Genomic DNA, 72,089 nt, shown 5'->3' on the forward strand with positions numbered 1-72,089 from the left:
CAAATTTGGTTTGGCCTGAAGTCAAACCTTCCTTGTCTTCATCCAGAGGGAGAGCAAACTCATCTGAAGCTATTATGAAGGAGGTTCTCTAACCTTGTGATCTGCAATTGAAGGGTTTTCAAGGGAGAGTTGTCCCATGGAGGTTGCATTTAGTCTTGCTGTATGAATGTGTAAATGCATGAGGGATTCTGTGATTCTCTAAGACCTGGACCTATTAAAAATGTTTTCTTGGTTTATTTGTGGCAGATCCCCAAAACTGAAAGGGGGGGGGGGGAGGGTTACCATTTGAAAGTTGTTGAGTATTGTACGTGCAAATGGTTGAGTACCTTAGCCATGCATTGGAAAATGAATGACTCAGGAAGACCAAGCCTGGATTTCCTGCTCAGGCCTTTCTCAGCGAGTCCCGTGTCTTTTGTCAATGGTGCGGGATTCTGCAAATCCTGGCGAAGGGAGCCAGTGAGCCAGCGGACCGGACCGGGTACGCCCGAGCTGAAGGAACACCGATAAATTCTGTTGCAACGCGGCGAGGTGATTCCCTTCGCCTTTCCTGGGCGAAGCGGAGGGCTGACAGGCGGGAGCCCGAGCCCAAGCGGAGAGGTGGACCGCTCATGTTGGGAGTTTGCGATCCGGTTCCAGGTTTTGCGAGGGGGCCGCCTGCAGAGGCTGATACTGTATCAATGTCAGTTTCGCAGCCTGAGCGATCTCCGCACTGCCGCCCCCGACTTCGGGCACTTCACATCGGCTACTGAGTTTGGACTTTGTGCGCGATGGCCGGTGCTGCCCTGGTCCTCGCGTTATTAATCAGCTTTGCTGTCACCCGATGCCACCAGGAAGAAGCGCCCCCGAAAAAAATAGGTGAGATTTGCCTTTGAGAAGCTGGAACACGTTTAAGGCTGCAAATTGTTCCGGCTTCGACTGGTGGGGTCTGCGATATTTTAACGTTCAGTTGCACTGAGAGCGATAACTGATACGAAACCTGATATCTACAGATGTCCAAGTAATGTCCCACTGGCAAGAAATATGCATTTTCATGAATCCTAGAAAAATGAAAGCAGGATCCTATTAACTGCAAAATCGATATATTACAGATGTTGAAAATGGATAGTATGATTCACTGCACCAAAATTGGATTGGCTTCACATAATATATCGTCATATTTTTAAGAATAAGTAATGGCAACTATGCTGTATGGAATTGATCAAAGTTTCTGATTTACTGCTGTTTTGAAAGCTTGATGTAATTTGAATGAGCTTATGAATCTCAAGACCTGACTTGTGACTGTGACACTGTTGGGGTTTTATGGTTTGATTCCTGCTACAGTCAGACGATTATTAAAATTGCATTATCGCCTTTGCCTCATACATAAGAACAATCAAAGATTTGCAGAGAAATTTCTAAGTCAGATTTTGAGACTACACAAAAGGTTCGAAAGACTATTTAAAATGATAAGTTGCATTGGAGGCGAGTTTAGTTGGATTTGGCTGATGTTGGCCTGGTAATTGTACAAATGTTTTTTTTCATTTTTTAAAAACTCCATTCTTAAAGTTACAAAATCAATGCTCAGAGTGGACCATCGGCTGGCTCAGAGTGGGCCAGGCAGACCTGAATCCATCTCCGTGCTTGCTTCTAAAAACAACTTCAAAACCCAGTTGAATCCAATTCATTGTCCCCCACAAGGAAAGCAAACAAGATAAGACATTGCATCCCATCCTGGGCTCGATCTGACGCTTGATCTTAGCCAAAAGGCCGAGAAGCGATTGTACAAATGTTGGATAAATTCCTGGTTGGTTTTGATTGTAGATTTTTTTTGACTCATCCAAGTTCAGAGTGAAGCCAATTCTGTTTGCAACCTTAAGGTCACTGGAAGTGTGTAAATTTGGTGCACCTCCAAGTCTTTCTTTCTCTCTCCCTGCCCTTATTTTGGGTTTCTTCAGTGTTCTGGTGATCAACTACAATTGTTGAAGAGTTGGTAAAATAGCGTTATGTATTTGGTATTTATTCTTACTGGCTTCACTAAGTTCTGTTGTATTAACGTATCCAATGGAAGTGCCTGTCTTGAGGGTGGCATGGTGGCATAGCAGCTAGCACTGCTGCCTAGAGCACCAGGAACCCTGGTTCAATTTCAGCCTGGGTGACTGTGGAGTTTGCATGTTCTTCCCGTGTCTACGTGGGTTTCTTCCAGGTGCTCCGGTTTCCTCCCACAGTCCAATGATGTGCAGGTTAGGTGGATTGGCCATGCTAAATTGCCCCTTAGTGTCCAAGGATATGTAGGTTAGATGGATTAGCCATGCTAAGTGTGTGGGGTTATGGGGAAAGAGTGGAGGAAAGGGCCTGGGTAGGGTATTCTGTCAGAGAGAGTCAGTACAGACTCAATAAGCTGAATGGCCTCCTTCTGCACTGTAGGAATTCTATGATCCCATAAATTACTAGTACAGGGAAAGAGGCAGAGCAGAAGCTGCATTTAATTAAAGCTCTGTTGTTTTTAACTCTCCATACTCCCTAGTAACATTCTCCAATGTACAACATTTTAGCAGTGCTAAAATGTCAAATGAGTTTTAGGTAACCCTGTGAGTATATAAACAGAAAACCCAAAATGAGTAAAGGCCATTCCCAGCCTTCGAGCCCACTCCTTGCCGAATGTGATGTGACACTTTGCGACGTTTAATTATCAAACTACTTCTTTATGAGGATGATCGTTATTTTGATGCTGACCTGGTGTGCTAATGAATAAAGTGATTTGGATTCAATGCATTTTTAAATGTACTGCCAAAACCAAAGTGAGTATTTTGATACAGTGCACTGGAATCTCTTTTATTGACTTTTTTTGTCTTCCACAGCTATAATAGGTGCAGGAATTGGAGGATCTTCAGCTGCCTATTTCCTCAGACGGGAGTTTGGTCACAATGTTAAAATTGATGTCTATGAGAAGGGCACAGTTGGAGGTCGACTAGCTACGGTTACTGTAAATGGTCAGCAGTATGAGATTGGTGGCTCAATCATTCACCCACTCAACCTTCACATGCAAGACTTTGTCAAACATTTAGGTAACGTTATGTTTAATCATTCAGTTTCCGAAGTTTTCAGTAAGTTTAAAAAAAATGTTTTGATAATAAGTGGCAAAATTGAGAACTGCACAAACCTGAATTCAGTATGAAATAATTTTATTTCGGAGGTATAATAATACTGTAACATGATAATGAAATACGTAGCCACTCCCCTCACTGTGTTGTCAATACTTCCAGGTCAGGTTTAGTTAGATTATGTTCCAAGAGGTTTTTTCCAGGAATGCTCTTTTGCCAAGCCCAGGGGAGTATTCACTACTTATGTGCAGTAGGCTGACATAGACTGCTTCATTATTAAAAGGGGGTGAATAGTGTGTAATTATCAGTAGACAGTCCCACTGCTAAATTTATGATGGAGAGAAAGTTTATGATGAAGCAGCTGAAGAGGGTTAGCTGGAGAAAACTGCCTTAAGGATTCTTGTTGTGATGTCTTGAGCTTGCAGTAGATGGTTTCTGATGAGCATGAGAATCCTCCTGGATGTCAGATATGTCAGTGACTTTTATTACGGGGCTCCTTATTGCTGCTTATCAAGTGCTGTTGCAACATTGAGGTTTGTTGATGTGTTATTCTTTCCTCTCTCTTGGGGTGACCTTCTCATAAGGACATAATTAATAGGAGCAGGAGTAGACTATTGGCCTATCAAGTCTTCTCTGCCATTTGATAAGGTCATAGCTGATCTGATTGTGGCCTCAACCCCACTTTCCTGCCTTGTTCCTATAACCTTGACTCCCTTATAGATCAAAAATCTATCTAACTCACCCTTGATATTCAATAACTCACCTTCCACTGTTCTCTGGGATAGAGATTTCTAAAGATCAACGATTTTCTGAGGGAAAAATTCCTCCTAATCTCCTTAAATGAGGGATGCCTTATTTTGAAACTGTGCCCCTAAGTTTTAGATTTCACCAGAGCTGGGGGATGACACCTTCTAAGCATCCATCCTGTCAAGCCCCCTCAGAATCTTTCATATGTTTCAATAAGACTATCTCTCTAATAAACTTCAATGGGTCAAAATCTAACCTGCTCAATCTTTCCTCATATGATAGCCTGTTCCTCCCAGAAATCAACCTTGTGAAGCTTTTCTGATCTGTTTCCAATGCAAGTATATCCCTCTTTTAAATAAAGAAATCAAAATGTACCCAGTACTCCAGGTGTGGTCTCAGGGATGCCCTGAACAGTTGTTGGCAAGACTTCCCTACTTTATCCCCCTGCAATAAAGGCCAACATTTCAATTGTGTTCCTGGTCACTTGCATGCTAATTTTTATTGATTCATAGTAAGAAGTCTCACAACACCAGGTTAAAGTCCAACAGGTTTATTTGGAATCACAAGCTTTTGGAGTGCTGCTCCTTCATCAGGTGAGTGGAGGCTCCACTCATCTAGGACGGCACAATGGTTAGCACTGCTGCCTCACAGCACCAGGGACCCAGGTTCAATTTCCAGCTTGGGTCACTGTCTGTGTGGAGTTTGCACATTCTCCCCGTGTCTGCGTGGGTTTCCTCCGGGTGCTCCGGTTTCCTCCCACAGTCTGAAAGATGTGCTGGTTAGGTGCATTGACCCGAACAGACGCCAGAGTGTGGCGACTAGGGGAATTTCACAGTAACTTCATTGCAATGTTAATGTAAGTCTTACTTGTGACTAATAAATAAACTTTAAACACCTGATGAAGGAGCAGTTCTCTGAAATCTCATGATTCCAAATAAACCTGTTGGACTTTAACCTGGCGTTGTGAGAATTCTTACTGTGCCCACCCCAGTCCAACACCGGCATCTCTACACTTTGTGATTCATGTACAATGACACCTGTCTGAAATGTAGAATTCTGCAGACACTCTCAACTTAAATAACCTGCTTCTCTATTTTTCTTATCAAAGTGGGAAGCCTTATGTTTTTCTACATTATACTCCATCTGCCAAATTTTTGCCTTTTCACTTAACATCCTCTGCATCCCTTTGCAGGCCCCTTATGTCCTCCTCACAACTTGCTTTCCAGCCTATCTTAATATTGTCAGCAAATTTGGCTTCAGTACACTCGATCCCTTTATCTATTGAGGCCCCAACATTGAACCTGTGCCACTCCACTGGTTATCGAAGCATAGAAGCATAGAAAAACTACAGCACAAACAGGCCCTTCGGCCCCACAAGTTGTGCCGAACATATCCCTACCTTCTAGGCCTACCTATAACCCTCCATCCTATTAAGTCCCATGTACTCATCCAGGAGTCTCTTAAAAGTCTCTATTGAGTTTGCCTCCACCATCACTGACGGCAGCCGATTCCACTCGCCCACCACCCTCTGTGTGAAAAACTTCCCCCAACATTTCCCCTGTACCTACCCCCCAGCACCTTAAACCTGTGTCCTCTCGTAGCAGCCATTTCCACCCTGGGAAAAAGCCTCTGAGAGTCCACCCGATCTATGCCTCTCAACATCTTATATACCTATTAGGTCTCCTCTCATCCTACGTCTCTCCAAGGAGAAAAGACCAAGCTCCCTCAGCCTATCCTCATAAGGCATGCCACTCAATCCAGGCAACATCCTTGTAAATCTCCACTGCAATCATTTCCACATCCTTCCTGTAATGAGGCGACCAGAACTGAGCACAGTACTCCAAGTGGGGTCTGACGAGGGTCTTATATAGCTGCATCATTATCCCTGGATTCCTAAACTCAATCCCTCAATTGATCAAGGCCAGCACACCATACGCCTTCTTGACCACCTCCTCCACTTGCGGGGCCGATTTTAGAGTCCTATGGACCCGGACCCCAAGCTCCTTCTGATCCTCTACAGTACTAAGAGTCTTCCCCTAAATATTGTGCTCCTTCATCCCATTTGACCTGCCAAAATGGACCACTACACATTTATCTGGGTTGAAGTCCATCTGCCACTTCTCCGCCCAGTCTTGCATCCTATCTATGTCCCTCTGTAACTTCTGACATCCCTCCAGATTATCCACAACCCCACCAACCTTCGTGTCTTCGGCAAACTTACCAACCCATCCATCCACTTCCTCATCCAGGTCATTCATGAAAATGCCAAACAGCAAGGGTCCCAGAACAGATCCCTGGGGCACACCACTGGTGACCGACCTCCATTTAGAAAAAGACCCATCTATACACACTCTCTGCCTCCTTTGGGCAAGCCAGTTCTGGATCCACAGGGCAGCAGCACCTTGGATCCCATGCCCTCTCACTTTTTCTAGAAGCCTTGCATGGGGGACCTTATCGAACACCTTGCTAAAATCCATATAAACCACATCTACCGCTTTCCCTTTGTCAATGTGTTTAGTCACATTTTCGAAGAACTCCACCAGGCTCGTAAGGCACGATCTGCCTTTGACAAAGCTGTGCTGAGTATTCTTGAGCATACTAAACCTCTCTAAATGCTCATAAATCCTGTCCCTCAGGATCTTCTCCATCGGCTTACCAACCACTGAGGTTAGACTCACCGGTCGGTAATTTCCTGGGCTATCCCTATTCCCCTTCTTGAAAATAGGAACCACATCCACAGTCCTCCAATCCTCCGGCACCTCTCCCGTCTCCATCAACGACGCAAAGATCATCGCCAGAGGCTCTGCAATCTTTTCCCTCGCCTCCCCCAGTAAATTGGGGTACATCCCATCCGGACCCGGTGACTTATCTATCTTGATGCCATTCAATTCATGGTTTTCCAAGTTGAAAATGATCAATTTATCCCTGCTCTTTGCTTCCTGTTAGTCAGCCAATCCATTATGCACACTGCAATACCATGAGCTTTTGTGTTGTAACCTTTTATGTGACACGTTATTCAATATCTTGGAAATCAAATCCATTATATCTACTGGTTCCCATTTTCCGCACCGCTGGTAGTATTCTCAAGAAATTCAAATAATTTGTCAAACACTATTTCCCTTTCAGAAATCCATGATTTACCAAATGCCCTGTAACTACCTCCTTAGATACAGATTTTAGCATTTCCAAATGACAGCTGTTCAGCCTATAGTCTTCTACTTCCTGTCTCAGTCCTATCTTGAATTGAGGTGTTATATTTGTGCTTTTCCAGTCTGTCGGGACTCTTCCTGAATCCAGGGAATTCTGGAAAACAACCAATGCAATCACTATCTCTGCAGCCACTTCTTTTAAGACCTCGGGATGCAGGCCATTGGTTCCTGGAGACTTGTCAGCCTTTAATCCCATTAGTTTTCTCGGTACTTTGGGGTGGCACAGTGGTTAGCACCGCTGCCTCACAGCGCCAGGGACTGGGCTCGATTCCTGGCTTGGGTTACTGTCTGTGCGGAGTTGGCACGTTCTCCCCGTGTCTGTGTGGGTTTCCTCTGGTGCTCCGGTTTCCTCCCACGGTCCGAAAGACATATTGGTTAGGTGCATTGGCCATGCTACATTCTCCCTCAGTGTACCTGAATAGGCACCAGAGTGTGGCGACCAGGGGATTTTTACAGTAACTTCATTGCAGTGTTAATGTAAACCTTATAAATAAACTTTTTCCCCTTGTGATGGTGATTGTTTTAAGTTCCTCTCTTAATTTTGCCCCTTGATTTTCTACTATTATTAGGATGCTTTTTATGTCTTCTACTCTGAATACAGATACAAAATACTTGTTCAATGCCTCTGCCATGTTTTTCCCCATTTTTAATTCCCCAGTTTCATCCTGGAAGGGACCAATGTTTACGTGAGCTACTCTTTTTTTCTTTTTATATACTTGAAGAAGCTCGTACAGCCTGTTTATATATTTCTTGCTAGTTTACTCTTGGATTCTAATTTCTTTCTTTTATTGTTTTTGTTTCGAACACCCTTTACTGCTTGGGAAAATGTTCCCAATCTTCTGACCTACCACTATTCTCTTCTGTCCATTTCATACCATCCTTAACTTCATTAGTCTCGGATGGTGCATCTTTCTTTCTCAGTGGGATATATCATTTTTGAGAGCTATGAAATTCTCCTTCAATATCTGCCATTACTTATCTCCCGTCTTACCTTTTTTTCTTGTCTACTGTAGCCCGCTCTGTCTCCATACCTTTTGTAATTGCCTTTATTTAAATTTAAGACATCAGCTTCAGAACTTCCAACTTTTTCACCTTTAAACTGAATGTGAAGTTCAATCATGTTATGATCCCCAAATAATTTATTTTCAAACTTATTCAGACGTCAAAGAGTCCTCTAAGTACTAAACTGAATGAAAATACAAATTCTATTGGTAATAGTGTTTTAACCCATTGGATTAGGATGTAGATAGGCTGGAAAATTGGGCAGGGATCCTGGATTCAGGATTCAATCCTGGACCGGGGGGCGGCGCGGGCTTGGAGGGCCGAAGGGCCTGTTCCTGTGCTGTATTGTTCTTTGTTCTAACCCACTCTGCCAACCAGAGTGCCCACAGGGCTCAGAGGACAATCATTTTACAAAGATTTTCAAAGCCTCTTTTCTTATTGTGTCAGTTTCACAAGCATTTCAAAGACTTGCGAATGGCTCATTGGTTCCATACATAGTGGGATACTGGGAGAGTGAGTGTTGGAAATGCTTGGGCATAATGGCTGATGTAATGGAATGGGCATGGGAGGGGATATCAGGGGACATGGGAGTAAGAGGGGACATGAAATTTGGGCAGAGGGATGAAGGCTAGGGGGCCTAACAACCATGGAGATGGTATCCGATATCCCAGAGAACCAAGACGGTCCTTCCTGCCAGCCTACCTTGCCATCCACGTGCCTCTGTGGTACCTCAGGCCTGACCAGGGAGGTGGCAGACCAGAACATTCCCGCCCACATCTCGCAGAGAGAAAAATACCATGGGAGTGGGAGGATATGACAGACCAGTGACTCCCATGCTGAGTTTGTTTGCAAAAGGAAGTAATGCACTGGGGGTAAATGTGCAGTTCATTCCCGGGACACTCTTGTATAACTGATTTTCTCATCCATAATCACAGCTGCGCTTCCCCCTTCCAAAATACTCCCTTTATTATTTTCTATAGTTAGCCCAGATGCTCCTGACCTCCCTGCTGGTGGTCCTCTAGCTTTGTTCCATTACATCAGTTCTCTTCAACTTTTGGATGAAGTAGCACATTGGATTCATATATATCTGCAACTCCACACCACTTCATTTTCTGATCTTAACTATATGGCTGCAAGTGAAGGACAAGTGAAATCCAGATGTTTACTGGGAGGGAGGATGGAAGACAGACCAGATGTTTGCCACTGTGTCACTAGCTGGTTTAGAATAGCACAGATGAAGCAATTAACTGGACAGAAAATTGAGCACAAACTTTCTGAGCAAGAGAAAGGGTAAGGAAGAAATAAAAAGCATGTAGTCAGCAATAAGCTACTACCTGCAGAGGGAGAAACTGAGTTGTATTTCAGATCGATGACCTTTTGTCAGAACTGGAAAAGCTTCCTCGTTGTTTTTGGACAAGTACAGAGGGAGGGAAAGGGGGCAGAGTTTCCAGTCATTTACATTTTCATTTTTCGTCGCATTCTTACTCTGATCTCTCTGTCCTCGGTTTCATAGGGTGGCACAGTGGTTAGCACTGCTGCCTCACAGTGCCAGGGACCCGTGTTCGATTCCCGGTTTGAGTCACTGGGCCTGATTTTACCATTTTGAGTCTAAGTGCCGAATCTGGGCGTCAAATAGATCCAAGCCTGGAATCCTCTTTCCAGCGCGCCTATACGCGTTTTGCCGGCTCTGGTCTGATTCGCGCTGTGGGCGGGGCTTAGCGCTGGCGGACCGATCGGAGCTCTGAACTGCGCATGCGCAGTTCGAAAAAAATCTGACAGAGCGCGCCCGGGCGCGAAAGAAAAAAAAAACAGAAAGCGGAGAGAGCGGCTCTCTGACGGTCATCCTTTGGTCGGGTGGGGGGGGTCCACTGCCAGTCTGTGGCCGATCAGTGGGGAGGGAGGGGGTGGGGGGGGTCCACCGCCACTCTGCGGGCGATCCCTCCTCCCCACCGGAGGTATGAATCCCTCCTGCCGGAGTGGACGTGCGGCCATGCCATCCCACAAAACCTTCAGGATTAAGCGATTCCTCGCTAAGAAGATGAAGCAGAACCGGCCGATTCCACAGTGGATCCGCATGAAAACCGGCTACAAGATCAGTACAAGTCCAAGAGGAGAGACTGGAGAAGGACCAAGCTGGGCCTGTAAAGGGATACACCATCACTGGTACACTACCAGCCACAGCCATCTCTCCCGCTCTCTTGCCCCTGCAGGGAAGAGTAATCTGTGGCTGGTAGTGTACCAGTGATGGTGTATCCCTTTACAGGCACAGCTTGGTCCTTCTCCAGCGTCTCCTCTTGAACTTGTACTGATCTTGTTGCCGGTTTTCCTGCGGATCCACTGTGGAATCGGCCGGTTCTGCTTCATCATCTTAGCTAGGAATCACTTAATCTTGAAGGTTTTGTGAGATGGCATGGCCGCACGTCCACTCCGGCAGGAGGGATTTGTTCCTCCGGTGGGGAGGAGGGATCGCCCGCAGAGTGGCGGCGGAACCCCCTCCCCCCCTCCCTCCCCACCAATCTGCCGCAGACTGGCAGCGGACACTCCCCCCCCCCCTCCCCCGACCAGAGGATGATCTGGGTCAAAGAGCCGTTGGAGGCTCTGACCCTGCTCTTCGGAAGCTGCAGCAACGACTTCAGACTTTTATTTTCCAGGTGGTTAAAAGCGCGGATCCGGATCGGGCCAGAAGATGGTAAAGTGGGATTTGGCGGTAGAGTTGGGTGTGCGGTTCATTTAAGTCGATTTAAATGCATGCTAATGCACTTAAATTGTCAGGCCGCCCGATTTGGGTGCGGGCCGGACCCGCGCCCGAATCGGGTGTCAGTAAAGCCGCGATCTGCTCGGAATCGGGTGCAGATCATGATATAGGCCCGACGCCCAACTTTACCGTGATTTGGGCGTGAAGTTTTGGTAAAATCAGGCCCACTGTCTGTGTGGAATCTGCATGTACTCCCTGTGTCTGTGTGGGTTTTCTCCGGGTGCTCCGGTTTCCTCCCACAGTCTGAAAGACGTGCATTGGCCATGCTAAATTCTCCCTCAATGTACCAGAGCAGGCGCCGGACTGTAACTTGCATTCAAAGGTGATGTTTAGTGAATAGTATTTTTGGTCATCTGTTACAGTAATTGTCTCAAAAGGTGAAATCGTGACGTAATTTTTTCAGCTATCAATTGGAAGTTCAAATTTATTTTTAAAAGTTATCGACCTCTACAGGGATTGTAACAAACAATCTTATCATGTGCATTGGATATCTGTGTCTTTAACAGGTGTAACTTTTGTATCTGTTTTATTCCACGGTAAGGTAAAATTTACAGAGCAATTAGTACAATCAGAACTGCTTAGTTTAGTTAATGTGATTTATATTCATGTAATACAACCAAAGAACGTGTGTGCTACAGAACGACGGTGAGCTGTCTTACGTTCGTCTCTGGGAGAAACAACTATGATTAGCATATGAGCCCCCTTTGCTTTTTACACTTGTTCATAGAATGGAATCCCTACAGTGCAGAAGGAGGCCATTCGGCCCATTGAGCCTGCACCAACAACAATCCCACCCAGGCCCTTATCCCACGTACTAACCCTGCTAATTGCCCTGACACTAAGGGGCAATGTGACTTGGCCGATCAACCTAATTTGCACATTTTTTGAAGTGTGGGAGGAAACCGGAGCACCCGGAAGAAAATCACGCAGACATGGGGAGAACATGCAAACTCCAACACAGACAACCACCTGAGGCTGGAATCAAACCCAGGTCCCTGGTGCTGTGAGGCAGCAGTGCTAACCACTGTGCCACAATGCCACGTGACTACAAATTGCTTCTAAATGACCTAGCATTAAAAATAACTTATTTTTCACCTCCAATCGCTTTGTAAGAAAAATGAAATTAAAATATCTGCAAAACATACAGCAATTGGCTTTAAAGTAAACACAGACAAATTAAAGCCTCCACCTTTTGCAACAGACTAATAGCCTGTGTTTTACATGGTAAAAAGCCCTTGTCCTTATGAATATAATTACAAATACATTTATTTATAAAAGCAATTTTCAGCCTTATCTTTCCAATTTTAACTGATGCTTTAACTGAGTAAAGAAGTAGGAGAATTGTTGGTGTTCGCTCGCCACTTTCCCAACTTGATAGGACTGGGATTAGGTTTGGAATAGTCTCTGTTAATTACTCTGTGGTTAGCTTGGGTGAAAGAGCTTAATGTCATCTCTCCAAATGTCTATTAAACACTGCCAATGGTAAAAAAGCTGGTATAAAAAGGCCTCCTGACACGTTCATTTATCTCTGGTTAAAGTTTAAAATAGTGAGCTGTGAATCTTGTATTCCAAATCTATATCAAAGTCAGGATAATATATGATTGGGCTACATGAAACTGCACTACTTATATTTGCATATTTAATACAACAGCTAAAACTTACAACAGGGGTATAAGAACTCGGGGACTACATCTGAATAAATGATTTGTCTATATGGTGATTTGTGTGTGTGTATATAAAGGACAATATACCGGACAAGCAATTTGCATTCGCATAGGAAGTGGGTTTTCTATTGGAAACAATGGGACAAAGAAACTCATTTGAAATTTAGATTTCAGTTCTGTATGGTGCTGTTTTACATCCACTGAATAGCAAAGTCCCTCATTTGTAAGTGTTTTTAAAATAAAGCTGCAATATTCGTTTTTTGTATAAATTGTTCTTTATCATATTCAAATGACACACTACACTTTTTAGATTCTTACAGGAAATACTTTGTTGAGATCAAGTGATAACCCTGGCAGATATCTTTAATAAGGATTTTAGGTGATGGAGGTACTACTTTTCTTTGACTAACCAATAAAAGTTGTCAGCAAAGTTGATTAAATGCATTTTACTCCTCCTTCCCCTAAAAAGTGCAACAATTGCTTTGTTTTTTTCCCCATTAATTTCTCACCCCCTCATTATTTCTTCTGGAAACTTTGACTCCTTATCTATATTTGATTTTTATAGGTGCTAGGTCCTATCAATTTATTACATGTCGGCCTAGACATTGAGCCTTTCACCAGGCCCAGTCCTGCCTTAATTGGATTTCCTGCACACACATTCCAACAGGGCACTGAATAGACACCAGATATTCTGGCTGATCCACCCCTACTCCCAACCCTAATCTATGATGCTGAAGCCAATAATAAAACCTCTGCCATCTTTCTTAGGTTAAACTTTTAGCCTTGTGGTTCAATTACTCACTGTCTTAATCATCTGAGCCATTAGGCAACCCTTTTATCATGAGATGTATATTGCCGGAGATCCAAATGTATCTTCTTAAAAGGTTGATTTTTAAAAACATCAAAGTTGCTATCACTTGAGTGATTCGTTGTTTCTTAGACTTTCCCCTCCATCTCTCCCAGGTCTGAAGCACAGAAAAAGTGTTCCAGAGAAAATTGCCCTCTTCAATGGGGAACATTTTGTATTTGAAGAGACGGACTGGTACCTTCAAGATCTCTTTAAAGTGTGGTGGCGGTATGGCTTTGGTTTGCTGCGTCTGCAGATGTGGGTGGAGGAGATAGTGGAGAAGTTCATGAGGTACTGCCCACTGCAATTCATATATTGTTGTTTCGGTGTGACATTACTCAGAAGCCTACAGATCATGAGTGAAGGGACAACCTGAAACCTCCAATTCATTAGTTGAGGGGCACTCTGAAATATTATGCTCCAATTGTTACTGTAAAAATGTATCTAGTTATATTTATTGCTTCTTTCATGACTTCAGGATATCCCAAACTTTTGCAATCTAGAGGTTATTGTAATGTGAGAAACTCAGTGGCCACTTGTTGTATAACAATATCCCACAAACAATAGTGAAATAAATGTCCCTATCATCTGTTTCAGGTATTGGTTGAGAAATACATGTTAACAAGCAAAACAGAGGCACACCCTTTTTGGATCTTTCATATCCATCTTCGAGAATGTGGTAGGGGGGTGGTTAGTGGGTGATGCAGCTCAGATAGTGAAGGATACTGTAAATACTGCATTAAAGTGCTTCCAAGATTATGTGCCCAACGCTCTGGAAAAGCGCTTTCACTCCATATCCTTTTGAGTTTGGTGGAAGCCAAGACTGCTACCCATTAAGATGACAGCCAAACTATCTTCAACGCAGGAATATGGTCAAACCATATTTACAGCAGAATATTGCTCTGGATCAGTGTGGAATCTGTTGTAAAATGTTTTTGTTTTGGAATATAACTTTATTCTGTTTCCTTGTCCGTTTTGCAATGTTTGTATCAGAGCCTTGGAGTCTATAGTAAATGAGAACATGGTTCACGCATTTGACCCCCAATAGGCACAGACTCTTGACAGCAAGTACAACCCCCATGGTATTTTGTTTGTTGTAGCTCAAGGATTCTAAAGTTAATTATATAATGCTGTCCCTCAGATCAGCTCACTTCCACCAGTGTTCATACTTGTAAACCTGTTGGTATGGTACCTTAGCAGCACATTGATCAGGGAATTGAGATTTTTGTGTTTTTCATATGAATACCATTAATTTTCATTCTGTGCTACTAATCCTTGGCTTTGTAACTGCCAAGATATAGTGATCCAAGGCAGCGTATTTCTAAGCCTAACATGTTGGTCTCAAAAGTCCACAGTTGTTCTAGTGATTTCCCATCGTAAGTTTGATAGCAATCCTCTAGAATAGCTAGGTCCCAAGTAAGTCCCAGCCTTTTTGGGAAAGTTTTCTGTATTGCCTCCTGCTGGTGGAGCCTTCACATAAAGAGAGACTGGGAATGCTGTTCCATGGGTTGCAAGTTTCCACTGCTAGGCCCTTAGATGGCACCTGTTGTACGATAAACACTGGCACACCCGACCTAAGTAAGAAGTCTAACAACACCAGGTTAAAGTCCAACAGGTATATTTGGTAGCAAAAGCCACTAGCTTTCTGAACAGGCTGTCTCTTCGTCAGGACCCACCTGTTGTGAAGTGATAGTCGTTTCTTGCAGTAAACATGCATGTGATTGGGGAAGCAACCTCTGTGTCTCACTGGGGCTAATTTTCCCCTCCTTTCTCTGTCTTCCTTTCTCCCGTTACCCTTGCTGTCCTGAAAACAATTGATGTTGGTTGTATCACTCAGCACCTCACACAAAAGGCCATTGTGTTCATTTATAAGCAGATAGTTTGAGTTGGTAGGAGATAGCACAATTGAGCTCAGTACTGTTTAGTCACTTGATACCAAAGCCACTTCTATTCAATCGGCAAAGGGAAAGCAAGTTTATAGCATCTACTGAAATAATTGCCAGTCCATTTTTAAAATACTGGGCATCTCTTGCCAGCTGACGAATGAAACTTATAGTGATATGTTTTTACATTAGTTCTGTTACTGCCTGCCAATCAGTGAGTCTCAGTTTTCTCAGGATGTAAGAAAAGAAATGTTTAACCCTATGTTGTCATTGTGGGGCAGGATCTACAAGTACCAGTCCCATGGCTACGCATTCAGTACAGTGGAAGAAATGCTGCAGTCATTGGGTGGGGAGCGTTTCATTAACATGACACGGCGATCTGTGGCAGAGACTCTGCAGGAATTGGGAATCTCACAACGCTTCATTGATGAAATAGTCACTGCTATTATGAGAGCGAACTACGGTCAGTCAGTAAACATTCCTGCATTTGTTGGTATGTACCTCTTCAATCTTTTATGTGGTTAATCAACATATAGTAATTTAGTAACAATACATATAAAACATGCATATTTACAGGGGAATAAACACTGGACATAGTTGTCATTTAAAGAATTGCTACTGGCTGGATTAATTTTAATTATCTGGTTGCATGATAAATCAATCGCTATTGCACCTTAGATCTATCTCTTACTAAGAAAGACCTGCGTCCATTTCACAATCGGGCTTCCATAAAAGGAGGTGTTTACTCTGGTACGAATGTATGATGGGATTTGTGAAATGCTGTAGCCTGTATTGCCAGAGAAGATATTGATAACATGATTTTTATTTATTGCATAGTGCCAACAACTTTCTTGTACCTTGCCTGTTTTATAGTACATTTGTTTGCATCTAGGATTTGGACTTAGGCCTGCAACAATCAGCTGCAATATTATTCTCCATTTAAAGAATACATTTCTTTGTAAATAGAGATTGACACAGCTAGATGCAATCCATGCTTCTCCATTTTTGAGATAAGCACTTGCTTCCTGAGATATTCACAGAAATTTCTGCCAGAAAGATAATCGCCGGAACTCTTCCACCTCGCCCGCCACAGAATTGGCGCGGACGAGGGTCCGACAACTAAAATTTCTGTTGACCTCGGGTGGGAATTTCCAGTCGTGCCCGAGGGAGGCTGTAAAATCCTGCCCAATATTAGCAGGTCTTGCTGTGTTCAGCATGGTTTGAAGTTAGTAGTGCAATTCTTCAATTTCTGTCAATGCAGTTAATTTCTCCTTTTTACAGGTTAAATTGAAAGAAGAAAAGGGTGAAATGTAGTGCCCCCCCCCCCCCGCTCAAAACACACATTATAGTGTTCCATCAGCAGATTTGAGTCCTGCCCATGGCTGAATTCATGTGCCTGTTGCATTGCTTTTATTTTATAATATACACTGAAGTAGATTATTCTTGACACCAAAGGGCAGAATTCTCCGATCTTGTCCATACCTGCCCCCACTGCCGACACCAGTGGAGAATTTGGCGCTCAGCCAAAACTCCATTCACTGCAGCGGCACCGGAGAATCCCTACCGCGGGCAAGATCGGAGCTTTTCGGCGAAAAGGAAAAAGGTACACATTTGGATGGCTGTGATGTTGCTGCTCAGGAATGCTTTTAAGACCGTTATCATTTGTGTAATGCAGACTCCAGACATGCCAAGCAAGTTTGTAATGTAAAAATACTTTGAATCTTAGAATTGCCCAAAAGTAACTAAGGCTACAGTAGTTATCGCTGTTGCATCTTTGTACACATGAACCAAAGTTTGTCCTAGTGCTGCTAAAAGTAGTACATCCTGTGGCATGCTGAGTTCATTATTGTACTGTTGATTCAGCTCACTTGAGGCAATTGCCATGTGTAAGGTATTTTTTTTAAGAAGCGATACTTTTTAAAACAAAAGGCACCGCTTTCTGCTGAGAAAGGCTCTTGAGGAAGCCATTCCCAGGCTTCAGCCAGTAATGCTTTGCAAATGGCTTCTATTGAATGGTCAGAGCCTCATTTCGTCCTCTCTTCCTTTTCCTGCTTTCCATGGCTGACCCCACTCCCACTGTGCTTCCTGACTGCCTGGTGGAACCAGGATTGGAAATGCTGGGAAAGGTGCTTCTTTCCATCACTTCATGCTGCTCCACAGATTGCAAATTTGCCAGGTTTAGATTTTGTTTGCTCTTTTACCCTTGCCTAACTTTAATCTGGATTCAACAATTTGGGTAAACTATGAACAACTGTTTGCGGAATATTGCTTGAGTTTGTGTCTTTATATGCCCTGTTTGTGAACACAAGTCCTCACTCACCTGATGAAGGAGCTTGAGACTCTGAAAGCTAGTGCTGCCAAATAAACCTATTGGATTTTAACCTGGTGTTGTGAGACTTCTTACTGTGCGGAATATTGAACAGGCATGTTTGCTATATAAATTAATGGTCCCATACTTATTTCTGATTTGGTTTACTTCAGGAACAGTACACAAGTAGATGTCTGGAAGTGTTTATTGTTGAGCAACTGCATGGGCCAGAGAGGAGAAGTGGTCTTATGTACTTGTGGATTTTTATTTTGTGAACTGCATTCTTTTCCTGTAGTGATATTTTAAACAGAGAAGGAACTCGTGGGTGTGTTTGCTTCTCCCCTGGATGTGCCGTCCCTTCCAGTTTTTCTCAGTACTTTTTCTTTGTTTTTGAACCCCTTGCTACAACTGTGGGGCACCTCTCCCAGATTTTTGGTTCTGCCACCTGCACCGGAACAAATGCAGGATGGAAAGGGTCAACGCTGGCTGACCTTGTGTCTAGCCAGCCTTTGTTTGCCCAGTAATATATATCTGTCAGTATACTGAGAATCTCAAAAGAGATGTTTCATAGCCTGCCTGTCTGCCTCTCTCGGGGTCAAGTGTGGGTCACACTGAGCTGTCAATCAAGCTTATCTGGTACTTCATTGGTGCTAACTAATCAGATTTGAATGGACGTGATTTAGCTCCCTTTAACATTCTTGAGAAGCAGGATTTTTTTTTTAACAGACATTTACAACTGTTGATTCCCCTCTTCCCATCCTGGTGTTCCCAGGATATAGTGCATACCCTGTGGTTAACAGGGCAATCAGCTAACCTCCTCCACCCCCCGCCGCCCCAGCTTTTTCTAGTGTGGCGAAGAACCAGTTGCCAAAAGGTGCCGAACAGCAGCGTCGCACAGCTATTATTCAACTCTTTTTCCCCTTTTAGTTCCCTGTGGAGCATCAGTTAAAAGACCTGTGTGTTTTATGGGGTTGAATCTTTCTTCCCATTGAGCATACTACCACATCCAATGGAAGTGACTGTTGGGGCTACACCGTAGCAAGGTGAAAGTCTTGTGACACAATGTTCCTACCTCTGGACCAGAAGTTCCAGGTTCTAGTCCAACTCCAGGACTTGTTGACCATGAAAGAGTGTTCATAACGCAGTTCAGCTGGCTGATAATCAGCTCAGGAATACTTCTACCACTTTCCCCATTGTTCCCCAAAGGAAAAGAAACTGTGTGAAGATACGCTTAAAACAAACTGCAGCAGGAAACTGCAGTCAAAAGAGAATTTAATTGATTAAATGTATCCATTTTATAGTGATGCATTCTGTTGAGGTACTAACGTGCTCAAATGTAATGCTTTTTCCTTTGTTGATCCTTTCCATGAATAGGAGCAGGGAAGGTCTGTTCAGGGAGAGGAAAATCATAATGAAACTGCCAAATCCAAATTTGTTTGAAAGCTGCTTTTAGATAATTGAAAGATGTGTTTTGTTCTCTTCCACTGTGTTTCCCCGGAAATGTTTTCTTGTACTTTGCTTGGATATTATTTGCAGAGGAATGCACACTGTACCTGTAGAGGACTTTGATTACTCACAGTTTTACAAAATATGAAGACACACTGGGATGGAATTCTGACCTCGCCCACGGCTGGGTTTCTCCAGTCCTGCTGCAGTGAATGGAGTTTTGGCTGAGTGCCAAATTGTCCGTTCTCACTGGCAGGCAGTGACGGGCCGTGAATGGGATCGGAGAATTCCGGCCCTGTTTTACCGACTACAGGTAGCCTTAAAGCAGCAAGCACTTTATTGCTGCAGATCTTTATTTTCTCTTAGGCTATGAGAATATTACTATTATTTATAAATGTGATGACAGGCTGAATCAAGACAATTTTTCCCGTGAGTTCAAAGCAGGTTTCAAGTGGAACAGATATTATTGGAAATGTGTGGGATGGACAATGTTAGAAAAGTGCGTCAGTTCTATCAGCTTCTACTGAAATTATAACTTAAATGTTCAGTCATGAGCCAAAGGATTTATACTTAATAGTTAAGCTCTTCTCTTTAAATGGCAGGTTTGTTAGCATGCGTAATTATTTCAGATTTGCAACAAAAGCTTATATTTATCCAGCAACTTGTTAAAGTAGTAAAAATCACATGATACTCCTTGGGACTATTATCAAAAGAAAAATTGATACCGAGCTATGTCGCAATTATGTAGACTTGGATGAAAGAAGGGCAGGACTGGCAGTTTAGTATTTCAGGATTTAGATGCAAGATAGGAAGGTTGACAAAAGAGTTGGGGGTGTTGCTTTACTGATTAGGGAGAATGTCACAGCTATACAGAGGGAGGACATCTTGGTGAGATCATGCAGTGAAGCCATGTGGGTAGAACTCTGGAACAGGAGTGGTGCAATCACACTGTTGGGGTTGTACTACAGGCCTCCCAGCAGCCAGTGTGAAGTGGAGGAACTGGTATGTTAGCAAATTATGGGAAAATGTAAAAACAACAGGGTTGTTGTGATGGGCGATTTTAACTTGTCCAACATTGACTGGGATTCCTTTAGTGCCAAGGGCTTGGATGGGGCAAGGTTTGTTTAGTGTGTCCAAGAGTGCTTCTTGAGGCAATATGTAGATTGTCCAACTCAGGAAGGGATTGTCTTAGGCCTGGTTCTGGGAAAGGAGCCTGGGCAGGTGATTGATGTCTCAGTGGAGGATCATTTTGGGAACAGTGATCACAATTCTGTAAGTTTCAAGATACTTCTAGAAAAGGATAGAAGTAGTCCCAGAGTGAGAGTATTAAACTGGGGGAAGGCTAACTATGACAGTATTAGTCAGGAGCTAGGGAAAGTAGACTGGGGGCAGCTGTCTGAGGGTAAACCCACATCCGATATGTGGGAGTCTTTTAAAGTCAGTTGTTAACAATTCAGGACAAGTATGTCCCTGTAAAAATGAAGGATAAAGATGGCAAGATTTGGGAACCCTAGATGACGAGAGATTGTGAGTTTAGTGAAAAAGAAGGAGGCGGCATATATAATTTCAAGAAATTGAAAACGGATAAGACTCCTGAGGAATACAAAGATAGCAGGAAAGAGCTGAAATAGGGACTTAGGAGGGCAAAAAGGGACCATGAAATGTCCTTGGCAGGCAGGATTAAGGAGAATCCCAAGGCTTTTGATGCATATATAAGGAAAGGTAGGTCCATTCAGGTTCAGTGGAGGGAATTTGTGTGTGGAGCCAGATGAGGTGAGTGAGGTCCTTAACAAGTACTTTGCATCAGTATTCAGAAAATAGAAGGATGTGGTGGATGGTGAGTGTAGAAAGGAGGATGTTGACATTCTAGGACATGTTGAGATAAAAAAGGAGGTGGTACTGCAGGTTTTGAAAAATATTAAGGTGGACAAGTCCCCAGGGTCAGAAAGGATCTATCCCAGAATACTGAGAGAGTTGAGGGAAGAAATTGCTGAGGCCTTGGCCAAAACCTTTGTATCCTCTTTAGTCACGGGCAAGGTACCAGACGATTGGAGAGTAACTAACATTGTTCCTCTATTTAAGAAGGGCAGAAGAGACAATCTGGGCAATTACAGGCCTGTAAGCCTTAAACACTGGTGGGGAAATGATTGGAGCAGATTCTTAGGGACAGGATGTACTCGCATCTGGAAGAGAATAGGCTAATTAGCGATAGGCAGCATGGTTTTGTGAAAGGGAGGTCGTGTCTCACAAACTTGATTGAGTTTTTTGAGGAAGTGACAAGTAAAATTGACCAGGGGCAGGGCAGTGGATGTTGTATACATGGACTTTAGTAAAGCCTTCAATAAGGTTCCTCATGGCAGGCTAATACAGAAGGTGAAGTCCAAAGATGTGCGGGTTAGGTTGATTGGCCGTGCTAAAAATAATTGCCCTGAGATGCGTAGGTTAGAGGGATTAGTGGGTAAAATATGGGGGTAGGGCCTGGGTGGGATTGTGGTCAGTGCAGACTCGATGGGCCGAATGGCCTCTTTCTGTACTGTAGGGTTTCTATGATATGGGATCTGAGGTGAGCTGGTAAGATGGATACAAAACTGGCTTGGGCATAGAAAGCAGAGAGTAGCAGTGGTACTTTTCTAACTGGAGGTCTGTAACAAGTGGTGTTCCACAAGGATCAGTGCTGGGGCCTCTGATGTTTGTAATACATATAAATGATTTGGAGGAAACTGTAGGTAGTCTGATTAGTAAATTTGCAGATGATACAAAATTGGGGGAGTAACGGATAGTGAAGAGGATTGTTAGAGGATACAGCAGGATAAAAACTGGCTGGAGACCTGGGCCGAAAGATGGCAAATGGAATTTAACCTGGACAAATGTGAGATCTACTACAGAAGGAAAGTATACAGTAAATGGTAGAACCCTTAGAAATATTAGCATACAGAGGGATCTAGGTGTGCAGATCCACAGTTCCCTGAAGGTGGCAACCCAGGTAGAAAGGTGGAAAAGAAGGCATATGGCACGCTGGCCTTCATCGGTCAGGGCATTGAGTATAGGAATTGGAAAATCATGTTGCAGCTGTATAAGACTTTGGTTAGGCCCCATTTGGAGTATTGTGTACAATTCTGGTTGCCACATTACTAGAAAGATGTTGATGCATTGGAAAGTGTGCAGAAGAGATTTACCAGGATGTTGCCTGGTTTGGAGGATATGAATGGTGAAGAAAGGTTGAACAAACTTGGATTGTTTTCATTGGAGCGTCAGAGGATGAAGGGGGAACCTGATAGAGGTTTACAAGATTATGACAGGCTTCGATAGAGTGGATAGCCTGAGTCTTTTTCAACGGTCGAAAGGTCAATTACTCGGGGGGCATAGTTTGAGAGTGAGAGGGGGAAAGTTTAAAAGAGATGTAAGGGGCAAGTTTTTCACAGAGGGTGGTGAATACCTGGAACTTGCTGCCGGAGGAGGTGATGGAAACAGATTCTATAAATAATGTTCAAGAAGCACCTGGATAGATACGTGAATAGGCAGGAAATAGAGGGATATGGATCACATAGAGGCAAGAAAATATCAGGTTACAGAGGCATCTGTGTCGGCACAGACTTGGTGGGCCGAAGGGTCTATCCCTGTGCTGTACTGTTCTTTGTATTGGCTGTCCCTCAGTTTGGGGATGATGTCTGCTCAGGGTTATGGATTTCTACTGTGGGTCTTCAGACTGATTCTTGGCCCACAGATCTCTGGGCACATGGGGCAGGATGTTCCCCGAGGCTGTGGTATTCAGGGTGCAATGTTTGTTTCCTTTTGTTTCCTTCTCTGCCCCATCATTAAAACGTTTAGACTCAAAGAGTGACACAGTTTGATGGACAAATTGCTGCCATTCTGAACGATTGGTAGCAATTTCTTCCCAGTCATTAATGTCAATGTAACTGCAATTCAAGGAGAGATTCAGAGTATCCATGAAGCATTTTCTTTTGTCTTTCCCTGGAATGCTGGCCATTTCAGTTGAGAAAACCTGGCCTGATGGGGGAGATGCTTTTCGGCCTTCCGGACACAGTGTCCAGTCCATCAAAGTCGATATTGGAGAAGTTTTTTCTGAATGCTTGTGAAGCTGGCTTCAAAAAGGACACAAGTATTTTTTCGATGGTCCTCCCTTGAATCAGGAGGATGTGATGTAGGCATCACCGATGGAATTTCCTGAGCACTCATTCATGTCACTGATACACAGTCCAGGTCTCATTGCAGTATAGAAATGTGGTGATGACAGCTGCTCCATACACTGAGACTTTAGTGATTTGCGAAGGACTTTGTTCGCTGCTGTAGTTTGTATCAGGAAGCTGGGCTGGAGCAGCTCATCTGACGTTGGATCTTCTCGCAAATTATAGCTTTTCGAGAGGGGTGGCTGCCAAGCTATGGGAACTGTTCAACTTACTGCAGAGTCTCTCCTTCAACATGTACAAGTGGTGGACTACTTCGCTGAAGGGTTTTGTTTAGCAACATTCAAGGCCAGGCCAAGTTTCTTGTACACAGAATTGAAGAGCTAAGGAACAGAGAAGATGCAGTTACATTGCTCAGTGCATTCCACAGACCACCAACTGCTGGGAAAAATGTAGAGGAACAAAATTGCAAGGAACCTACAGAGAGGTGAAATAATTATAGAGTAATTATAATGGGGGACTTTAATTAACTGAATATGGACCGATGTTGTAATAGTGAAAAGGGACAAGAATTCCTACAGTGTGTTCAGGAAACTTTTCTTCAGTATGTTTCCAGACCAACAAGAAGAGAGGCTGTACTAGACCTGGTTCTTGGGAATGAGTTGGACCAAATGGGTGAATTGAACATTTAGGGGACAGTGATCCTTGATTTTGATTTGATTATTGTTACATGTATTAGTATACAGTAAAAAGCATTGTTCCTTCGCGCTATACAGACAAAGCATACTGCACATAGGGAAGGAAAGGAGAGAATGCAGAATGTAGTGTTACAGTCATAGCTAGGGTGTAGAGATAGCTCAACTTAAGGCGGGGTAGGTCCATTCAAAAGCCTGATGGCAGCAGGGAAGAAGCTGTTCTTGAGTCGGTTGGTATGTGACCTCAGACTTTTGTATCCTTTTCCCGACAGGAGGTGGAAGAGATTATGTCCGGGGTGCGTGGGGTCCTTAATTATGCTGGCTGCTTTGCCGAGGCAGTAGCAAGTGTAGACAACATCAACAGTGTCTGTGCAGCGTCAATGGGTGGGAACCTGGTTTGAGGTTAGAAAAGCAAGATTGGGTTGGAAAATAAAGACTGAAAATCTCCTAAGAATTTACCACCTGAAGGAATGAGATCCTCACAGTTTAATTTTGTTAAGTTTTGGCGTTAGATTATTTAATTTGATTTATTATTGTCACATGTATTAGTATACAGTGAAAAGTATTGTTTCTTGCGTGCTATACAGACAAAGCATACCGTATATGGGGAAGGAAAGGAGAGAATACAGAATGTAGTGTTACAGTCATAGCAAGGGTGTAGAAAAAGATCAACTTAATGCGAGGTAGATCCATTCAAAAGTCTGATGGCAGCGGAGAAGAAGCTGTTTTTGAGTTGGTTGGTACATGATCTCAGACTTTTGTATCTTTTTCCCGACAGAAGGTGGAAGAGATTATGTCCAGGGTACGTAGGGTCCTTTATTATGCTGGCTGCTTTTCCGAGGCAGCGATGATACTTTGCATTATAAGGTTTAGGTTAGCTAAGGAAAACAGTAAGAATAATTAATTGAGGCAAGAATGGATCTGACCCAGATAAATTGGAATCAACAGGTTGGCAGAGAATGGGCTGCCTTTAAGGAGGGGATAGTTTGGGCGCAGTCAAGATATATTTCCATAAAGGCAGAATGTAAAGCAAACACATCCAGAGCTCTCTGGATGACAACAGAAATGAAGATGAAGAAGAAAAGGATGTGATTCTACAGATGTCTGATGGACAACCCAGCAACTGAGAACCAGGAATAGAGAAGTTACTGAAATGAATTAAAAAAGGAAAGAGAAGCAATGAGAGGAAATTGGCAGCTGACATAGCATAGAATCCAAAAGTCTTCTAGAGGCATTTAAATAGCAAAAGGATGGCAAAAGGCAGAGAAGGTCTGATTTGGGACTGATGTCCTCAGGCGAATATTTGCTAGTTTGGTTGGGGAGGATTTAAACTAGAATGTCGGGGGATGGGAACTTAAGCAGGGTGACAGGGAAAGAGAACCAAGGACAATAATAAAAGTAAGAACAGTAAAATGCAAAAACGGTAGGCAGGGTAATCAAGGGCGAGAGGTAAATAGGGCCACAAGACAGAGAAAAGTTAGGATGATTAAACATAGGCTAGCCTTTTTGTCAAAGACTTTGTATCTTAATGCACAAAGCATTCAGAATTAGGTAGACGAACTGATGGCGCAAATCGAGATAAATGAATATGATTTCATAGCCATTACATAGAGATGGTTAAAAGGAGATCAAAACTGGGATATTTGACTTTTCGGAAAGACAGAAGGGAAGGAAATGGTGGTGGGATAGCACTCTTAATAAGAGATGAAATTAGGTCATTTGTGAGAGGCGATCTAGGCTCAGATGATGTAGAGTCCATTTGGGTGGAGGTTAAAAAAACAGCAAGGGAAAGAAGACATTGGTAGGAGGAGTGTAGAGACCACCAAACAGTAGCCACACTGCAGGAGAGGGTATAAATCAGCAAATAATAGGAGCATGTAAAAAGAATCGAGCAATAATTATGGTGACTTTAATCTTCATGTTGATTGGGTTAATCAAGTTCAAAAGGGTGGCTGTGACAACAAATTCAGAGAGTGCATTAGGGATAGTTTCTTAGAGCAATATGTCATGGAGCCAACCAGGCTATCTTGGATCTGGTAATGGGTAATGAGGCAGGTTTAATAAATGACCTCAGAGTAAAAGAACCCCTCAGAAGTAATGACCAATGGTAGAATTTAATATTCATTTTGAAATTGAGAAACATGGGTCAGAAACAACAGTGTTTAACATAAATAAAGGGAATCCCAATGAAATGGGTATATAGTTAGTTAAAGTGGAATAAAGGTAAATTCACCATAGTCCCAGATGACCATAGGTTGCTCTCCCCTTTGAGGGCAGAGCTGACTGGTGGTGATTTAACCTGAGGATCACCACACTACACGCAAGGGACATGGTTGAGAAGGCTCAACCAGTATGGGAACTGAACCCACGCTGTTGGTGTCACTCTGCATCATAAACCAGTCATCCAGCCAACTGAGCTAGCCGACCCCAAGCAGTGTGGCAGATGTTTATGAGGTGATTCATGACTTTCAGCAAAGATATATCCCAGTAAAGAAGAAGGGTTCTAAGAAAGGGATAAACCAATCATGGCTAACAAAAGTAGTTAAGGAGAATGTTAAGTTGAAAGAAAAAGAATATAAGGATGCAAAGTCAGTGATAGCCCTGAAGACTGAGATGAATTCAGAATCCAACAAAGGAAGACTAAAAGATAATAGAGAGAGAAAATAAACCATGTGGGCAAACTAGCGAGGAATATAAAAATTGACAAGATGTTCTTTAAATATATAAAAAGGCACACTCAGTCCACTCACCTGATGAAGGAGCAGCGCTCCAAAAACTCGTGATTCCAAATAAACCTGTTGGACTTTAACCTGGTGTTCTGAGACTTCTTACTCTGCCCACCCCAGTCCAATGCCGGCATCTCCACCTTATATAAAAAGGAAGAGAGAGGTCAGAGTGAGCACAGATTCCTTAGAAAATGAATCTGGGGAGATAGTTATAGGGGAACAACAAAATGGCAGAGGAGCTGAACAGATATTTTGCATCAGTCTTTATGGTGGAAGATACTTTGAACACCTAATACGAGGGATGAATTAAGTGCCATCACTAGAGAAGTAGTATTAGGCAAGTTATCTCATAAAAGGCTAAGTCATAAGATAAGAGCCCGTGGGGTTGGGGGTAATATATTGGCATGGATAGGGAATTGGCTAATGTGCAGGAAACAGCAAGTCACATAAGAGTTTCTTTGGAGGGCCGAAGGGCCTGTTTCCTGTGCTGTACTGTTCTTTGTTCTTTTTCAGGTTGGCAACCTGTAGTCAGCGGGATTCCGTAGGGGTCAGTGCTGGGACCACAACTGTTTACAATATATATTAATGACTTGGAGGAAGGAAACGAATGTACTGTGGCCAAATTTGCAGACAACACAAGAATAGGTGGAAAGGCAAGTTGTGAGAGTTATACAGTTTACAAAGAGATATTGATAGGTTAAGTAAGTGGGTAAAAAGTTGGCAAATGGGGTATAATGTGGGAAAATGTGAAGTTGTTCATCTTGGAAGGGAGAACAAAAGGACAGTATTATTTAAATGGAGAAAAACTGCAGAAAGCTGTAACACAAAGGGACTTGGGGATACTTGTGCACAAAACACAGAAAGCTAGCACACAGATGCAGCAGGTAATCAGGAAGGCTAATGGAATGTTGTCCCTTATTTCCAAGGGTTTGGAGTATAAGAGTAGGGAAGCCTTGTTGCCCCTGCAGGACAAATTGAGTGTGTGTTTGGTGAAGTATACGGTGTCCTCGGCTTTACCAATAGGGACATAAGAGTACAAAAGCGAGGAAGTTACACTAAACTTGTATAAAACACTGGTTTGGCCTCAGCTGAAATATTGCATTCTATCCTGGGTACCACACTTTAGGAAGGATATGAAGGCATTAGAGAAGGTGCAGAAAATATTAACCAGAATGGTTTCATAGAATCCCAGCTACTCAGCTGGGGACCATTTGGCCCATCAAGTTTGCACTGACTCTGGAAGAGAGTCTAATTATTTTCTTGTCGGCTCCCTTTCCCCTCTGATGCCCCTGTTGATCAAAAACCTACCGAACTCCAACTTGAATACATTTAATGGCGCTGCCTCCACTGCTGTTTGGGGAAGAGAATTCTGGAAGGTCTGAAACTATGCTGTTACTCTGGGAGGAATTTCATAGCCACGTAAGTAGGAGATGTAGGGAGAGCCTTTGTCAGGATTTTCCCTACGATGGACATGTGGGAAATACCTCGACAGTTTCCACAGTATGATTTATCTCCCTTCTTGATGGATACTGTTGTTGCATTCCTCAATTCGGGGGCAAACTCTTTTTTTCTCCAAATCTGTCGGGTGAGTGAGTGAAGTCCTGTGAGCAAAAGCTCATTAGCTTTGAAGACCTCTTCTGGAAAGCCATCAGGACCAGAGGCTTTGTTGTTTTTCATCCATTTGATTGCATGTCGCAGCTCTCCACTGCATTATACTGCGGAATAGCCCAGAGAGAGTATCACTGCCACCGTGGATTCACAGTTGAGTTGTTGAACATTTTCTTTCCAGCATCAAAGGATGGCATTGTCACCCCTAAGAAGGGGACTTGTTAACAAAGGGATTTTGTCCATTTGACATTGACTTAGTGATGGCACTTTATAAGGAGTTATTAAGGCACAAACCCAAATGCTTGGTGAAACAGACAAATGTTAAGGAAGTGTTTTTTGCTTCTCAATTATTTTATAAGTTAATGGAGTTCCAATGCATTTATTGGCTTTTGCATTGCTTTTTAAAAAAAAACATTTTGTCCAAGTTTCCTGTCTTGCACTCGTCAGGACAATTGTTAGAATACCAATGTCCTGCTGAGTGCAAGACAAAAAACTTCAACAAAATGTCTTTTCAGCAATGCTCAAGTTCTAACTATTATTGGCTTTTGTAGGAAGTAAGCAGACAATGATTACTATTAATAATTACACACATACTGAGGATCACATTTTACAGTATAAAATTGGAGAACTCAACATGTCACAGGCTTTAAGCTTAGATTTAACAGCTGGCCAAGCCTTGTCGAATTCTGAACACTTCCTTTTATATACTTATTTCACTTATCTACTTGAAAATCTGCATGTTTGAAAATATTTCCTCATTGAATTAACTCAACTTCCTTTAACAAGAATAATGTGACATAATCCCTGATTTTGCAGATTTATGGTAGATTCCTTCTCGAGGCTAAAGCTAACAAAGTTTGCTTTCTTGCTCAATCTCTTATCAGCAAATTCTGTCCCTGGCTGTTCAGTGTCTGTACAGTAACGTATCAGCTGAAGCTGTCTGACTCGCATTTCTTATAAACTGTCCTAGCAGAATGTTACTTAATTGGCTAGTGTAAAAAGAAATTAAGAATTTAATTTCCTTACAGGCTAATGCCTCTCATTAACTGAGATGTATCTTTATGAATGACAAGTTCGTCATTTCAGGCAAGCGTTTTATCACCGAGTTAAAACTGATATAATCTGTGTTCATACTCAACAATCCCAATGGCTCCATGCTGTCAGAACATATTTCAGGTTAAATTACAAATTGCTCTTGATGTAAAAAAAGAACAAAGTGTTCGTGATTAATCAAACTATCCCAGGTCACATTAGCTCCTGCAGTGACAAAGTGGAGGGAAAAGAAAACTCACGTATGAGCAACATCATCAGGCAATGAGGCTGGACGAGAGATTCACAATGTAAATGGTTTTTATTTCCCATTTCTTCATTAATAACATTTACTAAGAGAAGCCCTGTCACAAGTGACAGAACCTCAGTGTTCCCATTTGGATACCAAGGTGTTATTCACTCTTTACCTCGAGCTCCTTTCCAACAGATAATGCTGCAACAACAGTATCCATCAAGAAGGGAGATAAGTCATGTTGTGGAAACCGTTGAGGTATTTCCCACATATCCATCGTAGGGAAAATCCTGATAATGCATACAAAAGGGCGGCACGGTGGGGACATTGGTTAGCACTGCTGTCTCACAGTGCCAGGGCCCCTATCAAGTCCGGCCTCAGGTGACTGTGTGGAGTTTGCACGTTCGCCCTGTGTCTGTGTGGATGTTCTCCGGGTGCTCCGGTTTAGATTCATAAAATCCCGACAGTGCAGAAGGAGGCCATTCAGCCCATCGAACCTGTATCGACCACAATCCCACCCAGGCCCTATTCCTATAACCTCACACATTTACCCTGCTAATCCCCCTGACACTAGGGTCAATTTAGCATGGCCAATCAACCTAACCCGCACATCTTTGGACTGTGGGAGGAAACCGGAGCACCCGGAGGAAACCCACGCAGACTCGAGGAGAATGTGCAAACTCCACACAAACAGTGACCAGAGGCTGAAATTGAACCTGGCGCTGTGAGGCAGCGGTGCTAACCATTGTGTCACCGTGCCACCTTCCGGTTTCTCCCCACAGTCCAAAGATGTGCGGGTTAGGTTGATTGGCCATGCTATATTGCCCCTTGGTGTCAGGGAGATTAGCAACGTGAATGCATGAGATTGCAGAGATAGGGCCTAGGTGGTGTTGTGCCTGCCGCACAGTCTTATATGATGGACAAAGAATTCCGAGTAGACTTCTTGTTAGTACAACCAATATTTATTTAAAACACACAATCAATAATCACCCACCCAACCAACAATAAGTTATCTTACAGAAAATACTAAAGTTCAAGTCCAATACGAGACCTTGACTTAACTTTGCGTGACTGGCAAGTACCCAAGCAGATATTGGCCTTTATCTGTGCGCTGGTCTCGGTAGTCCTCTGCGTAGTCTGGTCCTTTGGTCTGGTCTGGCACTCTGGCTCTGGTCTTCCTTCCTTCTCGGGTGTGGTGGCTCTCCTCGTGCTGGTCGTTGCTGGCGGCGGTCACCGTTGTTGTAGCTCGTTCGTGGGGTCAGAGAGAGATTCTTGGTTGCGCAGCACCCTTTCTACCCCGCTGGGTTTCGCGCCCCTTTTGGCCATTGCCAATCAATCGATCAGGACTTGATCACCCTGATCGATAAAGTCCAATTGGGTGCTGCCACACCAATCTCTGGGTGTGTCCCCAAAAGCCATGTCTGTAGGTGCTGGGGGCACGTAGGGGACACACGTCCCTCCCAAATAAGGGGTTACGGCGCCTCTATGTCTGGTAAACAACCCAGTTTGACCAGAAAGTCCCTTTTGTCCTGGAGATGACCCATATCCTGTATATTCAGTCGTCTGAGTTGTAGCCTGTTTATATCTGCCTTTTAGGCGGCAGCCTGTTTTAGTTCTTGCCCAATTGTCCCAAAGTGCTTTACAAATCGCCATTTTAGGTGGCCCGTTTGGCCACAGTGGGATTGTTGTCAGTGCAGGCTTGATGGGCTGAATGGCCTCTTTCTGCACTGTCATGATTCTATGATCTATAAAAAGATTCCGAGTACAATTCCCTCCAATCATGTCGTGGGCAAAGTTGATCCTTTGGAAATTCAATCTTGATTGGCTGACCAAGCTGAATTGGATGCTTTAACATTAACTGGCTAGTGCTTTGCATGATAATCAGCTGATAGTAGAAGGAGCTGTATCCTGATGTGCATTTTACCGTCAATAGTAGTTACCCAACTGAGAGATCTGGCAGGGCAGGGTCTGGTTTGGTTTGAAGAAGAGAATTCGGTACAATGAAGCACCGAGTCAGCAGATTTCTCCCGGCAGCCCAATTCTGCAGCATCTGAATAAATCTTCCTTGCAGACACCATCTGAATTTAGAGAAGTAATTTGGTTTCAGTTGGTGAATTAGTTCCATTTGACTTCCCAGTGTTTTACAAGTAATAATTTCTATATGAAGATAAACTGCAGTAATATATTTATTATGGCCAGATGCAAGATGGAGCCTTGCCTTCAATCATCCTGTAAGGAGATGACTGTAAGGAGTATTATATTTATTGATCTGTACATTAGTTATTTTTGTATATTTTTTTCTGTCAGTGAAATAGATATTCCCACATGAATTGTTCTCCGTGTTAGCAAGAGAGAATTTCAATTTTGTTACACGTTCTTGCTGCAGAGATAACATTGCATGCAAAAGTCAGCACTGGAACAGATTGTATTTATATACTGTTTTTAATGTATTGAAATAGGATTCAGCCAACATTTTCCCTGGCAGCTCTGTGGAGCTTTCTCTATCATCTTACCAAGAAAAATGCTGCAGCCTTAATTGCTAGATTAAAGTTCAAGTGAGCAATGAAAAGGAACTGGGAGCATTTTAAATGTCTCCTTTTTAATCGCCACTGAACACTGAGGCCTAAACTTACAATCACAATGGTAGCTGTCAGAGGAAATAAAATGGAGTCACTGAGGCATGAAATTGGTGTGAGGGATTTAGCAAGCAAATTAGAATAGTGAGATGTAGCGTCCAAGAAAAAAAAAAGCGTTTTCACAAAGTTTATGCTGTATCTTCCCACTAGTTTAAAGTTGTTGATGACTGGGGAGGAAGCACTGACCACTGTCCTCTCTAAAGTGCTGTTCGTCTTGTATTGCATCATCATAACACTGTTCTCGCCTCATCTTCACACATTGCATCTTACAGTAGGGCTCATTGGATAATGGATATAGAGGGATATGGGCCAAACGCAGGCAATTTGGACTAACATAGTGGTTTTTTAAAAAAAGCGCGGCATGGACAAGTTGGGCCAAAGGGCCTGTTTCCATGCTGTTAACCTCTATGATAAGGAGCTGCAACCATGGTGGATATTTCTATTCCCCACTCCCCTTTAGACCGCTCCCTAGACTAAGTAGCAGGGCTCAGTGAGATCAACCCACTCCACATAGGCCGGAGATAGACCAGGGCAACTTCCTCGGGCATTTTGCCTTTGTTCCTCAGAAGGCTATCGGGGGGAGCTACTCCATTTTGCAATATCCGTCCGTATCTCCTGATCCCAAGTTCTCTCGTAAATGCTTTTTCAGAATTACATTCTCAAACTTGAAGTGATTCAAAAATAAGTGAGGGTTTAAAATATTTATCAGCGTAAATGAGCTATGCCTCTATTATCTCCCATGATTCTCCACATCTTCGAGATGCTGATAAAGATCAGGTCCTGAGAAGAAGGTTAGGAAAATGTAGAACTTTCTTTTGTGTACTTCTTAACAGGTGGCTTGAGTTTGAACTAACCTGTGGAGTATCTTCCTTCAGGTGCATTTAAAGTACAACTTCCACGTCACTGCCACTTTCCTGCAGTGGAACTGTGGATTTGAAGTTCTGCTCTCCTGGGTTTGTACTGGAGCAGACTGAATCATTAAGGGATAGTGAATATTGTAATAGTAAAACAGCTCAGTGTGTGTGGCTGTAAAGAAACCAAACTTATTTTTAGTTGGTGCTATTGGAGTTTGATAAGTAATGTGAGGTTCCTACTGGAGGCATTGCAAGCTGCCTTTCCAGTGCCGTCAGTTTAGTTCAGATTCTGAGAGACTGGCTCCCATGGTTACGCTAACCTCGTAAGAGTTTTAACAACACCAGATTAAAGTCCAACAGGTTTATTTGGTAGCAAATGCCATTCGCTTTCGGAGCCCTGCTCCTTCATCAGATGGAGTGGATACCTGCTCACAAACAAGGCTCACAGAGACACAAAATCAAGTTACAGAATACTGATTAGAATGCGAATCTCTACAGCCAACCAGGTCTTAAAGATACAGACAATGTGAGTGGAGGGAACATTAGGCACAGGTTAAAGAAATGTGTATTGTCTCCAGACAGCTTGCCTCCTGGACTTGCAGAATCTCACTGGCTGTCCTGTCTGGAGACAATACACATTTCTTTAACCTGTGCCTAATGCTCTCTCCACTCACATTGTCTGTATCTTTAAGACTTGATTAGCTGTAAAGATTCACATTCTAATCAGTATTCTGTAACTTGTTTTTGTGTCTCTGTGTGCCTTGCTTGTGAGCAGATATCCACTCCATCTGATGAAGGAGCAGGGGTCCGAAAGCTAATGGCATTTGCTACCAAATAAACCTGTTGGACTTTAACCTGGTGTTGTTAAAACTCTTACTGTGTTTACCCCAGTCCAACGCCGGCATCTCCGCATTATGCTAACCTCCCCAGAGCACCTCCATGATGTAACTCTGGTCCCATGCATCCCCATTTCCCATTTCCTTCTATGCTACATTCGTGACTGTGCTTTCAGCCTAAGCTCTAACACTCCCTCCCTCTCCTTCTTTAAGACTTTGCTTTAAGTCTACCTCTGCCCAAGTGCGTGATCGCCTGGCTTAATATCAGCTTAATACCCAGTCCAACGCCGGCATCTCCACATCATTAATATCAGCTGTCAGTTTTTGCCTGATGTATCTGTAATATGCTGTGACTCTATAAATTCTCTTCCAAATGAAAGAACATTAACTTCTTACATTTTTAGTTGTGGCGATATGATCATGTAAGTATTGAAAATTACCTTTAGAATTAAGTGTGTCTGAGAGAGGGAAGCTGAACAAAAGGAGTGAGCCTTAAGTATAATAAAGGCTTTTTCATTTCAGACTTAATCTCAAGAGGGCTTTCAGTATAGGCAGTTGGTGTATATCATTGTTCACTCTTTTACAGCTAGAATTTAATGACCCCACCACCCCAGAAGTGATCTTTGAAGTGGGGAACCATTTGATGAGGTGGGAGGGTGCCTGATCAAGGAAACCAGGCATCAGAAAGGGGGAGTCTGCAGAGAGCCACTTCCCTGCCCTTTCCTCTGATCACCCATGCCCCCCCCCTCCTCCTGCATCCCCGCTCAACCTTGCCAACAGCCATCATACCATCATCCCCATCCTTCCCTATTTGCCCTCCTTAAGGGCTGGTTTAGCTCAGTTGGCCGGACAGCTGGTTTGTGATGCAGAGTGATGCCAACAGCGTGGATTCAATTCCCGTACCGACTGAGGTTATTCACGAAGGCCCCACCTTCTCAACCTTGCCCCTCGCCCGAGGTGCGGTGAGGTAAATCACCACCAGTCAGGTCTCCCCCTCAAAGGCGAGAGCAGCCTCTGGTCATCTGGGACTATGCCAATTTACCTTCTTGACTGCAAGAAATTACAAAGGTATGCAGTTAAACTACAAAGAATGTAGCCCAGCCCATCAGGCAAACCAGCCTTCCATCCATTGATTACACTTCCCGCTGTCTCAGAAAAGCAGCCAGCATAATTGAGGATCCCACGCATCCTGAACATTCTCTCTCCCACCTTCTTCTGTCAGGAAAAAGATACAAAAGTGTGAGGTCATGCACCAACCGACTCAAGAACAGCTTCTTCCCTGCTGCTGTCAGACTTTTGAATGGACCTACCTTGCACTAAGTTGACCCTTCTCTACACCCTAGCTATGACTGTAACACTACATTCTGCACTCTCTCCTTTCCTTCTCTATGAACAATATGCTTTGTCTGTATAGCGCGCTAGATACAATACTTTTCACTGTATACTAATACATGTGACAATAATAAATCAAATCAAACCTTCTCCAGAGATCTAGCAATGATCCCTGGTGAAGACAGATGTGTGTTACCAGCAGCAACCACCTCTGTTGTTGGAGCCGCCATTAATGGAGAACTGCTGGCCTCTGATTTGGCATTCTGAGGTTAGTTGAAAATCTTGTAAAGCTGACATTCTGATTGTTTTCACTGACCATCTGGTAAAATTGCTTTGCCTTTCTGAAAGATAAATTGTAGTTGAACGGGATATTCTAATGATTTTTTTTCTCTCTGTGCAGGGACAGTATCAATAGCAGGGGTCCAGGCTGGCCTCTGGGCTGTGGAAGGAGGGAATAAACTGGTTTGTTCCCAGTTACTTGATTCAGCAAAAGCCCATGTTCTCCACACCACAGTGACTTCAATTTCTCTGCAGCCGTCGGGTAAGAAAGGAAGACCATATATTTCCTGCAGACAGTTTGTTTTCATCCAATTGCTAAGCAACCAATCATTAAAGCCTCCAACATCCATGTGGGTCCAGCTGCAAAAGAACAGACAGCTGTTCCTATTTCATATTATCAACACCAGATCTGCTGCGAGAGGATTAAATGTGTTTTGGAACGCTATTTAATATCATGTACAAACTACGACATGTGTCTGCAATTTACTGTCTAGGATGAAGTGGATATATAAGAGAATGCAAGAGATTAACAAACATTGTGCCTTATATTCACACTGGTGCAGGCACAAGGGAAAATGTATACAAAACTGATGCATCGTAGAACTTCCACATTTGAACAAAACCCCATGGAGGCTGTATCCCATGCACAGTTAGAAATGATAATTTCAGACAATTTTTGATTTATTTGGCAGACTGTATCTTAACATTTTTTTTTAAAAACCCAGCAACCTCGTGAGTATGTTAGCTCCACTGATGAGGGCAACACAAGGTCCAAAGGCTAAACATGAAATTTGACGGTGTAAAATGAGAACTCATTATGGCAGAAGTTCTCAATCACAACCCCCTCCCCATATTGGTTAATTTAGAAAAGGAAGCTCAAGGGTTCATGTCTATTTTAATTTCCTTGTCATTGATGGCCATGTCTTCAACTGCTGAGGCCCTAATTTCTGGGATTACCTCACTAGGCTTTCTTTCCTCCTTTAAGACATTCCTTAAAATTTATTTCTTTGATCAAGCTGTTGGTCATCTGTCTTAGTATCTCTTCATGTGGCTCAGCATCAGATGTTTGATAGTGCTCCAATGAAGCAACTTGAGCTTTTTTACTTCCTAATATAACTCCCAATGTAATTGAAAGTTGCTATAATTACCAATTGTTCATGCTTCATCTCTTCCAAGCCATTTAGTTCCTCGTAGATATTTCTCTTGGTGGCACAGTGGCTAGCACTGCTGCTTCACAGCGCCAGGGATCCAGGTTCGATTCCTGGCTTGGGTCACTGTCTATGTGGAGTTTGCACATTCTCCCCATGTCTGTGTGGGTTTCCTCCGGGTGCTCCGGTTTCCTCCCAAAGTCCAAAGATGTGTGGGTTAGGTGGATTGGCCGTGCTAAATTGCCCCTTAGTGTCAGGGGGATTAGTTAGGGTAAATGCATGGGGTTATGGGGATAGAGCCTGGGTGGGATTGTGGTCGGTGCAGACTCGATGGGCTGAATGGCCTCCTTCTTTAAAAAAATGCTCTGATAGTTGAAGCAGAACACGTCAGAGACATCCTGTTCATCTTGGAAGATCTGTTGTTCCAAGATGTCGAGAGGTTTGACTGAATGTTAGCCATTAGTTATTCAGGATGCCTAACATCTATGCTGTAGAAGCGAAGCCAGCAATGATCTTGATAACCCCCAGAGGTGGATTAATTATTTTAAAATCCTGCAGATAGAAGGAGTTCACCTGATGGACAGAGGGATAGGGAGCTAAGGAAATAAATAAATACAAAAAAAAACTTTCCAAGTAAATTTGAATAACACATTTGGTTAGTTAACGACAGGTATAAAATAATTGATTTTTTAAAGATATGAAAATCTTGTTCAGGAAATAACTTGTTCACAAATGGAGAGCATGAAACTTAAACTTCAAATCAGTCCTTGGCCATTTTTCTTTGTTCCCTTACAGTTTTATCTTTTAACTCCCAAACAAGTGAACACTTTGGGGCTGCAGAACCTGCCCCCCCCCTCCCCCCCAATCACTTTCTGGTATTTCATCCAAATGCCTGTCCTTCGGAGAGGAGTCTTTGATATGTCAGTGACAGCTGCTTGACTCCAAGAAGCGTCACAGCTGGCATCTCCCTTGGTTTCATCCAGTGCACCACACACATTCATTGGGTACTGAGAACAAAGTGGGAACTCCCTAACAGCACAGAAGGTATACCTACACCATAGGGACTGCAGTGGGGAAGGCAGCTCACCACCACCTTGTCGAGGGCAATTAGGGAGGGGCAAGAAATGCTGGCCTAGCCAGCGTCACCCACATCCCATGAATGAATAAATAAAGATACATTGAGGCCATTTAATTGACAGATATCATCCTCCAACTCATCATAGACAAGTGATCAAATCTTAGATGGACCTTCTTGGTCTACGTGGATCATTCATTCACTGGAGAAGTTCAGCGAAGTCACCAGGGGAGCTAACGAATGATTGATTGACATCCTTCCATCTGCCAGCGATGAAGGGAATGCAGCCTCAGAACTTTGGTGAGGTCAGATGAGATCATCTGCTGTACATCTTTTGATGGTTGAACAGGTCAAATCTGGAAAGAATTAGCAAATTAAAGGAGGTTGTGCAGCAACATGACTCATAGTACAGCCACCCAGATAATGCACAATACTGCTGACTGGAAGGGCCATGGTCCACACTTCATGTTCTTAGACGTTTTTTTATCTCAGCCGTGCTATTGGGGAAAATGTTCATTGGGTGTCTGCTGTTCTCCATTGAGGGGAAGGGGTATTGCAGCGAAAGGTCAGAATAATTATAAACAGCTAACAATGCTCACTCTCCCTCCGCCCTCAGTTACAGATTATGTGTGGTATTGGCTGAAAGCCTCTGTCCTTGTTCGCGGCTGGGATTCTCTGATGCCGCTGAAAATGAATGGAGTTTAGGCTGGAATGCCAAATTCTCAATACTCACCTGCAGCGGAGCTGGCACGGACGAGATTAGAGAATCCCACGCACAGTGACAGAGGACTAAAGAGAAGGAGGGGATGGAAACTGTGTATTGACAATGATCTAAAAGCAGGTTGAGTGGCTAACTTTAGACCTTTCAGTGGATTTGTGAGATTCAGAGATCAAGTCAAATACTGACAGGAAAGAGCAGAAATGCTACCTGCATGGACATGGTTATTTTCACGAGCCATACGCTGTAACCTCTTCAGTCTGGAACTCCAAAATCCAGAAATGCCAGTTGCCTGCAATTTGTTTCAGCAAACCCAGCAACTCGCAAACTGGTCACCCGAGGCGCTGCTACCAGTACCATGCTACAGTTGGTTTCTGCTGTTAAGTAACTAAGGAGCATTTACTTGCTCCCAGATTCTACCAAGAAAGTAAGGTTATAATGTTCACTCGATGTCTGGTGATTTACATAGAAATATGGAAAGGAACATAGAACATAGAACAGTACAGCACAGAACAGGCCCTTCGGCCCACGATGTTGTGCCGAGCTTTATCTGAAACCAAGATCAAGCTATCCCACTCCCTATCATCCTGGTGTGCTCCATGTGCCTATCCAATAACCACTTAAATGTTCCTAAAGTGTCTGACTCCATTATCACTGCAGGCAGTCCATTCCACACTCGAACCACTCTGCGTAAAGAACCTACCTCTGATATCCTTCCTATATCTCCCACCATGAACCCTATAGTTATGCCCCCTTGTAATAGCTCCATCCACCCGAGGAAATAGTCTTTGAGCGTTCACTCTATCTATCCCCTTCATCATTTTATAAACCTCTATTAAGTCTCCCCTCAGCCTCCTCCGCTCCAGAGAGAACAGCCCTAGCTCCCTCAACCTTTCCTCATAAGACCTACCCTCCAAACCAGGCAGCATCCTGGTAAATCTCCTCTGCACTCTTTCCAGCGCTTCCACATCCTTCTTATAGTGAGGTGACCAGAACTGCACACAATATTCCAAATGTGGTCTCACCAAGGTCCTGTACAGTTGCAGCATAACCCCACGGCTCTTAAACTCCAACCCCTTGTTAATAAATGCTAACACACTATAGGCCTCCTTCACAGCTCTATCCACTTGAGTGGCAACCTTTAGAGATCTGTGGATATGGACCCCAAGATCTCTCTGTTCCTCCACAGTCTTCAGAACCCTACCATTTGGCCCTTCAAGCCTGCTCCGCTATTCATTTTGATCATGGCTGATCATCAAATTCAATATCCCGCCTTCTTCCCCCCCCCCCCCCAATATCCTTTGATCCCTTTAGCCCCAAGAGCTATACCTAATTTCTTCTTGAAATCACACAATGTTTTGGCCTCAACTATTTTCTGTGGTAGTGAATTCCACAGATTCAATACTCTCTGGGTGAATTATATTTACAAAAAATAGTAGTTTGTTTGGTTCAATCGGGAAGGTTATGAATTTTGGAGCTCTCCTACAAAGTATAGTGATTATCCTCATGGCATAATGAGCCTGTTTAACATGGCAAAGATCATCTTGTATTGCTTGGAAGAATTTAGTTGCCAAGAAATTGAGGCAACGGTGAGTTTAAATAGTAGAGGATAAGAGGGCAGCAGTTTTTCAGACAGTCATTGGCATATTTCCCCCAGCAGCATCTAGCAGATGAACAGCTTCCTGAGGCAGTGACAGTCTCATAAAAGTTTAATGATCTCTCCATCTGTAGACCCTGGTAAGGAGATTTTTTTTTTGTTCTGCTCTTTTGTGATAGATTGGAGGTTCTATCCTTTTATCATAGCCTTATCTTCCTCCTATTATAACACAAGGGTTGAGGGTATGCTAGTTGGAAAGTTTGTACCGTGCAGTACTTTGGTAACATTCAGGATGCATTGTTTGGATATTGATTTGATTTATTATTGTCACACGTATTGTTCTACAGTGAAAAGTATTGTTTCTTGCGCACTATACAGACAAAGCGTACCATTCATAGAGAAGGAAAGGAGAGAGTGCAGAATGTAGTGTTACAGTCATAGCTAGGGTGTAGAGAAAGATCAACTTAATGCGAGGTAGATCCATTCAAAAGTCTGATGGCAGCAGAGAAGAAGCTGTTCTTGATATGTCAAAGAACAATTTGTTAATGCTTTTTAATCACTGTTTTATGTCTCAAGTGCATATTTCACAGAATCATAGAATCCTTATAGTGCAGAGGGAAGCCATTTGACCCATCGAGACTGCACCAATTCTCCAATAGAGCATCTTAGCCAGGCCCAATCCTTCCCTATCCTCATAAGCCCACATGTTTATCCCGCCAGTTCCCCTAACCTTTGGACATGAAGGGGCAATTTAGCATGGCCAATCCATCCACCTAACCTGCACATCTTTGGATTGTGTGAGGAAACCGGAGAACCTGGAGGAAACCCACACAGGCGCAGGGAGAACGCACAAACTCCACACAGATTGGCACTCGAGGCTGGAATAGAACCCAGTTCCCTGGTGCTGTGAGGCAGCAGTGCTAACCACTGTGCCACCGTGCTGCCCATTTGTATCCCGTTTTCAGACATGTGGTTAGGCATTCTAGCATTATTCCATAATCCAGAAAATTCCAAATCCAGAAATACCTTGGACTCCGGTCCTGCCAGTCAGCATTACTTTGCATTGAGATTATCAGTGTGCCAGTATTGTGAGCAAGCATTCCAGACTTGAGAGCTTACAGTGTATTTGAAAGACCAGCTATTGTAAAATATGTTGGCTTTATTTAACATGCCGGAATGGTTTTCACAGACTGGTACTGTTTCTAAGACTTTTCCCTTCATATCCAGAGGTGTTATCTAAAGTCCTATCTTTCACAATAATAGTCACCCAGGGACTTTCTCATGCACCTTTTAAACAACTGGCTGAAAAGCAATGGTATTCTTATAATATAAGAACCCAAGAGGTTATCATCTGAGCCAGGAAATGTGAAGGGTACCCAAAATGGAGAATAGAGAGAGTTATGTTCTCCGCTGTAAACTGAAACATCTATGCGGAGTCTGCACATTCTCCCTGTGTCTGCTTGCGTTTCCTCTGGGTGCTCCGGTTTCTTCCCGGAAAGTCTGAAAGTATATGTATATTTCCATAAATAATTTAAAAATTTTCTTTCTCCAGGAGATAAAGCCCATTACCAAGTGAGGTATGAAAATGAAGATGAAGGCGGTTATGATTTCTATGACATTGTAGTCATTGCTACTCCTTTACATCAGGAAACTACGAATATCACCTTCAGTGGCCTGACACCCCCAGTCACAGATTTTCCTGGCCGTTACCAACATATGATTGTTTCCATAGTACATGGTTACCTCAATTCCTCATATTTTGGGTTCCCGGATCCCAAGCTCTTTCCATTTGCAGCGATTGTAACAACAGACAGTCCGAAGCTTTTTATGTTTAGCACAGCCAGTATCTGCCCAGTGAATGTCACCAGTAATTATAGAAGAAAGCAACCACAGGAGGCTGCAGTGTGGAAGGTCTTCTCCCCATCCCCCCTCACCAAAGAACAGCTGAAGACGCTCTTTCGTTCGTACTATTCTGTCCAAGTCACCGATTGGCTGGCGTATCCTCAGTACACCTCAGCGAAAGGAATCCCTCCCATCATTCTACACGACAACCTGTACTATCTGAACGGTATAGAATGGACAGCAAGTAGTATGGAAATGAGTGCCATTGCTGCCAAAAACATAGCTCTGTTAGCGTATAACCGGTGGCACCAGCAACTCGATAAGATTGATCGGAAAGATTTGATGCATAAAATCAAAACTGAACTGTGAGTGAGCAAGAGCACCAACAGTCTAAACGCTCAATGAAACAGAAGGATCGTATACTGTACTTGAATTTGAACTCTGAATGCAACAGTTACAGCTTCTATCATTTTAAAATATTGAATTAAATGGACCCTGTTGCTGACTGGTAACGTGTTAACAATGATTTATTTTAAAGTTGTGAAATATTCAAGTTTGTTTTTCAAAAGTTACACTGTCTCAAATGCTGTTTTGTGATTTGAAAATGGGAGGTCACAAGTTTATTGTTTTGGGGAGAATAGAAGAATCTTTCGATTAACTATATAAGTCAAAACAAAAATTGCTGGGAATACTCATCTCATCAGAAGCAGCGGTGGGGTGTTAACTTTTTTTTTTATATAGTATTCTTTCATACGATGTCTAATGGCAAGGCCAGATTTTGTTGCTCGCCCTAATTGTCTTGGAAAAGGTGGTGGTAAGCTGGAGGGACTTGCAGGATTTTGAGCTTGTGACAGTGAAGGGGCTGCGGCATATGTCCAAGTCAGGGTGCTGTGTTGCTTGGAGGGGAACTTTCAGGTGGTGGTGTACCCATGCATCCGTTGCCCTTGTCCTTCTAGGTGGCAGAGGTTGTGTTTTAGGAAGCCTTGGTGAGTTGCTGCTGTGCATCTTGTAAATGGTGCACATTGCTGCCACTGTGCACGGGTGGTGGTGGAGGGAGTGGATGTTTAAATTGGTTAATGGGGTGCTGATCAGGAAGGCTGCTTTGTTCGGTGTCAAGCTTGGGGTGTTATTGGAGCCACGCTTATGGAATATTCCACCCTACTCACGACTTATACCTTGTGGACAGTGAACAGGATTTGGAGAGTCAGGAGGTGAGTTATTTGCCTCGGAACTCCCAGCTTCTACACAGATCCTTCTCTGCAGTTGCTGCCTAATTTGCTGAGAATGTCAGCATTTTCTGTTCTTGTTTGTTTACCAGCATCTACAGTTTTTTTGCTTCTGTATCATGAATGGGATTACCTACCTCAGGAAAAAAAATCATATTTCTTAGCTATCCCCTTGAGCTCTACTTTGTTGCCATTGTTAATCAATGTGGAGATAGTTATAGAATCCTTTCATTCAATCTACAAACAACCAGAGAACAAGGTGATTGACCAAAAAAAGCAACAAGCGGGAAAGCTTTTTTTGTGCAGTGAGTCTGGAAGGGACTGCCTGGAGTGTGCAGTGGAGACCGAGGCTTTCAAGAGAGAATCAGATAAACTAAAATTTTCTGGGCTATGGGGAACTGGTGGGGAGTGGGAGTAGGTGAGTTGTTCTTTCAGAGGGTTGTCAGGGACATGATGGGCTAAATGACTTTCTTCTGTCCTGTAACCATTCTATGCTCTGTTACCCAGTGCACCATGTAGAATGACAGGGTAGATATTCTATCCCAGGGATTGCCCCACTCCCTCCACTGCTTCCAGTCCCCACTGAGATGCAGTCCCTAAGATTCCCCCAAACACACTAATTTTACCTAAAACAATCTGAAAGACGCCAATGGAGATAAAGCACATCCCCGAAAGAAAGCAAGCCTATTTTACTCTGCCTTTTGTGGCATTGGAGGATAAAGGCAACTGGAGAAGAAGCGCCAATTATAAAGGGACTTTAAAAAGGGGAGAAAAATCTTGACCAAAAACAGGTAGAGAATGGCCGGAATTCTCCGATCTCGCGTGCCCTGTGACCACTGCCAGCGAGAACGGAGAATTTGGCGCTCGGCCAAAACTCCATTTGCTGCAGCGGGATCGGAGAATCCTAGCCACGGGTGAGGTTGGAGAATTCCAGTCAATGTTGTTTGAAGGACTTGTGTCACAGTGCAAGGCACATGAGGAAATGGTGCAGTCCTTTCTGTTTGGACAGTTTATCAATATGAAGATGCCTCTTCAAGGGTGCTGCGAGAGCATTTTACTTTGAAGTGCAGTCAGTGTGTCTTTCCACCCGTGCACTCAGTTAAATCTCCAGACACTTGTAACTTAACCACATTGTTTGGCTCTCCTGAGATCCTAAAACCAATACCTCCTGTGCGATAACACTTTGCACAGTGTTTCTTCAACTCAAAGTGTCAGCTAATAATTACTGTTTAAACTGAGAACAAATGTATGCGAAATGAGTAAAATGACAACTGTACAGCAATTATAGTTTTTTTTTCTGTTGCTTAATCCTGCAAATGGCATTGCTTAATCGGATATGATTTTCCAATATGTTTCTGTAAAATGTAAATAATCTGAGCTTTGAACCATCTTTCTGGGGATGGTGGATGCTTTATTTAAAATCCAGCGGTGAGGGAGGATATTAAACATTGCCAACATGGTTTGTTTCTGAAAGGTTCTGCACCACAGTATGCGGTCTTGAGCCACACAGAGTAAGACAGTCCCAGACTGGGGATGTAATGTGCCATTCTGATGTTGATAAAGTATTTAAACCATGACACAGCTTTCACAAAAGTGCAACTATTGTTCAGTGAAGTGACTAGTGGCAGGATCGTTAGTATCGGAAGAAGACCCCCACCACACAATGCAATTTATGTTTCAATAAATACTTAGTGATTTTTTTTTTTACTGCCATCATGTGTTAATGAATTGCCAATATAATTCTGTGGTGTATTGTAATAAATACCATTTTTTTTTGAGAGAATATTGGAAATATTTTCTGACCATCAAAATAGATGGTTTGCTACATAGAAGAAAAACTGAGATTGATGTCAGGGTTATGTCTGTTTTATGTACCACAGAGTATTATTGAATGAAACCAACATAACTAAGGAGAACATCCCAAAGGTTTCTTTTTAATTGCTTGCAAACTCTATTTAGAGCTACAGAATATTTCTTCCCGCCTCCATGTGCACTCTTGTCCTTTACACCATTGTGTAACAAGTCTCTGAATGTCCAAAGACTGGACTGGATTTTCTAAGGGGAAATGGGGATTTGTCTTTCAAGACTTTGCTTCTTGTATTCTAAGAGTGTGATTCAAATAAAGCTTGCTGATTGTGAATAACGTTGTTGCCAAAGTAATTAATTCATTTCAGTGAATGTGCGACCTGAACTGAGTATTTTATTTGATATTTTTATTGAATGGTGGTGTATATGTTTTACATCTTGGCACGCACATCTTTTAAAAAAATTTTTTTAAATGCATTGCTTAGATACAAATGTGCACAAGGTGTGCAAATGCTCTTTTGTGCATGTTAAATCTAAGGCATTGTTTAAAATTTATTCATTTAATTAGTCCTATTTCAGTAGTTTATGAAGATTCTGATAAACTACTATTTCAAAGGAAAGGGGCTCCAATTTGTAAACTAAGTATGTTTTTATCGTTGGTTGATTTTCTGCCTCCATTGCCACTTGCTTTTCAAGAAGGTTAGAATGACGCATGTTATTTTGAACCATTGGGATCCAGGTATTAATTCTCCCAAAGGCCTTGCAATGAATTTGCGATTACTAGGCCTCTGGGCCTAGTCTGGGTACTCATATCCTTTAGGTTGGTACTCCCAGCTATTTGTAGAGGAGGAAAGAGGTTAGGGTGGGGATAGGGTTTGCTGCTGCTGCTGCCGTTAAAGGATTAATGGTGATGAGGTCTGGTGGGCAAAGTCACTCAGTCCTGTTAATTTGTCCACTTCTGGTGTGGTTAATTTGAACCGCCAGTTCTCACTACTATGTTGTGGTTTGGCATTGAAACATTCATTGCATTACAGTGGGGGGTCACTGGATTTTTCATTTCATTGGGAGGGAAGTCCTCAGAAGCAAAAAGATTGGCCTAGGCTATAAGCTCACGTCTGTAATACAACTTGAAGACTGTTACCATTCAACCAAGCTCAGCCAAGTTGGACAAAACTAACACCATGGGCATGATAAATCTCAGTAAGAAGTCTCACAACACCAGGTTAAAGTCCAACAGGTTTATTTGGTAGCAAATACCATAAGCGTTCGGAGCAGAGCTCCTTCGTCAGAGCCCTGACGAAGGAGCCCTGACGAAGGAGCTCTGTTCCGAAAGCTTATGGTATTTGCTACCAAATAAACCTGTTGGACTTTAACCTGGTGTTGTGAGACTTCTTACTGTGCTTACCCCAGTCCAACGCCGACATCTCCACATCATGATAAATCTAACAGACACATGTGAAGTGCGGCAGGACAGATAAATAGGTTACACAGGTACTTGATAATGGTATTGAAATATCTCAGTTAAAGTTGCCAATTCCTGTTGAAGGTATTCCTGGAGGTGTAATGGTGTGAAATTCAATAATGTGATCTTCAACCATGTAAGATTTATTCAGTGTTTGCAAATGTTAATTACACCAACCTCATTTGAGTGCCTCATTATCACTAAGGGTCTTGAGTACCAGACAACAATGCTCAGAAAAGCAACCCACAATCCTGGGAGATTGCTGGGCAATTCAGAAGGGTTACCAATTCTAGGTGAAGCAGAGAAAAAAGTAGGAATAAACAAGCTCAATCAATGCAGTGTAGAAATCAATAAACGTTGAATTATGTACATAACACTAGAATACAATGTCAGAGGAGGTAGACTGCACTGTGAATCAGCATTCTATTCTGTTTGCTAAGAAGCATCCAAAACATTTAAAAGCAGCAGTCTCAGGGTTGTGAGTTGTGAAGAAAATCTCGTCAACGTTTTGCAGATTGGTAAGAAGATGGCTTGAAGGGTAATCTTAAAGGTATATAGGTTTGTTCTGGGAATGGAAAATGAGGCCCCAGGATATGACTTTAAATGCAGGTGCAGAAGAGGAGGACACGGGTTCAAACTAGTAAAAGGCCTTTTCAGAACTGACAGGGAATTCGCTAAACGAAGTATATGTGGTAAACTCCCAGATAGAGTAGTGAAGGAAAAACCTGGATTATTTGAAAACAAAGGTTGCTACAGAACATTGGAACATTTCTGCATGGGTGAATTAAGATGAGTCAAATGGGCACCGTCCTCATTTGTAATTAATGATTGCGACACTGGTCAGCAGACTGAGCTCCGATATGCTGCCTCTTTCTTTTAATTAATTTGTGGGACATGGACATCGCCGGCTGGCCAGCATTTATTGCCCATCTCTAGTTGCCCTTGAGAAGGTAGGGGTGAGCTGTCTTCTTGAGCTGCAGTCCACATATTGTGGGTTTACCCACAATGCTATTTGGGAGAGAATTCCAGGATTTAGACCCAATGACTGCAAAGGAACGGCTAGGAATAGGAAAGGATATATCTTTCCAATGGGCTAATGCTGTAGCTGAGGGTATGAGATCTAGACATCGACTGGAAAATGTTGTTTCAGATTGAAATAGCCCTTCTCTCAGATTCTCCACATTGTGGGATGCCAGACGAAAGGTTGACTCTTTGTAACGAAGTCTTGAGTAATCTGTTTCTACAAAGGCTTTTATCAGCAGCTAATGAACTGTTCTTTGGTGCTGCTCCCCGTGCGAGGGACCATCCTCTGATACACATTTAGCAGCTTCTCCACTCACGCTGGTTACCAATGACTAGTGGGGGAACAGAACTCAAGGAATCATAAAGATCCTTAAATCTTTTCAACTGAAAATCCTTTAGTCCCTTCAAGATGCTGACCATGCACTTTCAACCTGGTTGACAATGATCTCTCCAGGTGGCTCTTTGTGAAGATCTGCAGTATTTCTGCTGAGAGATAGTAGTAGAAGCGGGGACAATTTTGTCTTTTTAAAAAGCATTCAGTTACATTGGTAAGATGGGTACATAGGGATATGGGCCAAATGCAGGCAATTGGGACTAGCTTAGTGATTTTAAAAAAAGGCAAGTTGGACTGAAGGGCCTGTTTCCGTGCTGTAAACCTCTATCACTCTATGATTTCATTCAGTGTTTCCTCATTGAATTTATTTGCTTGTTGGACCTCTCCTGAAGTAAGGGAAGGTTTGCAGTTGCCACTCACTCGCAATTGCCCTGCGATGACAAGGTTGCTGGTACTTAACAAGAGAGTGGGCTCCACTCCCAACCGCTTGTCTCACATCTTGGGAAAGGCCAAACAGAATCTTGATGCTCCACTAGCACCCTTCACGGAGAGACCAGCTGAAGTGATCTTTAGTTTTCTCTGCAGCTAGGGAAGCCACTTCTTAAAGCTCCTTTCTTTCACTAGGCTACATTTTCGAAGCTGCTCCTTTTCCACTAGGTGCTAGAGTTAGCAAATAAGTTCTTCTAATGCTGTAGCTGAGGGTATGAAATCTAGATGTCGGCCGGAAAATGTTGTGTCAGTTCAGATTGAATTAGCCCTTCAAATAAGAACTTGTGAAAAATACCCTTTGCATGAGGAAGAGTTACTGTTAGCAAAGGTACCAGGGACCTTCAAGGGGTTATTGTTCAATCATATTTTCTGCTGTCTCCTAGCTTGTAGCTGCTGGAAGAAAAGAATCAGTTCTATTAACTTAGAATCCTACAGTGCAGAAAGAGGCCATTCGGCACATCTAGTCTGCACCAACCACAATCCCACCCAGGCCCTATCCCCTTATCCATCCACTAATCCCTCTAACCTATGCATCCCGAGACACTAAGGGGCAATTTAGAATGGCCAATCAACCTAGCCCGCACACCTTTGAACTGTGGGAGGAAACCAGAGCACCTGGAGGAAACCCACGCAGACACAGGGAGAATGTGCAAACTCCACACAGACAGTGACCTGAGCCGGGATTCAAACCCAGGTCCCTGGAGCTGTGAGACAGCAGTGCTAACCACTGTGCTACTGTGCTGCCTGTACTTAAACGTGCTTCAGCAGTGTTCTATCTTAATTAACTATTTGATGAATTTTTTCTGAGGAAAGTGGTAACTGGCAAAGTGGTTGAAAAATCCATAGAATCACTACAGTGCAGAAGGGGGCTATTTGGCCCATCGCGTTTGCACTCATTCTCTGAAAGAGCATCTTACCCAGGCCCACCCTCTGTTAACTCCGGCCATTTCAGCCCCTCTTCCTGCTCAAACCTTTAACCACAGAGATCTCTTAAAAGATGCTGGTCGCGCCCTTGCTCCACTGCCATGCTGATTTTTGTGGACTTCCACTGCTTTTGGCCCTTTGCTGATCGAAACTCCACCCTTATCTTGCCATCCTTATTCAAAGCCGTTGACCCTGGAATTCCTGAGGAAGCCAACTTCCCCCGATTTTGCTGGGCCTATGTCCTGCTGACATACTGGTGCAAACCCCAGGAATTTCCATGTCTGTTTACTTACAGAAGCCGGAGCTCTCCCAAAAAAAATTCTAAGTGTCAAACGTGCATGAAAACTAAAGTAATTCACGCTGGTTTTTTCAATGTGTGTTCAGAGAAGAATCTCCCACACTCTGTGCACTGCAGAGGCCACCAGCGTGAATATCATTAAATACTGGGGGACAAGCCTATTCCCGCTGGAGAGACCAGCAGCATAGCGCTGAGCGGGCCATTGCTGAGATCGGTGCATGTGCAGTGGCCCCGCACTGATGGCCTCCCGATCGCTGGCCAGCTCGATCATTGGCCAGCCCACGACCCCGCAACGCCAGCTCTCTACCTCCCCATGGCCCGATCGCTGGCCCCCCAACCGTTCCCGGGCCCAACCATGAGACCCCCCCTCCCAGCCTGCCCCGATCTCCAGCAACCCCCCCCGCCGATTCCCCACCCCACAGTCCTGACACTAGTTCTAAGATTTAAAAAGAGGAAGTAAAATAACAGCTTGCAACCTTACTTCCTTTCTTAAATAACTATTCTCAAATGAAGATCATATCAGCAGCTCGACTTAGCCTCCTTAAGAATAAATTGACCTTGGATTAAAATTGTTCAAGAATATTTCTGAAATGCTTTGAATGCTCACCAAAATCCTGTCCTCAAACTTTAGCCCAGTAGAACAACTGACTTTCTTTTATGCAAAAGGTGACTAATACTATACTGCAGATTGCTTCTCTATAATGTGGCTAATCTTAATTCCATGCCATTGTGTTTAGCTGGTTTTCCCAGTCTATGTCCACAGTAACAAATGGTATCCCGTAACTTCAACAGGAGTTTGTCTTCTTGTTTATTCAGCAGCTTTCAGCTGTGGAGCAACTTCAACAGAAGCAATGTGATACAGATTTGTTATTTTCCTGCTATGTGGTGATACCAAGTGTAAAAATTTACCAAATCCTTGGTGACAATCATTTATTTTTCAAATGAGGGAATAGGTTTTGAATCCCGTTCAGATTGATGTCTTAAAACTCCCTTACTCTTGAACTAATTGTAGTTCATACATAAACTGCAAGATGTTATTTTTTTTTTAAAAAGCAGAAGTCCAGTTTCCGCAGAGATAATGTTTCCTGTCCCTGAGCTGCACCTATGATGGGTGTTCTGGTTTTGATCCCGGACTGTGCTGAGGTAGCTAAGCTTAGTACAGTTTTGGGTGCTACAATTGGCCTCAGTGCAGTCGATCTTTTCCTTTGCTATATGGTTATACCAAGCGTATATATGTGGAGAAAACAATAGGATTGAACTCAACTGCAGTGTCCCTGCAAAAAAATAGACTGCCAAATAATGGCACATTCAGTGGGACAATAGGTGATGGCCACCCATAGAACCACTTTCCTGGGAGGGAATCACTGCCTTCGGGCTAAGGATATAGGAAATTGGAGCAGGAATAAGCCATTTACCTCTTCAAGCCTGCTCCACCATTCAAGAGGATCATGGCTGATTTTCTACTTCAACTCCACCTTCCCACATGACCTCCAGAACCCTTAATTCAGTTAGTCCCCAAAAACATCTACTGACCTCAGTGAGCTCTTTGGGGTAGAGAACTCCAAAAATTCACAATCCTTTGAGTGAAGAAATTCCTCCCCGTATCAGTCCTAAATGACTGACCCCTTATTCTGAGAGTGTAATCCTCTAGATTCCCCAGCCAGGAGAAACATTTTCCTAGCATCTACCTTGTAAAGCCCCTTAATAATTTCATATGTTCAATTAGATTATCTCTCATCCTTTTAAACTACACAGATTATAGATCTAGTCTACTCAATCCCACTTCACAGGGCAATCCCCTCATCCCAAGAACCTGTCCAGTGAACCTTTGCTGCACTCCCTCTGAGGCAAATACATCTTGCCTTAGGTAAGGAGACCAAAACTACAAACAGTACTCCAAGTACTATGGCTTCACCAATGCCCTGTATAACTGGAAGTAAGACTTTGTTACTTGATCTCTTTGTAACAAAAGCAAACACACCATTTACTCAAGAATGTCTGGCCGACATGGCCCAGCCACTGGGAAGCTATTGGAATGATTGTTTACAAATCAGAATTTAATGGCTAGTTCAAATTCAGGTTTACAATGGCTAATGTTTTCTTCCTCGTTTGCATCTATTGAATCTTACCAAACAACAGCAAAAGATTACCTTTTTTAGGGAATTAAGTTGATTGTTTTATTTTGGAAAGAAACAGATTTTGAGCCAACTACCAAGATTGGTGTGGCAGCTAAATCTGAACATTACCAAAGATTATTTAAAATGCAAGTTGCTGACAAATTCCAAAGTTTGTTAATAAACTTACCACTCAATTTGGAGATCAGTGATACAGAAAAAAGTATTTCCTATTTACAGTGAACATGAGGAGTAATTTTGAATATCTCCTTTCAACCATGCAAAGCATGTCTTACATTGGGAAGAAATAAAAAAGTATTACTATAATTAATAATGCATGTCTTAGTGTATTCTGATTCATGGAGAGTAAAAAACACTTCTGACAAGTGCAGCTTCACCTTCTTACTTGTAGAACATGGAATTCCTACAGTGCAGAAGAGACCATTCTGCACCACCTCTTGCCCAGGCCTTCTCCCCTCCTGTACCCCCTTCTGTTACCCCAAACATTTAATCCATACATTTTGGGATACTAAGGGGGAATTTAGAATGGCTAATCCACCTAACCTGCAGATCTTTGGACTGTGGGAGGAAACTGGAACACCCAGAGGAAACCCACACAGACACGGGGAGAATGTACACACTCCCTACAGTCACCCGAGTCTGGAATCGAACCCGGGTCCCTGGAGCCATGGCGGCAGCAATGCTATCTACTGTGCCACCATATTTTGTCTCTTTCCACTAAACATCTAACTGACAATATGTAGTCATCTATTGTAACTATTTTAATCTACATTTTGTTCTGCGATAACTCCTTTAGAACTTTCTTTGAAGCAGTAAGAATTTTTTTTAGTTTGAAATATTTTTTGGGTTATGTGTTTATTCAGGAAGAGCCATTAACAGCTGCATTACTGTAGACTGTAACAAACAAATAAAATAAGAGTATCAGTTGGGTAATGTTTTTAACAAAATTGCTAAAAATCATCTCACCAGAACAGAATTTCAGTTTGCCTTGTGAATCTGGAAAAATTATATAATTTGCTATCTTATTTATGGCCACTAGGGGGAGGGAGTGAATGACTATCCCGCAGGTAACAATATATCAACCTTATGACCTAGGTATTTTAATGTTAAATATCTGTTTGTAAATCAGTTGATAGGAATATTTTAAAAATTACAGAAGAAAAACAGCTGAATTTATTCATCATTCTGGCTGACATCAATTTCAAAGAACAAAGAACAGTGCAGCACAGGAACAGGCTCTTCGGCCTCCAAGCTTGTGCCGATCACGTTTACCTATCTAAACTAATCACTTCTATCCCTCTATTCCCCGTTTGTTCATATGCCTATCAAGATAAGTCTTAAATGTGGCTAACGTAGCTGCCTCAACCACCTCACTTGGCAGTGCATTCCAGGCCTCCACCACCCTCTGTGTAAAAAACTTGCCCCCAACATCTCCACTGAACCTTTCCCCCCTTATCTTGAACTTGTGCCCCCTTGTAATTGTCATTTCTGCCCTGGGAAAAAGCTTCCAACTCTTCACCCTATCTATTCCTCTCATAATATTATAAACTTCTATCAGGTCGCCCCTCAGCCTCTGTCTTTCCAGGGAGAACAATCCCAGCTGTTGACTGGAAAGATGGCACGGTGGCACAGTGGATAGCACTGTTGCCTCACAGTGACACGGACCTGGGTTTGATTCCCAGCTTGTGCAGAGTCAGCATATTTCCTCCACCCAGAAAACTGGGTGCTTCAGTTTTCTCCCACAGTCCGAAAGACACGCTGGTTAGATGCATTGGTCATGCTACATTCTCCTTCAGTGCACCCGAACAGGCGCCGGAGTGTGGGGATTTTCACAGTAACTTCATTGCAGTGTTAATGTAAGTCTGCTTGTGACACTAATAAATAAATTAGATGAGTTGGTTGGTGAGCTCTCAAGTTTTTTCTTTCTAGAGTGGTGCCCCAATTTAAACTGGTATTCCGGTGATATAGCTATTGTATTAAATTTATAGCATAACTAGCGAAACTCTATAGCATAACCATGCATAATGGTTGTGTGATATTTCTAAACATGATTCACAACCAAACTCATATGGGATTAAGGGTTCACTGCTTATGTCTTGACTCCAGTGACAATAATCAAGCAAAATTTCATTCTCAAGTAGAATATTCATAGATGATATCTGCTTTCCAAAATTATTTTTATTCACATAAATCATTCCATAGACAATTCAAGGTCCAAATATTAATGTATAGAGGAGCATAAAAACATTTAATAATTCTGTTTCTAAACTGCCAAACATTGGGAAGCACGTAGCAAAATTCAGAAGAATTAATCAATGTCAGATGCACCTTTTGAACATAAGCTAGAAGCAATGAATTATAGAATGGTTACAGAACGGAAGTTGGCCTTTTGGTCTGTTGAACCCATACTGACTTTCTGCTCAATCGCGCTCCCGTAGTCCTGAATTATTTTTATTCCTCTTTCAGGTGCTTATCCAATTCCCCTTTGAAAGCCGCAAATGAGTTTCCTTCCACCCCTCCGTCAGATAATGCATTCCAGTAATCACGCATGAAAAGATTTTTCCTCAATATTCAGCCTCAAAGCTTACCATGGCCATCCTGGACAATCCGCCTGTCAAACAAGATGAGGAAGTGCCTATCAGGAACTGCACCCATTCTCAGTAAAGCTGGGAGGTTCAACAGAAGAAGCTGTTTTTGCAGCGCAAATACATTGGCAAGGAAACAGTGGATCTGAAGAGCATAATGGTGCCAGTTGTACTCGGGGGACAAGGAATTGGCAGGCGGTCAGCACGGGCTGCCTTGAATTGTGTGCTATGGGAGGAACTCAAGCTGTGCATCAAGCTGTGCTTATAAAGAAAATGATGAATAATTATCAATAATTAATGCTTTCTTTGCTCCTGAACTTGATTTGTTTTCAATTTTCAAGAGTAAAGCAACAACTTTTCAATTAAGAATAAAATTTACATTTTAGGAACCATAGGTTAATGAAAATATTGGTAAACACATCTGCATGTTTATTGATATTAAGAGGGACTAATGCATGTACATCAGTCTATACCACAGTCAGTCTAAATTGCTATATACTTTTACTGCAATCACTAATACAATGGAAAATGGCACTCCCCCAGAGCTGAATTTACCCAGTGAAAAGTAGGATCAGGATTTGATGCCTAGTTTGAGTTGATTCAGTTAATCTAAGCCATGCTGCCGTAATTAGACCCCGTGCTCCAGGTTAGGGTTGCAAAATCAGCCTATCCAGCCCTCCCCCTCCACCTCCTGATCACATCCAGTGATAGGTGCAAGTGTGAATGCAGCATAAGAATACGATAGGATGCAGGTCGAATATCCAACATCTCAAAGATTAGCAAAAGTCACCAGAAAGCAGTCAGGATTGTGGACGTTGCCTCATTTTCCCTTCGCTGGTGCAGCACCCTTGCTCCCAACTGTACAGCATCTCCTGCTGCCCGCTTCCGATCAGCAAAGACCTTGGAAAAGGCATTAAGGGAGCCATTCCCTCCTTTCCATCTCCAGAATAATGCCAAATTCGAAACTTGTTTTTTTGCTAAATCCTCATTTTGTCTTGAAAATGCAATACTGATCGTGAACTTGGATCGGTCTGAATTTCAGATTTGCTCCTCATCCCTAACACACTGATCTATACTTCAAATAATTTCACATCTACAATAGCCCAATATGCATGGAGTTTGCACGTTCTCCCCTGCGTGGGTTTCCTCTGGGTGCACTGGTTCCCTTCCTCACTTCAAAGATGTGCAGGTTGGATTGATTGGCTGTGCTAAATTGCCCCTTAGTGTCAGGGGGATTGGCAGAGCAAACATGTGAGGTTATGGGGAGAGAGCCTGGGTGAGATTGTTGTCGGTGCAATGGGTTCAATGGGCTGAATGGCCTCCTTCTGCACTGTAGGGATTCTATAATTCTATGACTAATCCTGTGTAAAAGAATACACATGTGAATAGACATTCAGAAAGAGTCTGTATTTATATGAAGAATGTTGCAGCATGCTGAAGTGGCTAAACAATAGTTAATCCGATTCATTGTTTGATTATTGTTGTTTCTACAGTGACTAAGACTTTAAGGAGGGATTTCCAAAACTTCTTAATTAGAATAATCAATTTTCACATTTTTCTTCAATTAATATAGTTTTCAAACTAAATGATAATTTTTGCTTTTGATCAAAATGCTTCACCTCCACTTACTCCTGGTGCAGTTCAATGGGCACTAGTTCTGCTCTAATATCTGTCCATGTTATTATTTGTGCATGACACTCACAAGTGAGGGTTTGGATGGCGTCTGACTGCAGAGGATTTCACAGTTAAATCTGACCCTATCCTATCATCATACACATCCAGTGAGGTTTGCCAGGCAATGAGCGAAAGTGAATCTGCAGGCTAATCTCCAAATTCTTAACCCATGAGTATTGAAATCAACTGTGGTACCCCAGCTGAGTTCAACTGAATCAGCACAGATTGGGGATTGAACCTATGATTTTCCTGTTCCATATGCCTCAAAGTGATTCTATGCATGTATGCATGTATATATCTGTGCGTGTATGTATGTATTTATGCATGTGTGTATTTATGTATATATGTATGTATGTATGTACATATGTGTGTCTCAGTAAGTGTGTGTGTGTGTGTGAGTGTGTGCATGTATGTGTGTGTCCATGTGGCTCAGTGATAGTGGGTGGAATTCTCAGATGTTGGGATGAGGTCCTGTGACGAGAATGTGGATCGTTTCCTGCTGTGGTGGCCCATGGGAAAACAGGCCAAATTTTCTGGCCTTGACCTCATTAATGATGTACCTGGGGGTTCACACCGTATTCCGTGATGGGGCAGGCCTGACGGGACATAGTCCATCGTCCTATCCAGCCACCATATTTGAAAAGGTGCCCAACATCACTGAACCACGATTGAAGAAAGAAGATGGACCTCCTGAAAATGCAGATAGATCTCTGGGTGCACTCTGAGGCCGGTAGATAGATCTCCTGAGAAAGAAGATGGATCTCGAGGCTGGAAGATGGACCCCCTTCAGGACACCAAATCTGGAAGGCCCACCTGTAGATGCTCCAACCCACCCATTGCTGTGGTTTTCCAGGGTTGTGGGCAGCCTCGATCCTGAACTCCAGAGGTAGCCCCAAGCATGGTTCAGGTGAATTGCGACATCTGCACACCACATTTTCCAGCCGTGTTTCGCACCAGCGTGTTTCCCTGCTTGCACTGTGGAGAATTGGGCGTGAGTGGTCAGACTTTCCACATCCCATTAATGATGGGATGCAAATTCATGCCGGCCTCCAGCGGGCATCCTGATCTGCTATGGTGGGCACCAGGAGAAGAACCTGTGGGAAATACACGCAGACATAAAACCAGGTTTTGAGCCTGCCGTTGAATTATCCCCCCCCCCCGCTGCCCGCCATTAAACCCGCCAGCAGAGGCCTTTGGAGAATTCCGCCACATGGTTGCGTTTGGTACAATGAGCGATTCCTGTAAGTCGCTAAATTATCAGGGCAACCTCCTTCAATAAAAGTACTAAATGAAATTAAATGACATTTCAGACACTTTTGAAATTACACAAATATTCGATATCATTAGTAAAATTACCATACCCTATCAGAATTTAGAAACAGTTTTCACGGGATTTATATTTGGGGATCTTGTTGTTCCATTCCTCCCCTCCCAGATTTTCTTGTCCCATTCCCACACTTTCCTGTCAATGTTGATTTTTTTTTTTGCTGGAGTACAGTCCAGTGACATCTGAGTGCCTAACTAGAAAATGAGAAAATAATTAGAAGTAGCCAGCATGGATTTCAGACAGGGTGATTGAGTGAGTCACCTGAGGGCGGTCTTTGAGGTGGCTAATGTGGGGATAAAGAAATCAGGAGTATTGCGGTAATATGGTCAGCCTTCAAAGTGGTGGGAAGTAGGCAGCGATGTTCAGTGTGTTCTTCCATGTTCAATTTGTACATCAATTTGGATAAAGGGTCAGATTGACAGGCTAGATAGAAACAGGTTGATTCCATACTGGCAGTTTAGCCATGACACACCCATCCCAGCAGAGAATGGTGAGGTCAACCCCTTTGCCCTCATCCCGAGCCCACCCAACCCCCAGGACCCTAGAGGGACCTGCCTTCTGCAGCCTGGCAACAGCAGAGTAGCAAGTGGCCACTGAGCCTACCTCCTTGAGCCACCTCGGGGCCCAAGCAGTGCAGGGTGCCAGAGATAATGCATCTTTGGTACTGCCAAGGCGTGTGGGGGGATTTGAGTGGCAAGTGGGGCTATGTTGGGGGGGGGGGGGGGATCTGAGAGGGAAGAGAGGCTGTTTGGGAGTTCTGAGTGGGAGGTTGGATTGGATATGCATGGTATGAGGGGAGGGGGAATAACTTCATTGCTGAGGAGTTGGTGGTGCTTCCTTGATCCTCAGGGTCCAACAAGCCAGGCCATCGCTTGTGAGGATCTGCACAAAAGCCCGCCTAGTGCAGAATAGTGAGAGCTATTTGACTCAGTCTGCAAGCCCGCTAATTATATTTAAAGTTGTGGATTTTGGGCAGGAGCCCGACTGGGGCCGACTGCATGGCCTGGGAGGGAAACAACTTGTTTGGTGACCGGTGCGGAACTTGTTTTCCACCGACTCCCGATTCTCTGGGCCATCACGATACTCATCGGGAGCTGGTGGGCTTGGAGAATCCTCGCAATGTGTCTGGAACATCAGGCGATGTTTAAACTTCTCACTAGGCTGTAAGTTTGCGGACCACAGACTGTGAATAGCATCACCTTTCATTTTTCCTCTGCTGTGATCTAATTAGCTACAAAAAATTAACGTCATCTTTCAATATATTGCCCCCAGTTTTCTGGGTCAAATGGCTCAACCTTTCCAATTCAAGGAGTATGAACCTTGCTTCTTCATAGTTTCGATGTTCACTCTCCTACCCTCTAGCTGCACACCGTGATCTCCTGATGATCAACAAGTTTTCCCTCATTGTCACTTTAATAACTTCGAAGGTGACTCATTGTGGTTTCAAGTTATGAGGGCTTATTATCAAGAAGATTTATACATAAATATACAAGCGATGATCTACTGAACTGCAGTACATGACAACTCCCTTCTCCTCCCTGGCTCCAACTCGGGTTCCTCCCCGACCCAAGACACGTGCCATTCCAGCGCTACCTCACCATAGTGTCCGGCACGATCGTGTGGCCCGCCAGGAATCACGCCCTTCAAGGGGCAACGCTACCACAGGGCAGAAAGCTGAAGTTTATTTTCCCTCAGACTGTTGTGAGGCTGTTAATTGCACGAAGATTAAAGCAGAGACCATGCCAACATTTAAAATTAGTTTAAGAACATGGTTGACTAAATGGGGGATATAAGGGGTATGGAAAGAAGGGTTTAGGATTCCAGTTTGTGTGACCGATAAACACCAAATTGAAAAAATTTTGGTGCTGTAATTTCTATCTAATTCTATGACAGTGAACACAGTAAGAAGTCTCACAACACCAGGTTAAAGTCCAACAGGTTTATTTGGAATCACGAGCTTTCGGAGCGCTGCTCCTTTATCAGGTGAGTCAATTCACCTGATGAAGGAGCAGCACTCCGAAAGCTCGTGATTCCAAATAAACCTGTTGGACTTTAACCTGGTGTTGTGAGACTTCTTACTGTGCCCACCCCAGTCCAATGCCAGCATCTCCACATTATGACAGTGAATATCAGGCAGTTGCACAGCCTCCTATAGCATGTTCCACACTTTCAAATAGGGGTTGTAGTATAAGGGTTAATATAGGATTAATCTGGGACTGAGAACAGTACCACCCACACAGTGATGTAAGAGAGCACATGACGACACCAGTCAGTCTTGTTGGACAGAGTTGTGTGCAGCAAGTGTAGAGACAGCTCCTAGTTTGTACCACAGTAGGTGGGGAACGTCAGGCCTAGGGGACAGATCTGACACTTTGCACTCTTGTATCGAGCCCATGGGGACATTTCAAAGTCTGGTCCTGCCCCCTGCGTGCTGCACCCTGGGCCAACCACTGCCATGTTCTGATGCCTGAGCCTTGGCCCTAGTCACCAGAGGCCCAGGCTGTGGGGAGACAACAAGGCCCTAGACTCAGGAGCAGGAGCATCAGGCAGGGATGGGAAGCTATTGGCTGTAGATTGAGTGGCGAAGAGTGAGTGATCCGGGGCAGGAGAAAAAAGGAACAGGACAACTAGCTCCATCTGTGGCACACTGCCCCCCATCCCACCCACCACCACCGGAATTCCCTCCCAGCTCCATTGGTTCCTAGGAGAGGGACTCAGCCTGAGCCCTGAGCTGAGGTGCGGCACCATAGTGGCACAGTGGTTAGCACTGCTGCCTCACAGCGCCAAGGACCCGGGTTCAATTCTGACCTTGGGTGACTGTCTGTGTGGAGCTTGCACATTCTCCCCATGCTAACGTGAGTTTCCTCTCAGTGCTCCAGTTTCCTCCCACAATCCAAAGATCTGCAGGTTATGTTGATTGGTCATGCTAAACTGCCCCTTAGGGGAACTGGCAGGGTAAATACGTGGGATAGGGCCTGGGTGGGATTGTTGTCTGTGCAGGTTCAATGGGCCGAATGGCCTCCTTCTGCACTGTAGGGATTCTATGAGCACACTGAGGAAGTGGTCCAAGCCTCTGTGCAGCCTCAGACTGGGAGTTGGCCAGAGCCTTAGGTTGTTGAATCACCGTCCTGGGCTGGTTTGGGGGTGAGTCAGATTGGGAAAGGAGGGGAGAGAGAGGAAAAGAGAGACAGAGTGGGAAAGGAGAGAGAGAGACAGAGAGAATTGGAAAGGAATTAAAAGCAAAAAGTTGAGCTGAATTTTAGGAATGCTGCGATTGAGACACAGAAGCTGTGCTACCCATTAAGGAAAAGCAAACTCAGGCACTGTCGTAAAGCTATGGGTGAGTTGAGCGTTGCTGTATTCTCTCTTTAAAAACAATCAAGTTGGTTTTTACGTGTGTGTGGCCTGTGACTGATTTTGCCTATGTGTGAATGGCCCTTGATAAGAAAAAGATTCCCCGCCCCTGTTTTATTGTATCTTTGTAAATAGTTCTAAGAGTCAATAAAGACATACAGTTAACCTATATATGACTATGCCAATTTCTTCAGATCTACCAAACTGTAACCAACATCCTACATCAGAACTGACTGAATGGCAATCCACAGCAGGAACCCTGGCATTTTTTTCCCCTTTTGCCTAAATCTATCCTAGCATCATGTACAACCACTGCTGTTTCTGTGATCAGTTATGTCATGATGTGGAGATCAGTTATGTCACCATGGACTGGGTTCACCCTGAGACTGATTCTGCATTTTTCAGCTGCTCACTGGATAAGTTTTCAGAAACATCAGGAGAATGTACTTTCGTCATTTTAAATATAAACAGCCGCACATTTGATTCGACCTGTACGCCCATGGAGATTGACCTCTTGTATTAGACACCCAGAATTGCAGATGTACTTCACAGTCAGTGCTGAGTTGCTCTTTAAGTGATTAATAAACTCCTTCTATGTCTTGTTTGTGGTTCTCTTCCAGCATTATTTCTCAATCTGGAAGTGAAGTTACTATCTCCGCACGGTTTGGGGAAGACTTATATGTTTGTTTCTTCCAAAAGCAGTGAGTTCCTCAATAGGATCTGAAGATCTTTTCCAGACTTGGCCATTTCTTTTTCTTTTAAGTGATTTGATTTCAATTTTTGAACCTGCTACCATTCCTGATTCAAGAAGGATGGATAATGTTGACAGGAAGGGTTGAAAAGAAATCCAAAAAACACAATTGTTTGAGTAGAGGTGACAGAGAAATTTGAAGAAATGTTTATTTCAACATGTGTTGTTACTTTGTGTTTGGCAATGACAGCTTGACTGCAAATAATCTCTAACACCTTTCAGTTTACAACTGCTACCCAGTTCTGGGCAACTGACTATGAACGATACAGCTCGGCAATCAAGAACTTAGGATCAAGGACTGCTCTATCTGTTACTAATAGATTGCGATCCCTGAGTTTATATTATCTGATGTATTGCCACATTTGCTGTTCCTCTGTCATATTTTGGACTGTCCCCTTGCACTGAAACATTCTATTTCACCGCCACCCAGTTCCTCAGCACATCCAGGGGCTGGTTGCTAATTTTGGCTTTTTTGAAGGATCAAGATTATTTTAAAAAAGCCACACTTTACAGTTACTTGATCAAACTTTCCAATGCTGGTGCCAATTAAAGGGCTTATTGAGAAGTGTTAAAGGCTCATTATTGTACATACAGTGTTATTGATTCCAATGGTAGTAATCACCAAACCGGAAAAGTCAATAGAACATAGACATAGAACAGTACAGCACAGAACAGGCCCTTCGGCCCACGATGTTTTGCCGAGCTTTATCTGAAACCAAGATCAAGCTATCCCACTCCCTATCATCCTGGTGTGCTCCATGTGCCTATCCAATAACCGCTTAAATGTTCCTAAAGTGTCTGACTCCACTATCACTGCAGGCAGTCCATTCCACACCCCAACCACTCACTGCGTAAAAAACCTACCTCTCATATCCTTCCTAAATCTCCCACCACGAACCCTATAGTTATGCCCCCTTGTAATAGCTCCATCCACCCGAGGAAATAGTCTTTGAACGTTCACTCTATCTATCCCCTTCATCATTTTATAAACCTCTATTAAGACTCACCTCAGCCTCCTCCGCTCCAGAGAGAACAGCCCTAGCTCCCTCAACCGTTCCTCATAAGACCTACCCTCCAAACCAAGCAGCATCCTGGTAAATCTCCTCTGCACTCTTTCCAGCGCTTCCACATCCTTCTTATAGTGAGGTGACCAGAACTGCACACAATATTCCAAATGTGGTCTCACCAAGGTCCTGTACAGTTGCAGCATAACCCCACGGCTCTTAAACTCCAACCCCCTGTTAATAAAAGCTAACACACTATAGGCCTTCTTCACAGCTCTATCCACTTGAGTGGCAACCTTTAGAGATCTGTGGATATAGACCCCAAGATCTCTCTGTTCCTCCACAGTCTTCAGAACCCTACCTTTGACCCTGTAATCCACATTTAAATTAGTCCTACCAAAATGAATCACCTCACATTTATCAGGGTTAAACTCCATTTGCCATTTTTCAGCCCAGCTTTGCATCCTATCTATGTCTATTTGCAGCCTACAACAGCCCTCCACCTCATCCACTACTGCACCAATCTTGGTGTCATCAGCAAATTTACTGATCCACCCTTCAGCCCCCTCCTCTAAGTCATTAATAAAAATCACAAAGAGCAGAGGACCAAGCACTGATCCCTGTGGCACTCCGCTAGCAACCTGCCTCCAATCTGAAAATTTTCCATCCACCACCACCCTCTGTCTTCGATCAGACAACCAGTTACCTATCCAATCGGCCAACTTTCCCTCTATCCCACACCTCCTCACTTTCATCATAAGCCGACCATGGGGGACCTTATCAAACGCCTTACTAAAATCCATGTATATGACATCAACTGCCCTACCTTCATCAACACACTTAGTTACCTCCTCAAAAAATTCAATCAAATTTGTGAGGCACGACTTGCCCTTCACAAATCCGTGCTGACTATCCCGGATTAATCCGCATCTTTCTAAATAGTCGTAAATCCCATCCCTAAGGACCTTTGCCATCAATTTACCAACCACCGAAGTAAGACTAACCGGTCTATAATTACCAGGGTCATTTCTATTCCCTTTCTTAAACAGAGGAACAACATTCGCCATTCTCCAGTCCTCTGGCACCATCCCCGTGAGAAGTTTAACAACACCAGGTTAAAGTCCAACAGGTTTATTTGGTAGCAAAAGCCACACAAGCTTTCGAGGCTCTAAGCCCCTTCTTCAGGTGAGTGGGAATTCTGTTCACAAACAGAACTTATAAAGACACAGACTCAATTTACATGAATAATGGTTGGAATGCGAATACTTACAACTAATCCAGTCTTTAAGAAACAAAACAATGGGAGTGGAGAGAGCATCAAGACAGGCTAAAAAGATGTGTATTGTCTCCAGACAAGACAGCCAGTGAAACTCTGCAGGTCCACGCAACTGTGGGAGTTACAAATAGTGTGACATGAACCCAATATCCCGGTTGAGGCCGTCCTTGTGTGTGCGGAACTTGGCTATCAGTTTCTGCTCAGCGACTCTGCGCTGTCGTGTGTCGCGAAGGCTGCCTTGGAGAACGCTTACCCGAATATCAGAGGCCGAATCCCCGTGGCCGCTGAAGTGCTCCCCAACAGGAAGAGAACAGTCTTGCCTGGTGATTGTCGAGCGGTGTTCATTCATCCGTTGTCGCAGCGTCTGCATAGTTTCCCCAATGTACCATGCCTCGGGACATCCTTTCTTGCAGCGTATCAGGTAGACAACGTTGGCCGAGTTGCAAGAGTATGTACCGTGTACCTGGTGGATGGTGTTCTCACGTGAGATGATGGCATCTGTGTCGATGATCCGGCACGTCTTGCAGAGGTTGCTGTGGCAGGGTTGTGTGGTGTCTTGGTCTTGGTCACTGTTCTCCTGAAGGCTGGGTAGTTTGCTGTGGACAATGGTCTGTTTGAGGTTGTGCGGTTGTTTGAAGGCAAGAAGTGGGGGTGTGGGGATGGCCTTGGCGAGATGTTCGTCTTCATCAATGACATGTTGAAGGCTCCGGAGGGGATGCCGTAGCTTCTCCGCTCCGGGGAAGTACTGGACAATGAAGGGTACTCTGTCCACTGTGTCCCGTGTTTGTCTTCTGAGGAGGTCGGTGCGGTTTTTCGCTGTGGCGCATTGGAACTGTTGATCAATGAGTCTAGCGCCATATCCTGTTCTTATGAGGGCATCTTTCAGCGTCTGGAGGTGTCTGTTGCGATCCTCCTCATCCGAGCAGATCCTGTGTATACGGAGGGCTTGTCCGTAGGGGATGGCTTCTTTAACGTGTTTAGGGTGGAAGCTGGAGAAGTGGAGCATCGTGAGGTTATCCGTGGGCTTGCGGTACAGTGAGGTGCTGAGGTGACCGTCCTTAATGGAGATGCGCGTGTCCAAGAATGCAACCGATTCCGGAGAGTAGTCCCCGTGGACAGTGAGGACCCAAAGATCAAAGCCAAAGGCTCTGCAATCTCATCCCTTGCCTCCCAAAGAATCCTAGGATACATTTCATCAGGCCCAGGGGACTTATCGACCTTCAGTTTATTCAAAACTGCCAGGACATCCTCCCTCCGAACATCTATTTCCTCCAGCCTATTAGCCTGTAACACCTTCTCTTCCTCAAAAACATGGACCCTCTCCTTCATCACCTCGCCTATCTCTACTGATTCCATACACAAGTTCCCACTACTGTCCTTGACCGGCCCTAACCTCACCCTGGTCATTCTTTTATTCCTCACATAAGAGTAAAAAGACACCTAGCATTATCATTATCTTGCAGTTGTGTCTTTGGCTATATATGCCGTGTTTGTGAACCCACCTCTCCACTCACCTGATGAAGGAGCAGTGCTTTGAAAGCTCGTGATTCCAAAGCGCTGGAAAGAGTGCAGAGGAGATTTACCAGGATGCTGCCTGGGTTGGAGTGTCGGTCTTATGAGGAAAGGTTGAGGGAGCTGGGGCTGTTCTCTCTGGAGCGGAGGAGATTGAGGGGAGACTTAATAGAGGTTTATAAAATGATGAAGGGGATAGATCGAGTGAACGTTCAAAGACTATTTCCTCGGGTGGATGGAGCTATTACAAGGGGGCATAACTATAGGGTTCATGGTGGGAGATATAGGAAGGATATCAGAGGTAGGTTCTTCACGCAGAGAGTGGTTGGGGTGTGGAATGGACTGCCTGCAGTGATGGTGGAGTCAGACACTTTAGGAACATTTAAGCGGTTATTGGATAGGCACATGGAGCACACCAGGATGGTAGGGAGTGGGATAGCTTGATCTTGGTTTCAGATGAAGGTCGGCACAACATCGTGGGCCGAAGGGCCTGTTCTGTGCTGTAATGTTCTATGTTCTATGTTCTATGTAAACCCGTTGGACTTTAACCTGGTGTTGTGAGACTTCTTACTGTGCCCACCCCAGTCCAACGCCGGCATTTCCACATCTTAATTCATGGAAGCACCAGGAGTTTGCAGAAACATTTTAATGAGTTGTTAAGATATTGTGTCCTATTATTATTTGACCCCAGTAAAACAGCTCCCCCAGAATTGTGATTTTCATCGTTATTTTCATCCTGCTGAATATCTTCCAATATTGATAGCGAGTTGAGGAACAGGGAGAGAGTGCAGTTAAACATGTGGTTGCAGGGATGGTTTAGGAGGGAGGGTTTCAGATACGTGGATAATTGGAACACATTCTGGGGAAGGTGGGACCCGTACAAACAGGACGGGGTGCACCTGAACCAGAGAGGCACCAATATCCTGGGAGGGAAATTTGATACGGCTCTTCAGGGGGGTTTAAACTAATTTGTCAGGGGAGTGGGAAAAGGAGTTGTAGTCCAGTTGGGGAACACTTCAGCGGTCACGGGCATTCGGCCTCTGATCTTCGGGTAAGCGTTCTCCAAGGCGGCCTTCACGACACACAACAGCGCAGAGTCGCTGAGCAGAGACTGATAGCCAAGTTCCGCAAACATGAGGATGGCTTCAACCGGGATCTTGGGTTCATGTCACATTATCTGTAACCCCCACGACTTGCCTGGACTTGCAAAATCTCACTAACTGTCCTGTCTGGAGACAATTCACATCTCTTTAACCTGTGCTTAACGCTCTCTCCACTCACATTGTCTGTACCTTTAAGACTTGATTACCTGTAAAGACTCGCATTCCAATCATTACTTTGTAAATTGAGTTTGTGTCTTTATATGCCCTGTTTGTGAACAGAACTCCCACTTATCTGACGAAGGAGCAGCGCTCCGAAAGCTCGTGGATTTTGCTACCAAATAAACCTGTTGGACTTTAACCTGGTGTTGTTAAACTTCTTACTGTGTTTACCCCAGTCCAATGCCGGCATCTCCACATCATGACCTCCCTAGTGGCCAGGGAGGGATTAAAAATCTGAGCCAGAGCCGCTGCAATTTCCTCCCTTGCATTCCACAACAACCTGGGACACAATTCATCTGGACCTGGAGATTTGTCCACTTTTAAGCCTGTCAATACCTCCAATATCTTGTCACTCCCTATGATAATTTTCTCTAGAGCCTCACAGTCTCTGCCCCCGAGTTCCATAACTACCTCCTCATTCTTGTGGGTGAAGATAGGTGTGAAATATTCGTTTAACACCCTACCAATGTCCTCTGCCCCCACCCACAGATTTCTCCCTTGGTCCTTACTGGGCCTTATTCTTTCCCTGGTTATCCTCTTCCCATTGATATACTTATAGAATATTTTAGGATTTTCCCTACTTTTACCAGCCAGAGCTTTCTCGTATCCCTTGTTTGCTCTCCTAATTGATTTCTTAAGCTCCATCCTGCGCTTTCTGTACTCCACTAATATCTCCGCAGACTTACTCCCCTTATACTTGTTAAAAGCCTCTCTTTTCCTTCTCATTGTATCCTGGATACCTTTGGCCATCAATGGTTCTCTGGGTTTGTTACACCTTCCTATTACCCTAGAGGCCTGTACCCTCCCCATTTCATCTTTGAACATCCCCACTGCTCTTCTGTAGATTTCCCCACAAGTAATGCGTTCCAGTCTACCTTGGCCAGATCCTGCCTGTTTATGTTAAAATCTACTCTCCCTCAATCCAAAAACTTTTTCTGCAACTTGTCAATTTCTTTGTCCATAACAAATTTGAATTGAACCATGTTGTGGTTGTTATCCCCCAAATGCTCCCCCACCAACACATCAACCACCTGTCCGGCTTCATTCCCCAGAATTAGGTCCAGCACTGCTCCTTCCCTTGTTGGATCCTTTACATATTGACCTAAGAAGTTTTCCTGTATACATTTTAACAACTTTACTCCATCTAAGCCCTTAACATGATAGTTATCCCAATTAATGTTGGGAAAGTTGAAATCACCGAATATAATTACCCTTTTATTATTTTTACACCCCTCTACGAATTGCGCACATATTTGCTCAATATGTATCAACAAAAGGTAATATTTCCAAATTTGCTGACAACACAAAGCTAGGTGGAATTGTGAGTGGTAGGAAAAGGTAAAGAGAATTCAATGCGATTTAGACTAGTTGAGTGAGTGGGCAAATTCATGGCAGATGTAGTATAATGGTTTCCAGTACCTAGAAGCTGAAGGACCAATGAAACAATAAAAATAGTCTGATGTTTGTTATTGTCTCTGCTCCTGTTATCTCCGGGTGCCTCTAAATGATGATACTTTTAGATCTGTGGGACTGCTCTGTGAAACCGCTGCAAAGTCTAAAAAAAACAAAACCAGATGGACCATCCAGCATCAACCTAGGCAGTGGAAAAGACAATCGCAAACCCAGCTTTGGTGACCCTGGAAAGTCCTCCTTACTAACATTTGTGCCAAAATTGGGAGAGCTGTCTCACAGAGTCATCAAGCAATAACCTGACATGGTCATACTGATGAAATTATACCTTACAGATAAAGTCCCAGACACCATCATCACCATCCCTGTCTCACTGGCAGGACAGTCCCAGCAGAGGAAGCAGCACAATGGTATCAGGTCAAACATAGGCAAGGAAGCCTTCTGCTTATTGGAACTTCAATGTCCATCACGAAGAGTTGCTCGGTAGTAGCACCACAGACTGAACTGACCAGGTCCTAAAGGACATAACTGCTAGACTGGGTCTATGGCAGAGGTGAGGAAACCAACACGAGGGAAAAACATACTTGCCCTCATCCTCACTAACCTGCCTGCCACAGATGCATCTGTCCATAACAGTATCAGTTGGAGTGACTATCGCACAGTCCTTGTGGAGACAAGTCCTGCCTTCACATTGAGGATATGCTCCACCATGTTGTGTGACACTACCACTGTACTAAACAGGATAGATTTTGAGCAGATCTAGCAACTCAAGACTGGCCATCCATGAGGTGCTGTGGAAAATCAACAGGAGCAGAATTGCACTCACCACAATCTGTAACCTCATAGCCCGGCATATCTCCCATTATCACCAAGCCAGGGATTAACCTTGGTTCAATGAAGAATGCGGGAGGGCATGCTGAAAGCAGCACCATGCCTATCTAATATTAGAGTGTCAACCTGGTGAAGTTATAACACAGGTGCACATGTGTACTAAACACTATAAGCTGCAAGTGATAGAGCTAAGCAATCCCACAACCAATGGATCAGATCTAAGCTCTGCAGTCCTGCCACATCCAGCCACGAATGGTGATGGACAATTAAACAACTCACTGGAGGAGGAGGCTCCACAAATATCCCGATCCTCAATGACGGAGGAGCCCAGCACATCAGTGCAAAAGGTAAGGCTGAAGCATTCACAACAATCTTCAGCCAGAGGCACCGAGTGGATGATCCATCTTCGTCTCCTCCAGTGGTACCCAGCATCACAGATGTCAGTCTTCAGCCAATTTGATTCACGCCATATGATGTCAAGAAACAGCTAAAAGCACCAGATACTGCAAAGGCTATGGCCCCTGACAATATTCCACCAAAAGTACTGAAGACTTGTGCTCCAGAACCTAGTCAAGCTGTTCCAGTACAACTGCAACACTGATATCTATCGGCAATGTGGAAAATTGCCCTGATATGTCCTGTACACAAAAAGCAGGACAAATCCAACCCAGCCAATTACCGCCTCATCAGTCTACTCTCAATCGTCAGCAAAGTGAAGGAAGGGTCATAAACAGTGCTATGAAGCAATAACCTGCTCACAGATGCTAAGTTTGGGTTCTGCCAGAATCACCCAGCTCCTGACCTCATTAGTCTTGGTTCAAACATGGACAGAAGTGCTGAACTCCATAGGTGAAGTGAGTGTGAGTGCTCTTGATATCAAGGTTGAAGAAACTTGGTTTGTTCTCACTGGAACGACGGAGGTTGAGGGGTGACCTGATAGAAGTCTACAAGATTATGAGAGGCATGGACAGAATGGATAGTCAGAAGCTTTTTCCCAGGGTGGAAGAGTCAATTACCAGGGGGCATAGGTTTAAGGTGCGAGGGGCAAGGTTTAAAGGAGATGTACGAGGCAGATTTTTTACACAGAGGGTGGTGAGTGCCTGGAACTCGTTGCCGGGGCAGGTAGTGGAAGCGGATATGGTAGTGACGTTTAAGGGGCGTCTTGACAAATACTTGAATAGGGTGGGAATAAAGGGATATGGTCCCTGGAATGGTAGAGGGTTTTAGTTAAGTCAGGCAGCATGATTGGTGCAGGCTTGGAGGGCTGAAGGGCCTGTTTCTGTGCTGTAATTTTCTTTGTTCTTTGTTCTAGGCCGCATTTGCCCAAGTGTGGCATCAAGGAGTCCCAGCAAAACTGGAGTCAATGAAAATCAGGGTAAAACTCGCTGCTTGTTGGAGTCAAACTTGGTACAAAGGAAGATGGTTGTGGTTGAAGGGGGAGGGTCAGTCATCTCAGCTCCAGGACATCTCTTCAGGAATCACTCAGCGGATGGTCTAGGCCCCACCATCTTCAGCTGCTTCATCAATGACCTTCCTTCCATCATAAGGTCAGAAGTGGGGATGTTCACTGATGACTACACAATGTTTAGCACCATGCATGACACCTCAGATACTGAAGCAATCCATGTCCAAATGCAGCAAGACCTGAACAATATCCAGGCTTGGGCTGACAAGTGGCGAGAAACATTCATGGCACACAAGTGCCAGAAAATGACCATCTCCAACAAGAAAGGATCTAACATTCGGCCCTTGACATTCGATGGCATCACCATCACTGAATCCCCCACTATCAACATCGTGGGGGTTACCATTGACCAGAAACTGAACTGGACGGAGTGTGAGGTTATGCACTTTGGTTGGAAGAATAGAGGCGTAGACTTTTTTCCACTTGGGGAAAGGCTTCGGAAATCTGAAGCACAAAGGGACTTGGGAGTCCTGATTCAAGACTCTCTTCAGGTTAACAGGTCGGCAGTTAGGAAGGCAAATTCAATGTTAGCATTCATTTCTAGAGAGCTAGAATGCAAGAGCAAGGATGTACTGCTGAGGCTGTATAAGGCTCTGGTCAAACCCCATTTGGAACATTGTGAGCAGTTTTGGGCCCCATACCTAAGGAAGGATGTGCTGGCTTTGGAGGGGGTCCAGAGGAAGTTCACAAGAATGATCCCAGGAATGAAAGGTTGGTCATATGAGGAGCGGTTGAGAAGTCTGTGTCTGTACTTGATGGAGTTTGGAAGGATGAGGGGGATCTAATTGAAACTTACAGAATATTGAGAGACGTAGATAGAGTGGACATGGAGAGGATGTTTCCACTAGTGGGAGAGACTAGAACTCAAGGGCACAACCTCAGAGTGAAGGGGTGCTTCTTTAAATCTGAGATGAGGAGGAATTTCTTCAGCCAGAGAGTGGTGAATCTCTGGAACCCTTTGCCACAGAGGGTTGTGGAGGCCAGGTCATTGAGTGTCTTTAAGACAGAGATAGATAGGTTCTTGATTAATAAGGGGATCAAGAGTTATGGGGAGAAGGCAGGAGAATGGGGATGAGAAAAATATCAGCCATGATTGAATGGCAGAGCAGACCCGATAAGACAAATGGCCTAATTCTGCTCCTATATCTTATGGACTAGCCATATAAATACTGTGGTTGCCAGAGCAGGTCAAAGGCTAGGAATCCTGCGGTGAGTAACTCACCTCCTGACTCCCCAAAGTCTGTCAACCATTGACAAGGCAGTTAGGAGTTTGGTGGAATACTCTCCACTTGGCTTGGATGAGTACAGCTTCAACAACACAAGAAACTTGACACCACCCAGGAAAAATCTGCCCACTTGACTGGCATCCCTCCCACAAACATTCACTGCCTCCACCACCAACGCACAGGGCAGCACTGTATTCCATCCACAAGGAGCACTGCAGAAATTCACCAATGCTCCTTAGAGAGCACCTTTCAAACTCACAATCCCTACCATCTGGAAGGACAAGGGTAGCAAATACTTGGGAACACCACCACCTGGAAGTGCCCCCCCCCACCCCCCGCCCCGCCCCGCCCAAGTCACTCATCATCCTGATCTGAAAATATATCACTGTTTCACTGGGTCAAAATGATGAAACCCCTCCCTAACAGCACTGTGGATGTACCTACACCTCATGGACTGCAGTGGCTCAAGAAGGCAGCTCACCACCACCTTCTCGAGGACAAGTGTGGATGGACATGATTGCTGGCCTAGCCAGCAAAGCCCACATCCCTGTAATGAATAACAAAAAAACTGAGGAGCTTGGTTTTGTTTAGGTAGAAGTTAACAGTTTTCGCAGAACAGTTGGAATGTGTGAGCAACAGACGAGCTGCATGGCTGTTAGTAAGGGTTGCAATGTGTAAATTTGGCAAGCTGGAACATCCAAATACATTCAGCTTTTGTCTTAATAGATCTGTTGAAACAAGCAAATGGATGCTATTGGCATGAAAGGGGAGATTACAGGCGGTTCACCATAAGCAAAGGTCTATTACATGCTGGGATACTGTGCACGGAATTGTCAAGTGGCAGAACGTAAGTATAGCAAGATTCAGAGTGTGGAAGTCGCCCTTTACCTCTCATATCTCCTTATATATCAATTTTGATAAAATACTACTTTTGAAAAATT

At 43.7% G+C, this 72,089-nt stretch overlaps 1 protein-coding gene across 1 annotated transcript; it reads left to right on the forward strand.

Moving 5' to 3' along the window:
* The first annotated feature begins 398 nt into the window (after positions 1-398).
* Positions 399-45,083, forward strand: pcyox1l (prenylcysteine oxidase 1 like). The gene is made up of 6 exons (XM_078231140.1): positions 399-855; positions 2,838-3,044; positions 13,421-13,595; positions 15,469-15,680; positions 35,456-35,596; positions 41,425-45,083. The coding sequence occupies exons 1-6, from the start codon at positions 768-770 to the stop codon at positions 42,081-42,083; spliced, it is 1,482 nt and encodes a 493-aa protein (XP_078087266.1). The 5' UTR covers positions 399-767; the 3' UTR covers positions 42,084-45,083.
* The last annotated feature ends 27,006 nt before the right edge of the window (positions 45,084-72,089 follow it).

This window comes from Mustelus asterias, chromosome 16, assembly GCF_964213995.1.
Source record: "Mustelus asterias chromosome 16, sMusAst1.hap1.1, whole genome shotgun sequence".
In the NCBI taxonomy this organism is placed as follows: Eukaryota; Metazoa; Chordata; class Chondrichthyes; order Carcharhiniformes; family Triakidae; genus Mustelus; species Mustelus asterias.

Bases quoted from the DNA above. Each gene is read 5' to 3' on its own strand.
- pcyox1l (XM_078231140.1), top strand. From the start codon at position 768: ATGGCCGGTGCTGCCCTGGTCCTCGCGTTATTAATCAGCTTTGCTGTC. The intron at 856-2,837 runs GTGAGATTTGCC...TGTCTTCCACAG, and splicing joins AGCGCCCCCGAAAAAAATAG to CTATAATAGGTGCAGGAATT. The intron at 15,681-35,455 runs GTATGTACCTCT...CTCTCTGTGCAG, and splicing joins AAACATTCCTGCATTTGTTG to GGACAGTATCAATAGCAGGG.